General features: G+C 37.8%; 5 protein-coding genes, 2 long non-coding RNA genes, 1 other non-coding gene and 1 pseudogene across 8 annotated transcripts; 5 read left to right on the top strand and 4 right to left on the bottom strand.

The window, feature by feature from the left end:
- The first annotated feature begins 29,676 nt into the window (after window positions 1–29,676).
- Window positions 29,677–34,597, top strand: LOC110916100 (LRR receptor-like serine/threonine-protein kinase FEI 2). The gene is made up of 13 exons (XM_022160856.2): window positions 29,677–29,920; window positions 30,019–30,154; window positions 30,287–30,358; window positions 30,452–30,523; window positions 30,952–31,023; window positions 31,114–31,185; window positions 31,866–31,937; window positions 32,046–32,152; window positions 32,291–32,458; window positions 32,972–33,304; window positions 33,635–33,889; window positions 33,971–34,104; window positions 34,211–34,597. Exons 1-13 carry the CDS (start codon window positions 29,800–29,802, stop codon window positions 34,433–34,435), a joined length of 1,839 nt encoding a protein of 612 aa, XP_022016548.1. The 5' UTR covers window positions 29,677–29,799; the 3' UTR covers window positions 34,436–34,597.
- Window positions 34,598–39,531: 4,934 nt separating this feature from the next.
- LOC118488466 lies at window positions 39,532–40,779 on the top strand. The gene is made up of 2 exons (XR_004884908.1): window positions 39,532–39,854; window positions 40,327–40,779. It is a non-coding gene; the product is annotated as an uncharacterized LOC118488466 (long non-coding RNA).
- A 1,347-nt stretch (window positions 40,780–42,126) lies between these two features.
- Window positions 42,127–44,519, top strand: LOC118488465. Its single transcript, XM_035986077.1, has 2 exons — window positions 42,127–43,186; window positions 43,295–44,519. Exons 1-2 carry the CDS (start codon window positions 42,961–42,963, stop codon window positions 44,206–44,208), a joined length of 1,140 nt encoding a protein of 379 aa, XP_035841970.1. The 5' UTR covers window positions 42,127–42,960; the 3' UTR covers window positions 44,209–44,519.
- Window positions 44,520–45,551: 1,032 nt separating this feature from the next.
- LOC110918990 (protein NRT1/ PTR FAMILY 4.6) lies at window positions 45,552–49,556 on the top strand. Its single transcript, XM_035986076.1, has 5 exons — window positions 45,552–45,622; window positions 45,725–45,830; window positions 46,337–46,554; window positions 47,882–48,322; window positions 48,413–49,556. Exons 1-5 carry the CDS (start codon window positions 45,620–45,622, stop codon window positions 49,406–49,408), a joined length of 1,764 nt encoding a protein of 587 aa, XP_035841969.1. The 5' UTR covers window positions 45,552–45,619; the 3' UTR covers window positions 49,409–49,556.
- Window positions 49,557–50,866: 1,310 nt separating this feature from the next.
- Window positions 50,867–50,939, top strand: TRNAA-AGC. The gene has a single exon. It is a non-coding gene; the product is annotated as a tRNA-Ala (tRNA).
- A 1,179-nt stretch (window positions 50,940–52,118) lies between these two features.
- LOC118488464 lies at window positions 52,119–52,893 on the bottom strand. Its single transcript, XR_004884907.1, has 2 exons — window positions 52,631–52,893; window positions 52,119–52,519 (listed from the first exon to the last, which is right to left on the bottom strand). It is a non-coding gene; the product is annotated as an uncharacterized LOC118488464 (long non-coding RNA).
- Window positions 52,894–54,185: 1,292 nt separating this feature from the next.
- LOC110917660 (protein QUIRKY) lies at window positions 54,186–57,603 on the bottom strand. Its single transcript, XM_022162140.2, has one exon. The coding sequence runs from the start codon at window positions 57,467–57,469 to the stop codon at window positions 54,335–54,337; it is 3,135 nt and encodes a 1,044-aa protein (XP_022017832.1). The 5' UTR covers window positions 57,470–57,603; the 3' UTR covers window positions 54,186–54,334.
- A 1,613-nt stretch (window positions 57,604–59,216) lies between these two features.
- Window positions 59,217–60,557, bottom strand: LOC110917240 (inactive protein RESTRICTED TEV MOVEMENT 2). Its single transcript, XM_022161830.2, has 2 exons — window positions 60,333–60,557; window positions 59,217–59,935 (listed from the first exon to the last, which is right to left on the bottom strand). The coding sequence occupies exons 1-2, from the start codon at window positions 60,460–60,462 to the stop codon at window positions 59,370–59,372; spliced, it is 696 nt and encodes a 231-aa protein (XP_022017522.1). The 5' UTR covers window positions 60,463–60,557; the 3' UTR covers window positions 59,217–59,369.
- A 4,786-nt stretch (window positions 60,558–65,343) lies between these two features.
- Window positions 65,344–66,983, bottom strand: LOC110918989 (annotated as a pseudogene).
- Window positions 66,984–71,817: the final 4,834 nt, after the last annotated feature.

Raw genomic sequence — 71,817 nt, 5'->3', positions numbered from 1 at the left:
CTCTTTAATAGGTTGTCATAAGTAGTTCAATAATTTAGTATTTAAATAATGATCATATCAAATCAAATTTTGTTTTAAGACCATGTGTAGTGGTTATACACTATAATGCCCCCACCATGGGGCGTTTTGCGCCATGTGGCGTCCTAGTCAGCATGGGGGCATTATCGAAAAAGTGGTGTAGTGGTATAATGCCCCATAATGCCCCATTCAATCATTTTACAATCATTTCCCAATTATTTTTTTAAATTTAAAACATAAAAAAACTTCATTAATTTAAAAATAAAATTACATTACATGAAAAATAAAAAAAAACTGAAAAAAAAAACCGAAAATAAAAAAAAACAGAAAAAAAAAATACAATACTAGAAAAAAAAAACTAGTTTTCGTCTTCGCTTTCGTCACCCTCGCCAACTTCGTCTTTCTCGTCCTCCGTTTCTTCCTCTCCCTCAGGTGGTACGTAACGCACCGACCATGCGTGGTGTACCAAATCAACCATTAACTGGGAATGGTACGGTTCGTAACGCAACTCTCGCGCGTTACTCACTCTTTCTTCCATTGACGCCTGCGGATGCTCCTGGTGAACGGCTTCTGGCACATAATTCTGGCATATCGCCTTTCCTTCGTCTTCCAAAATCATGTTGTGCATGATTATACAAGCGTACATAGCATCTCTCATTTTTTGCTTGCTCCATGCACGACAAGGATTTCTCAAGTATTGCCAGCGTTGTTTAAGAACCCCAAAGCATCTCTCAATGTCTTTTCGTGAAGACTCTTGAACCTTTTTAAAGTATGCTCTTTTCTCATCAATAGGATCACTAAACGTCTTCACAAAAATCGAATACCTAGGATAAATTCCGTCGCTCAAATAATATCCATGGGGGTAGTAGTTTCCATTTGCGTAAAACGACGCTTTTGGAGCTTTGCCAGAAATCCACTCCTCTAACAACGGCGATTGTTCAAAAACATTGATATCATTGCATGACCCGACCACGCCAAAGTAAGCCGACCAAACCCAAAGGTCCTGTGAAGCAACCGCCTGAAGAATAATAGTGGGTCCTTTTTGGTCACCACGTGTGTGTTGGCCTCGCCATGCAGTCGGGCAGTTATCCCAACGCCAATGCATGCAATCTATGCTCCCGATCATACCAGGCAAACCATGCTCGGCATTATGTACCTCGTAGATCTTTTGAAGGCCCTCCCATGTAGGCGTTCTAAGATAACGCGCACCGTACACATCAATTATACCTTTATAAAAAAATATAGACAAACATAAGATTCAAAAAAAAAAAAAAAAAATTCTAAGCATACGCGTCGTTTAAAAAAAATAAAACTAAAGTATAAGAATTGTACCGCGACAAAAATGTTCCAAGCTATCTCGTGTTGTTTTCTCCGCCATTTTTAGATACTCGTCGTTGATGTCGGTAGTGTTACCATAAGCAAGGATTCGTAATGCCGACGTACACTTTTGGATACCGGTGAATCCAAGTTCCCCTCTCGCATCCGGTTTTTGTTTAAAGTAATCGTAGTTGGCTTCCAAGTCGTTGACTATGCGTAGAAACAACCGTTTACTCATCCGGAAACGACGCCTAAAAACTTCGTTTGAAAATGTCGGCGCCTCGTCAAAATAGTCTTTCATCAAACGCTCGTGTGCCGCGCGTCGGTCTCGTTCAACATAGCCTCTTTTATTTTTTGGGGCTTCGGGCCGACGAGAATGGTTGACATATCGAACCGCTAGTTGACATGCACTCGTAACCGCCTCTTGCTCAAGCTCCTCATCGGTCGAACCATCGCCATCCGCAAAAAACTCGTTGTAGTAAAAATTTATCATGGATGAAGAACTAGGAGAATCCATCAAGTTTTTTTATAAAATGTGGGATTTTTTAGAGAGGTTTTGAGATTGTTTTTGTTGAAAATGGATGAGTTTTGATTGTTTATATATATATATATATATATATATATATATATATATATATATATATATATATATATATAGTTAATATTTAAAAAAAAATTAAATCAACTAGCCGTTGGAGGACTAGCCGTTGATTGGTTGGTCAAATGGTTGAGGAGCGTTTTAATTTAAACGCCGGGAACAAATTTTTTGAATTAAAACGCCCTATAACGCCTGGTGTAGTGGGTTATGGGGCGTTATAGGGCGTTATTTTTGAAATTTTTTTATGGAAAACGCCCCATTACACACGGTCTAACAACAAATTTGTTGACAATATTTAAATAGTGATCATATCAATCAAATTTTGTTATAACAACAAATTTGTTGACATAATTTATTGACTTTAAATAATAAGACGTTTGAAAACGTGATGTTATAAATGAGATTCTTCAAAGAAAAATAATTGTATTGAAGTGTGGTATAAAACTAATCACAGTAGGGAAAGTTTGTCCGTAGTGATTTGTATATATCTATAAAATATACTACAAAAACATATTATAGTGTTATACAGCGTCATTAAATGAAATTTTGTGAATAAAAATTTGTGTTAAATAAATCACCCATCTCTCCCCTCTTTAGAAAAATGGTTATGGTGTTTGCATTTCATACAACTTTCGTTTTAATTATCTTTAGTTATATTATGTCATGTTTATTATATACCAAGTCATGTTTTATAGGTTATCAAGTAATAAGTAATCATCTATTTTTATCTCAAGTTTAAACAAAGAACAAGATTAGTGACAAAAATGTGTATAAACTAGTAAGTTTCCCCATGTGATACCACGAAAAAAATATCACTGTATAACTAATGTGTATATTTTAATAGTGATTTTTAGGTGGTATTTTAACACTATACTCAAGATTTTAAATTTATAAAAATGGTTAATATTTTCAACTATAATATACATAATAGGCAAGTGGATCTATCGCAGTATAATATATTTTAGATAAGAACCAAGTATTAATCTAAGGACATGACTTCCCTGCTCAGTTATTTAATATTTACAAAATATATACTGATAGTCTGATAACACGGGTTCCTCTTGGATAAGTATCACTTATTTAATATTAATATATTACAATTATTTAATTAGCGTGGAAAGTATGCAAGAACTTGTTGCCCGTAAGCTAGCATTTCTGGTTAACATGGCCCCAACTTTGGTTACTCAAGTCGTGCAATTCCTTGGAAAGTTTTAGGTATTACAAACAAATCCCTATCACCGCCGCGTTGTTTTTTAGGAAGCGAGTTTTATTAGTTATCTTTTTAGTTGTAAAAATGAAACTAGGCTCCTGTTAAGGTTATCTCGTTTTCTCTCAGTTTTACTGGAACATACTGATAAACTGGTTTAAAGTTGTCGGGTTATAGATTTCATTCGACCATCCCTAGTTTGAAACTAGTAAATAATATGTTACAACTGAGTAGGGATAGTGTACAAAGTGTCTAAAGTGTGAGAAGTGTAAGAACTGTTTTAAACCATTAGATCTTTGATCTAATGGTTGAGATCAATAGAGACCAAATTATAAATTGTGTTTTAATTATTTGGACTGATTTGAAAATTGTAGGGGTAATAGTGTCTTTGTATATGTTTCAAATTAGGTAACCTCTCCTAAATTCTAGCGATTCACTCCTAAATTTTAGCGATTCAATTTTAAACGTATTCTAAAATCTGGACATTCTAAAAAATCCAGAAATATGTAGCTGCTACAAAAAATATATATAACACTATACATCCATCATATAACACTATATAACAGCATATAACACCATATAACACTATTTAACACCATATAACACTATATAACAATATATAACACTATACATCTATCATAGACATGCTATCAGAAAAATATAACACTATAACACTATATAACACTATATAACACCATATAATACCAATAACACCATATAACACTATATAACACTATACATCCATCATATAACACTATATAACACCAAAAAAACTATATAACACCATATAACACTATGTAACACTATATAAAAATATAACTATACAGTTCTGAATGGTGGTTGCAGTGTTATATATAATGTTGTAGTGTTATATAGAGTTATAAAAGAGTTATATGGTGTTATATGCTATTCGTAGTGTTTTATAGAGATTTGTAGTGTCATATAAAAACCTTCATTCTGCATCCATCACTATATAACACTCTATAAATTTTCATTCTGCGATCTTCAGGATTTATTATTGATGAACGAGATGACACAAATTCGTAGATTAATTCTTAATTCATATTCCTATAATAAAGGGTGGCGGTTATGGAAGGTTATCAGTTAATTAAATCAATAAGAAAATTACTTGTTTACCCTTTTGAATTAATTTAGATTAAGGACACATGTCATCTCCACAATATTTCCCACACTTCTCACATTTTTGAATTAATGTTCATGATCTTTAATCTGTTACAACTAATCTGGTTTAATGCCATATTTTCATTATTACCTTTTTGTAACAAAATAGTTTGTTGTTTCCATGCTTAAACTCAGGATTCTAGATTTTATTAAGGTGAATAATTTGCAAATTGATAATGCTACTGAATAACAATGTGTTTGTTCCTTTACTATTATTGCTACCTCGCGTGCCTTTCTAGTCGTGATCCCGTTAAAGCTTCACAAAGACATAAGTACTTGGTAACAATCGCCAGTCACACTACTTTGCAGGATTACCCAACCCCTAGTTATTAACCTTTTTAAACTTTTACTCCCCAAGCGGATGTGGTATTCAGGAATGTGCTTAACATTTGCAACTAGGTCTAGATGAAGTCCGACCCATTGGACCTAATACAATTCACATCCTCTCTTATATAAAAGGGCCATCCTTTATTTTTTGGACCGTCAGACAAATTCTTTCCTCCTACTTCTCTCTCTTAAACTATTTAATATTTTGAACAAGATTTCTATATTTTCCAGGATAAATGTACCACTGTTGTCGTGAATAGATAAAAAGATTATTGAATTGTAATTTTGATTGATGAGCACTATTACATTCAGGCCTTTAATTTATAGACCAAGAACAGAAACCAAAAAACGGATACAAGAATAATTAAAGGCTGGAAATTGATTGTGATGAGCTGTGATTAAGGGCGTGAAATATGGGAGATGATGTTGCCTATTTTTGATTGATCCCAATATTCTCAAAAATATATATTATTTTCTAACATTCCCCCTCAAGTTGAATGGTGGGATCACCAACGTTTAACTTGCCCAAACATTTGCTGAAGGTTCTTCCATTGACGGCCTTTGTTAGAATGTCGGCTAACTGATCCTCAGATCGAACGAAAGGAAGCTCAATAACCCCTGTTTCAATTTTTTCTTTATAAAATTTCGATCCACCTCTATATGTTTTGTTCGGTCATGTTGTACTGGATTTTCAGAGATTTGAATAGCAGCTTTGTTGTCGCATAAAATTTGGTTGGATTTATTTTGAGGGAAACCAATTTCAGTGAGAAGTTTTCTAACCCACAAAACTTCGGTTAAGCCTCGTGCGATTCCTCTGAATTCAGCTTCTGCACTAGAAAGCGCCACCACCTTTTGTTTCTTGCTTCTCCAAGTGACAAGATTTCCTCCAACTAGGGTAAAGTATCCTGAGGTTGACCTTCGGTCTCCTTTATCTCCCGCCCAATCTGCATCAGTGTAGACTTGAATATCTAAATGCCCATTTGATTTAAATAAAACACCATGGCCAGCGGTTCCCTTTAGATATCTAATAATTCTCAAAACCGCTTCCATATGAAGTTCTTGGGTTGATGCATGAATTGACTTACAACCCCTACTGCATAGGCTATGTCTGGCCGAGTGTGTGACAGATATATTAGTTTTCCCACGATTCGCTGGTATCTACCTCTGTCAGTCAACTGAGCTCCTTCTTCCATACAAAGTTTTTGGTTCATAATCATAGGGGTGTCTGCAGGTTTGTAGTCAATCATCCCTGTCTCTGCTAACAAGTCGAGAACGTATTTCTTTTGGCAAATGAAAATTCCTCTGTTTGACCTTAGAACTTCAATTCCAAGGAAGTACTTGAGTCTTCCCAAGTCTTTCATCTCAAATTCTAAAAACAGATTTTCCTTCAACCTTTTCATTTCTTCCTCGTCATTTCCTGTAACAATCATATCATCAACATAGATAATTAGACAGGTTATGAGTTTGCCTCTTTGTTTAAGGAACAAAGTATGATCTGAGTTGCTCTGTTTGAATCCATATTTCTTCATAGCTAGGGTAAATCTGCCAAACCAAGCTCGAGGAGATTGTTTTAAGCCATATAGTGATTTCTTTAGATGACAAACTTCTCCTGGTTTAAAGCTTTCGGTAAACCCAGGTGGTGCTTCCACATATACTTCTTCTTCAAGCTCCCTATGTAGGAAAGCATTTTTAACGTCAAATTGGTGGAGTGGCCATTGTTTGTTTGCAGCTATAGAGAAGAGAACCCTAATCGTGTTGATTTTTGCAACCGGGGAAAAAGTTTTGGAATAATCAATTTCGTATGTCTATGTATATCCCTTGGCTACCAACCGTGCTTTGTATCTTTCAATAGTTCCATCTGGGTTGTGCTTTATGGTGAACACCCATCGACATCCCACGGGTTTTTTATCTTCTGGAATGATACATTTTTCCCACGTGTCATTTTTTCTGAGGGCATCCATTTCTGATTTCATGGCTTCTTTCCAGTTCTTTGATTTGAGTGCTTGCTCAACAGTGGTTGGAGTTGCTTCAGAGCATAGGGAGGCCACAAATGCCTTGGCTTCTTGTGATAGATTTCCTTTGGCAACATTTGCCATAGGATATTTTGAACTTCGAGCTTCTTTTTCAGGGGAGTATCTTTTTGGAGGAACCCCTCTGTTTGCCCTTGGAGGGAGAGCGTATCTTCCAGTTGTCTCTATTGCAACTGGTTCCACATGCTCTGTATATTCTGTCGTTGTCTCTGATGTTTGTTGGTTCAACCTGTTCTGTATGTTTTGTTGTTACTGGTTCTGTGTGTTCCCCTGTTATCTCATTATCATGGTTAGAAGATACAGAGAATTCGGGGTTCATAGTATTTCTTACCTCGGGTATCAAGTTGGATGGAGTTTCTTCAGTGGCACTGTGCTCCGCAGATTGTGTGGTTGTGTTTGAAGGTGACTGGTTCAAAGTACTATGATGATCTTCTGTTGTTACTTCTTCGTATGATGGAATTAGCCAACTCAGAGTGTCTATACATTCACTTTCCCCCTGACCACTGAGTTGGGTGTTATAAAAGTATTTTGTTTCAAGAAAGTCACAGTTCATTGTGGTGAACATGTGACGAGTTTTTGGGTTATAACACCGATAACCTATTTGATCGATCCCATATCCTACAAATACACATTTCTCAGCGCATGGGCCGAGTTTGTTTCTATTGATTTTTGGTATGTGGACAAATGCAGTACAACCGAAGATTCGTGGTTCAAGTGTAAGAGGATGAGGAATTTTGGCAAACTTGGATAGGCAATCTAAAGGAGTCTTAAACTTGAGAGCATTGGTGGGAAGTCGATTCAGGAGGTACACAAAGGTTGGAACTGCCTCAGGCCAGAATGATGGAGGCACATTTCTCATAAACTTCGGATTTGTTTTTCAAAAAATATACCCATGACATGCGAGTACAATCATCCACGAATATTAGGAAAAATCGAAAACCTTGCCCCCTATAGTGGGAGCAGGACCCCACACATCAGGATGGATTAGTGAAAAAGGCAAATCAACTTTTGTATTGCTAGGTTTGAAAGTTTTTCGATGGATTTTGACAAGAAAACAAGTTTCACAATCTATTTTACCATTTGAAGAAAAGATTTTCGGAAACAAAAGATGTGAATAACCAGAGGATGGATGTCCTAACCGTCTGTGCCATAACCATGCTTCTCGGTTTTCAGTTCCATGTTCCAACATCACAGTACCAAGTTGAGTCACCTCATCCACGTAATATAATCCTTGGCGCTCAGTACCACGTCCAATAATCACACCCGTCCTGATATCCTGTAAGATGCAAAAGGTAGGGTGCATTAGTACCGTGCAGTTTAATTCTTTGGTAACATGACTAATTGAGAGCAACTTGTGTGACAATGATGGAACATAAAGGCAGTTTGAGAACGTCATAGTTGGTACAATTTCAATTGTTCCTCCTCCTTTTACTTGCATCGTTCCTCCGTTTGCAGTATGAATTTGGGTTCTTTGAGGTTTTGTGTAACACCCCGAAAACGGGTTTGGTAATTAAACCCCGTTAATACTAAAGACGGGGAAAGTACCGTTAGTGGTAAAAGTAAACTGGCAAATATTAGGAATTTATTTAAATAATCCTAATATTTATTTAAAGTGAATAAGAGCTTTCAAGAAAATAGGAAGATAAAAGGCCCGATTTAACGGAACTTAAAGTAAAACGGGTTACGACTTCCCGAACCTACTAAGTTAACTAGGAATAATTCTAACCTAGTTAGGTAGTGACTTATGAGTGGGTTAAAACACTTAAATTATGAACTAAGGAAAATGGAGGGGCCAAAGATGTTAAAATTGAAACTTATGTTGCTAATTCTAATTAAAACAAAAACCAAACACCCCATTTGGGATGTCTGGTCGTACAAGAACAAGCAGGGGCGATCCCCCACTCTCCAAAACCCTCAACATCACTAAACTTTCAAATTGAAGGCTCAATCCAAGCTGAAATCGAAATTAAAGCATAGATTATTGATCCTCATCACAAGAGGATTACAAGGTATGTAAAATTTGATGAAAACTCTCAACTCGAAATTCTCATGAAATTGGGAATTTCTGAAATTTATGGTTGCATGTTAGTTTTATGATGAAATAAGAACAATACAGTGTCTAGGGATAAACCCTAGACCAATACAAGTTGAATTCATGTGAAAATCTAGTAAAATCCATAAACACCATTGTAGGTGATTAGTGAGTTATGTAGATTTTAATAAACACTAGGAAATTGGGTGATATTCTAGTGTAATTTGACAATTGTGAAGTGACTTCAGAATTATAGAAGCTAACAACTTTGTAAGATGGTTGATTTATGTGAAATTAGGGCTAAGAGATAAGCTAGAGACTTGATAAATAAACATGTAAAATTCTGCCCTTAAAGTGTTTGTTGAAATGCCTCAAAGAAGGCTCGAAATTAGAATTTTTGTAGTTAAAACACCTAATTGTGATGCTTTGGCTATTATGCAAAATGTGATTAAAAAGAGTTCTAAATGTGATAAACGTGGTTAGAACTTTGGTTAAAACGGTGGTCTAAAGATAACGCCTACCGGGTAATTAAAGAATGCTAAAACTAGTTGATGAACTCGAATATGCAATTAGTATACTAATGGGCATTTGACTTTTAAAAAGTCAAACTGACCTACGATATGATGAATGATAATTAGACATAGAAAATAAGTGAGGTGGAATAGTCGTGATTGTTAATGACTAATTTAACCGCCTTGTAAATGATTGACAATAGTTTGACGCGTAACAAGCTAGGTGAAAGCTTGGAGGAGGGAGCGGGTCAAACGGAGCAAGTACGGAAAGAAAAGCGCGGCGTGGATGCGAGGTAAGTGTAATTTACACACTTATGTAGAATACCCGTTTATTCGATACATTGTAAACGTGATAACGATAATATTGGAAATATGGAAATTTGTCAAGTGTCGACTAATGTAAATCAAGGTTAAAAGGACACCCATGGCGTAAGTCGAAATGGGTTGAATTTGTAAGAAAAGAGTGTAAAAGAAAATGGGTATGGTTATAAAATCCGGGATGGGATGGATGTATGAAATGGAAATCAAAAACGATGTTTTTGATTAAATATATAATGTTGGGCATATAGCCCAAATGGGTCGAATGGTGGTGATAACACCATTTGACAATATCGACTAATGTGGTTGTCAAGTCTTATGTTAACAGGACCGGTTAGCAAATCAGATAATTGCGTCACCATTGATGGTGTGATAATGAAAACGAGGTATAAATCGGGTCTACTTGTTGATCCGGGCCAGGTACGCATAATTATGTTGTAGTTAAAAATGCTACTTTGGTCGAATAATTTGAGAGAGAGTCCTTCGTCATAAAATGACTAAAATCAACCAAAACGCCCTTGTAGGCTAAATGGAACAAACAACCCTTAAAGGTTGTTTGGAAATGAGTTTTATGACTAGGTAAATACTTAGAATAAGTATAGAAGCTGAAAGAGGTATTATATTAGCCAAATGGCACTATTTGAGTTTTTGCCGTAAAATAATGATTCGAGAGGTAAAATTTGGTTTATATTGATCACCATATTAAACCTACCTTAAATACAATTGAGGTGGAAGATTATAGGATAAGAAATGTGGTAATGGAATGCCAAAAGCAATCGAAAGCTATTTTAGGCTCGAAAGTGCTTAAATACCCTTAACGGGTCAAAATAAGCGTACGAGCGAAAATGGGTTTAAATTGTGTAATAAACCTGTGATTAGAACCTAACGTGGTATATAACATTAATTTGAAGAAGTATAGGTGATATAGGAATCAAACAAATATGTTTGTTTGATAAAATGCATAAACGGGTTAAAATTCAGTAAAAAGGTAACGAGTCGAAGGCTTAGAAGTCTAAAAATTTATTAAGTTGGATGTTGGATTTTAACCCCATATGATGGGGAATCAAATTACAAACACATAGGAGGAAACAGTAGGTCAAACGGACGAGCGGATTGAAAGATACGAAAGTTTTCGTGTCAATAAAAGGCAAAATAGAAAGGCTGAAAATGCAGGGACCACCGTAACTTACGGTGCCACCGTAAGTTACGGTGGGGATGATATTGATACGGTTGTTGCCCACTGATTTACGGTGGGGGATTTGACATTCAGTGGCCACCGTAACTTACGGTGCCACCGTAAGTTACGGTGGTGGCCAGCTCAAAATTAGTCTTTTGAGATCAAGAGATTCACGTTGGGATTTTTCTTTCCATTATCGTTACCGGACTTGTTTAGATACGATTTAATTCCCGTATGACTAAAGCATTTCATGTTTATGAAATGTAGGTACATTTTGGATGCCGAAAGACGATCAAGCTCAACGAAGAACCGAACACGATAAAGATTCATGCTTCCGCACATTGCCTCGTAGTAAATTTTAAACGACGAATTCGATCACATTATGTTAAATAACTTATGATTTGTAAACGTTTTATTAAACCCGTATATTTTTTTTATAGCATGTGTAGTCTTAACTTCATATCTAATTGTGGTATTTACATGTAAAACCGTTAAATAGAAAGTAGGGTGTTACATTTTGTCATTGAACTCATGTCTGAAAGTTCAAATGTCATGGTGTCAGTGCCACCGGAATCAAATATCCACGATCCACTATTTTTTTCACGATTTGTCGCCATATTAACCTTTAATACTTACGGAAGCTAAAAGGAAACAACTAAAAGAAAATTGGGGATAAAATTGAAAAATGAGGAAGTTCAAGGGTCTGAGATGAAATTCTCAACCCAACCCCTATAACCTAACCTGAAGTCAGCCGCCACACTTCAACTCAGATCAATAGCTCTTTTTCTCAATTGATCAATAGCTCTTTTTCTCAATTTTCTCTACACAGACAAGGCAGGTATGGTTTCAGGTTCACGACCACCACCGACAAACCCTTGGCTCGTCTACTTAACAACAGCGGCGGCTGCTTGGGCGGCGGAAACGACGGCGTCAGTGGCAGCAGTGACGGCGATTGCGTGCCTGCTCTGCTCTGCTCCTCTTCTGACTGAATTGTGTAGATTGGCGGAGAAAGGGAGGGGTCTCGACGATACCGGCCGATGCACGACGAAGTGGTGTCTTTTCCGGTGACCGGACTCTTTTCCAATGACGACGGGTTCTGGTTTGAAGATGGTGTTGATCTGCACTGGTAAGGTGTGGTACCGAAGATTTTTCTGAATTGATTTTGTTTTGTGGTTTGTAGGTTTCGGTGGGTAGGAGATTTTTGAATCGACTTTGTTTTGTGGTTGTAGGATGATTGATTTGGTAGGTGACGAGCGGATTGATGTCAAGATCGTATGCACCGCTCTGATACCATGTTGTCGTGAATAGATAAAAAGATGATTGAATTGTAATTTTGATTGATGAGCACTATTACATTCAGGCCTTTAATTTATAGACCAAGAACAGAAACCAAAAAAAGGATACAAGAATAATTAAAGGCTGCAAATTGATTGTGATGAGCTGTGATTAAGGGCGTGAAATATGGGAGATGATGTTGCCTATTTTTGATTGATCCCAATATTCTCAAAAATATATATTATTTTCTAACAATCACACCCTGTATAATTTGAACTCTTAATCTTTTGGTTGTGAAGTAAACCACTTAACTTTCTCTTTTACCACGACTTGCAGAATTTAAACTCCTAACCTTTTGGTTGTGAAGTTTCTCTCAAACACTCAATATATAAAATACACCTAGTGACTTAATCATAGGAGAGTGATCCTGGGGCTACGGCCTCATGACCTTTACTATTGGGTTTCCTTCATGTGGTAACCACATCTCAAGCTTGGTTATAAGTTGTGACGTGACAAATATTCAGAAATGGGCTTAATATATTAGTAGATCTAGTTTAAATGACTCCACACGTGCCCCTGATAATAGTGACCCGCTTTTATAAGTTGTAATAACTTTAAGAATATTAAAGTTATGATAGAAAGACTAAAAGTTATAATAAGTTTAAGAACATTAAAGTTATGGTAGAAAGACTAGTCGAAAGCCAAATCACTTTGTAATGCTCTCTTCAATGATTGCTTCACATCACGTTGAATATAAACATCACACATATGTAATAATTCATGAAAATTAGTAACAATTAAGAAAATTAAACAAAAAGCCTAAATTTTCCTTTTGATGGAAATTATAATGCGAAACATCACATTCAATATACATGGATAGAAACTTTTTGGATCTTTTAGATTCAACTTTGATACACAACTGCAATTTTAAAATATTCTTTAATGTTGCTATCATAAAAGAGTGGTTGAATATATAACTATGTTTGTTTACCATGAGATTCTTATTTTTTTTTAAATATATTAAATTGCTTATCGTCGAGAAGTAATAAAACAGAAAAAGAAACCAAATTAAACATGCGTGATTACTGCGCAAGTTATTTTCTTAGCTGGGCAAATTAAATATGTCTAGAACATTGGGGGGTGGGGGGGGGGGGGGGGTAGGTTATTGAAGAAGAAATTTGAAAACCATCCAACTTGTAATTTAACGAACTGGGGTAGCTCAGTTGGTCACCGACACCGATATTCCAACACTTGGATCGTTGGGGTCTCGGGTTCGAGACGTGGCAACCTCACCTCTCTCGAACCCCAAGTGTTGGGAGGGTATTTGTCGCCAGGGATCCTTGTCGGGTGGTGAACTGGGAGGGGGGATCCCCTCCGCGGTCAAGGGTACCGTACACCTACCTTTTTTTTTTTTAAATCAATGGCCGCAAAATTACATCCGTCGTTATACAAATTAGGGATATACACCCTAATTACAGTTGGTATTGACTATTGAGAGTGCGTTACGAAAACCAAAGAGTTCGTAGAATTTGTGTTAACATCACTAAAACTGTAAATTGGTGGTCATGTTGAATTCACTATCAAATTTTTTTTTTAAATTGTCATGATAAGTGTTCAGTTAATATTTGACGTTATTGTGTTAGCCCCAAGTTCCGGCTTGAGGTGATACTAACACAAACGCTTGGTTTTAGATAAACCGGTCTTTAAAATTTTTATATAGCTGATTCAAGTATAAAATACGTAAGTATTTGAAAAAGTTCAAGACACATTAAAAAGAAAATAGAGAGAAAACCGATATAACTACCAGTCAAATATTAAATAAATAAAAGCCAATGAAGCCACAACCCAGTGGTGGAGGTGGGAGGGTTTTACTCACCCCATGAGTAGTGGCGGAACTAGCCCATTAAATTAGGGGTATCCAAAAAAAAATTATCGTGCAATATACAATATTAAAAAAAAGACAATAAATAAATAAAGTAAACAAATACCTAATAGATTTGGACTCTTCTTTTTTTCATAGCTTAAATCGTTCCATCACATCGTCGTCTTTTACTTTATGAAAAAAAAAACCTTTTCGACCGCACAAACACGACATTGTTCAAAAATTCCGGCCCATTCAATTGCGTAAATCCGTCTCGATAATCTTCAATTTTGAAAAACATCTTTCAACGGTTACGGTTGCAACCGGTAAAACCAAAGCTAGCTTCACTACCCGATAAATCAAAGGACAAGAACTGTGTGTTCTCATTTCAACCATAAGACGTGCAAGATCACTTATTCTATTATATGGCTTTATTAGTTATTACAACTTAGGCTTAATTATCATAAAACTAATTATTTGGGCTTTGTTACTAAACAGGTTTTGGACTTGATGAATAATAACATGTTTCATAATTTTCTCTTAGGGGTATCTTCGTATATGTTTTTAGATATGCTATGTATAAAACCGAAAAGAAAAATTACACTGTGAATACGAATACAGGGTTGAGCCGTAGCCCGTGCTACGACTCATTCTATATTGATTCCGCCCCTGCCCGTGAGGTTCCCTACCCGGGTGGTCGCAGGGTCGAGTCCGGTCCCTTACCTGGATGAGAATAATTCCTGCATTCTCTAGAACCTAGGCATCTAGAGGTTAGCTGTTAAAAAAATAATAAATAAATAAATAAATCAATTATATTTATAAAATGATCATTATTGAAAAAGCTTGAATTGTCGATGTAAAGGTTTTGTATTGAGGAAACGAAGAAAAATAGGAAAAGGAAGCGGGCTGCTTTGTGGGGGCCTAAATAAACAAACCTAAGTAACTAACAGGCTAACAGGCCCATGGCCCTGATAGTGGACTGTGTTGTTGGGTCAAGGGAAACACATTTATGGACACAAATCGAATTGTAATCTTAATTACACGGTGATGAAACACAGAATAATACCAAGGTTAATCTGTGGGGTTATTCCTTTTGTGGGTTTAATCTCTTATCTTACTCGCAGAAATGACCTGGTTCCTGCAAAACAGCAACACCGTTAGTCTCGTTAAGAGGGGAATATGGGGGGTTTCCCTCTTAACCAGGCTCCGGCGTGAGAATAAGTACTGTTCTGAGGGAGAATAAACAGTGTGTGTTGAGTGTGTGAATATAGAGAGCCAAGATGATCAACCTGAATGATGAAGGGTCCTATTTATAGCCGGAGGGTGAAGAAGGGAGGAGCAGCTGTGCCAGCTGTGGTTGTGCGCCAGCTGTCCGACCAAGGGGAATATCCTCTTGGTCTGCTCTGCCATAGCCGGTGTAGTAGTACACATGGCGCGCTTAGGTTTGTCCATGCTGGAAACCTTGTACTGGCGTTGTCAGCTCTGCCCCCTGATTTGTCGCAGGCCTATGTGTCGTTCTGCCACTGGTGACACGTGTTGTCCTTTTTGTCGGATGGAGTATCTTTGGTGCCACCTTGGCGTCTTCCAGAAGTTTCTAGAAGCTTCTGGATTGCTTTGCTGATGTAGGCGCCATATATGCTCGAAAAGTGGTGTGGTCCCTGCCATGTAGGCAGGGAATTGGGACCATACCTCTTCAAGTCCCCCCAGTCCAGTGTGTCTTCTAGTTGAGTTGATCGTCTAGGAGGGATTCTGGACTTATAAGGGTAGTGGTTTTTATGGCGGTTTGTATGGCGCGTGTAATTTGGCAACTTAAAAAGTTGAGTCAAATGGACGCATGGCGCATGGGTTTTGGCAACTTAAAAAAGTTGAGCCAAATGGACGCATGGCGCATGGGTTTTGGCAACTTAAAAAAGTTGAGCCAAATTGACGCATGGCGTATGGGTTTTGGCAACTTAAAAAAGTTGAGTCAAATGGACGCATGGCGCATGGGTTTTGGGAACTTAAAAAAGTTGAGTCAAATGGACGCATGGCGCATGGGTTTTGGCAACTTAAAAAGTTGAGCCAAATGGACGCATGGCGCATGGTTTTTGGCAACTTAAAAAAGTTGAGCCAAATAGACGCATGGCGCATGGGTTTTGGAAACTTAAAAAAGTTGAGCCAAATGGACGCATGGCGCATGAGTTTTGGCAACTTAAAAAGTTGAGCCAAATGGACGCATGGCGCATGGTTTTTGGCAACTTAAAAAAGTTGAGCCAAATGGACGCATGGCGCATGACATTTTGTTGTTTCCTTCTAAGGGAAGTTTGGTTGTCTTGGGGGAAATATTGATGTGACTGCTCGGTGTCCCTGTCTTATCGGAGGTGAACAGGCGCCTTTTCAGTTTGCGTCAGTTACTTTTCTGTCACGTTGTCAGGCCCTGTTACCCATGCTCCCGAAAAAAGAGGTGGTGTCTTCTCTCTCTTCTGACGTGTCTCTCCCCATTGGTTGTTTTTCCTGGACTCTGACGGCCCACTACCCATCGCATTAAATGCGATGGGTATAAATAGGAGGCGGTTCCTCCTTCTTTCCTCACTTTTCAAATTTTTGAAGTTTGGTTCTCTCCATCTCCTTCATTTTTTCTTCTTTCTTTGTTTGAACATTTGCGTTTAACCTCTCATCATCTTCATTATGTCTGGTGCAAATCCTTCACAGAGGAAAGGGAAGAATAAAGCTCCCCCTGGCCCTGACCAGGCAGTTATAGGATGGAAGGAAGAGGAGTTCCACAATCTTGTGAGGGAAATGGGTTTTCGTCTTGAATGGGGAGCCCAATATCCGACTCCTGGTTCTACTGCCATGGATGCACCTACGGGTTACTTGACCTTATATGCTGCATTCTTCCGGGAGGGTAACTTCAGGCTTCCCATTACCAAGTTTATTGCCTCGGTGTTGAGGAACTATGGGCTTCACACAACAAACTCACCCCAGCACCAACTAGGGGTTCTTCCTTATTCTTTTGTTTTTAGCAGTTTGGACCCGAAGGCTGCGGGTGCCATGGTTGAGGTGATCCAAGAAGATGGAAAACCGACTTGGTTAAACCAAATTCGAGGCCGTTTTTTGCACCCATCTGATGAGAGTTTTACTAGATATGCTAATGTTGCCTTAGGTGAAGATGATGAAGATGACCCTATTGATCCTATTCGAGAGGAAGGTTTTGTTCTCTCGAGTGGAAGTTCCGATAGATCTTCTGAAGGTCTAACTTCGTGTTGCGCGCGTGCAGGTACCGCGCAGGCTGCTGTTAACGAGCCTGTTCATGAGGTTGTTGGTGATGATGCAGAGATTCCTGTTGCTCCTTCTGCTCAGGTGGAGACAAGGAAGAAGACAAAAGCCGATAAGCCTGAGAAAGGGGAGAAGAGGGTTGAGGGCAAAACAACTGGTACTTTTCGTGAACGACCCTCTACTCTTCCTTTTCTAGATTATATAGTCGTATCTGATACGTTGTCTGGTTTAGGAGCTGGAGAGAAACCACGCGGGTCTGATCCAGATGACCGCGCTTGACGGAGCATATGAGAAAAAAAGCCCTCGAAGATAAGAAACGCAAACTTGACGAGCAGGCCGCTGCTCTTCTTGCTTCGAAAAAAGGCTAAACTCCATAAGGAAGCCCCTCCTGCGCCTTCCGAGTCTGAAATAGATATGGGTATTTTTAGTGGAGGCCGCGGGAATCTCTTGGAGGAGATATTTGCTGCTTCTGCCCCTACTGGTAATGGTTTTGTAGTTATATATTTCTTGCATGTTTCTTCGAGTTATTTTTGATTGTTGTGGTTGCATTATGACAGGAGTCAAGTCTGGCAAAGAGCCTCGTAGGTTAGATATTTCACAGATAACTCCTCCGCAGTCTCCTCTGTCGAGGACGGTTGACTTAACCCCTCCTCGCGATGATCTTGGGAAAAACAAGAAGGAAGATGAAGCGGTTACGAAGAATGTAGGTGAAGGTGGTGCTAGTGCCGGTGGTAGCGCAGGTGGTGAAGGTGCTGGTGGTAGCGCAGGTGGTGAAGGTGCTGGTGATAGAGGTAAGGGTGTGGAGACCGAGGTGGAATCCAGTGAGGCCACCCCGCACCAGACTATCTATACCAAGCGCCCCCAGGTGGTGGTGGTGCTACTTCTGGTGTTGTTCGTAGCCCACAGTTTGAGAATGTTCATGCTGATTCCTGGGATACTCACAACCATGCTTGTGATGACTTGCCGCACGCTCCTCGGTGGAATCTGACTCAAGGTTCCCAGATGAATGATTTGGGCAACTGTCATGATTTCTTCTCTATGTCTGTTCCTTCTGCTGAAAGGATGTTCCAGAAGCGGCGCAATCGTTTTGAGTTATTGGATGATCATGTGCGCGCTGGAGTTAATTTCTTTGCTACCTCCCAAGAAATTGTCCGCGAATGGAGATCGATGGGGGAGGAGACAGTTGAGTTTGAGGATGCCCGGAAGGCGTTTGCTGAAGAGAAAGAGAAGTTTAATGCGGAGAAGAAAGGTTTACAATGGAGGGTTTCGGATGCTGAACGAAAACTTGAGCAAGAAAAACAGGTTAACGTTCAGAAACAAAAGGATTGGGAAGTTGCGTGTGAACGTACTAATGCAGAGATGCAATCTCAGTGTGAAGCGATTGTTCGGTTATCTGGTGAGAAGAAGGAGCTTGCTGATGAAGCCCATCAGGCGCGTACTGCGTTTGAGAAGAGAGAGAAAGAATATGTCGCTCGTATTGACAAGCTGGAGCTTCTTGTTAAGCAAAAGGTTTCCGAGTGTGATGCCACTAGAAAGCTTCTCGAGGAGAAAACTTCTGAATGTGCAGCTTCTTATGGCCTTATTGAGGAGGTATCTGCTGATTGCAGATGGTTGCTGTCACGCGTAGTACCTTTGGGAACTTCATTCGTTTATGTTCGTTTCTTTTTTGGCATGTTTTGACGATTCCTCTTATGTTGGTGTTTGCTTGTTTGCAGCTTGCTGACCGTATTGTGAACTCTCCTGAACTTGCCACGTATATGTTTGAGTTGGGTCAAGCGGGATACAATAGCGGTCGGAAGTATGGCTATTCTGAGGGTAAAGCTGCGGCTATCAATAATGAAAAGGACCACCACTTCTAGCTTTACGCGGAGAATTGTGATGGTAGGTATGCTGCCAAACGTAAAGAGTTTGCATCCCTGGAATTTGCCGTTGTTAAAGCTGCGGAGAAGCTAGCTAGGAAGGTTGATGGTGTTGCTTTGTTGAAAAAGGCTCTTGGGGATGAAGCGAGTACGGCGGGAGGTGCTGGTACTAGCCATCCTAAGTGAAAGATTCCGGCCTGTGTGACGCGTATGGCCTTAGATGGCCCTGTAATTTTTGGTACCTTGTGAACAATTTTAATTTCTGCTTTACCTGTTTTATGTTTGTGAACAACCGATCATGCTTGATGCTTGGTATGTTAATTTTTGCCTTTGTTTTATGCGAATTTTTGTTATCGTCATAATATGTGCATGTAAAATTACTTTGATTAGGTGTCACGAATGAATGATGGCGCTGACAGGTTGTGTTGTGTTAATTACAACGTTTGTTCTATTGTATTTGCGCGCGAGTTGGCTTGTGACTACGAAGTGATCGAGTTGCAGGTTATTGTGTGTGCTCAGCTGTGCTCAGCATTGGGAGCCTTACAATGTTTATTTACCTTGCTATCGATGTTTTCGTGTTTGTGTGGGCACGAAGTTTTGTTTTGGCGTTTTGTAGGCTTTAGTTGTGTTTCTGACCCGGCTGTGCACTTGGTTGTGACGAGCCTTGGAGGTCTACAACGTTTCCTATGGTCGAGCCGTTGATGTTTTCGTGTATGCCCAAGGTAATATATGCAGTTATGACAGAAAATTTGCAAAATATAAAGATAGCCAAACACTTCTTGTATTATGATAAATGTGTCGGCGATTCAGCCATTGCAATTACATGACTCTTTTACATATAACACCTTCTCAGCTGTTGAGTGTTCCAAGTTCGTGGAACCTCTTTGTTGTCGATGGTGCGCAGCTTGTAAGCTCCCTTTACGAGTACTGCGTCCACGACATATGGTCCTTCCCACTTGGGAGCCAGTTTTCCAGGTTTCTCGGCGTTTGAAGCCTCGTTGCCTCTTAGGACGTAATCCCCTGAGTTGAAGGTGCAGACTCGGACCTTGGAGTTATAATATTTTTCCAGCTTCGTTTTGTATTTCGCTTCGTTGATTACCGCCATCTCTCTTCTTTCTTCTAGGAGGTCCAAGTCGATCATCCTTTCCTTTTCATTGTCGATTAAGTTCATGGAGAGCATTCGTGGGGACGGCAATCCTATCTCTGCTGGTATTACTGCTTCAGACCCATAAACTAGACTGAACGGTGTCTCACTGTTGCTTGTTTTTGGCATTGTTCTGTGGGCCCACATTATGCTGGGCAGCTCGTCAACCCAGCCCCTTCTTTTCTCGCCTAGCCTTGCCTTGATACCATCGACAACGCTTTTGTTAACTGCTTCTACTTGACCATTCCCCTGCGGGTGCGCAACCGAAAAGAAGGTGTGTTCGATGTGCAATTCTTTGAACCATCGTTCAAGATTGTCTGCAGCGAAGTTCGTTCCATTGTCAGTGATGATTCTGAGCGGTAGGCCGAAATGGCATAGGATTTGTTCCCATATGAATCTCTTGAAGACGGTTGATGTGGTTGATGCAAGTGCCTTCGCCTCTACCCATTTGGTAAAATAGTCGACCGCGACTATTATGAATTTGACCGCTCCTGGGGCTTCTGGGAAAGGGCCGACCATGTCTATTCCCCACTGCTGGAAGGGCCATGCAGTTGTGACTGGTACCAATTCATTTTTGGGGGGCATCGTCTTGGGAGCATGTATTTGGCATCCACTACATTTCCTCAACTCTTTTACCGCGTCTAAATGCATCCCGGGCCAGTAGTACCCGGCGTTCATCACTTTTGCCACCACCATTCTTGGCACGGCATGTATACCACAGATTCCTTCATGTACCTCTCTGATCAAATAGTTTGCGTCTTCAGCGTCGACGCATCTCAACAATGGACCAAGGTATGACTTTCGGTATAAAATTCCATCGGCCATCTGATAGTGCTCAGCCTTGTACTGGATTTTCCTCGCCTCGGCTTTGTTCTCGGGGAGTATTCCGGATTGAAGGTATATGATTATCGGAGTCATCCAAGACGTTGTCCCTGTCTGGATGACGCTTACTTCCCTAAGTGGAACAGATGGGTTGCTCAAAACTTCTATGCGCACATCCTTCGCCAAGTGTTGGAAGCTTGTAGATGCGAGTTTACTCAGCGCGTCTGCTGTTTGTTCTCGCTTCTGTTTATGTGATGCAGCTTGTAGGAATAGAAGGTTTGTAGCAACGTCTTTGCTTGACTCAGATAGAGCGCCATTACATCTCCTTTGGCTTCGTATTGGCCGTTGATTTGTCTGGCCACTAACATGGAATCTACATGCGCTTCGATGTGTTTGACTCCCATTTTGATTGCCAATCTTAAGCCAGCAAGAAAGGCTTCATACTCTGCCTCATTGTTCGTGCTCTTGAAATCCAGACGTATGGCATATGTGAATTCATGTTTGTCAGGGCTCACCAGTCGAAGCCCTGCGCCGTCTTGATTCATGTTTGTCTGTTCTTGCGAGGATGTTGCCGATATTGTAATTTGTTAACACATGGATAACGTGATTGGCAAAGTACCTACGCAGCCGTCTTGATGCATGGATTAATGCGAGTACTAGCTTTTCCATGATGGCGTACCGGGTTTCTGGATCGGTTAAGGATCGTGACACATAGTAGACTGGTGTTTGGACACCTTGTCGATCAACGAGTAACACTGCTCCAACTGCTCTATCAGATGCAGATAAGTATAACACCAGAGGTTCTCATTTGATTGGTGCGGTTAAGGTTGGTAGCTTGATGAGGCAATCCTTCATCACGCGGAAGGCACTCTCGGCTTCCGGGGTCCATTGGAACTAGCTTTTCTTCATGCAATTTCGTAGTGTCTTGATGAACGGAAAGGACTTTGCCGTGTGATTAGCTAGGAAACGATTGGGCGCTGCTAACCGTCCTGCTAATTTTTGCATCTTTTTGATGTTTGATGGGGAAGGCATTCTTTCGATTGCTTGAACTTTTTCTGGGTTTACTTTGAAGCCATCTTTTGTAACAATGAAACCTAAGAATTTCCCTTCTTCCATGCCAAAAGAGCATTTTGTTGGGTTTAGCTTGATGCTTACGCTGCGCAGCGTGTTGAAAGTCTTTTGGATGTTTACCAGCATCATGCTTTCTTCCTTGCTCATAATCACCAAATCGTCCATATACACTTCGATGTACTTGCCGATGGCATCGCTGAACGTTTCGTTCATCAGTCTCTGATAGGTCCTCCTACATTCTTTAGGCCGAAAGGCATCTTGGTGTAACAGTATAGCCCTGTCGGTGTGCGGAATGCGGTTTTGTCTTCATCTTGAACGGCCATCTGGACCTGGTGGTACCCCTTGTAGCAGTCAAGGAAGCACTTCCATCTGAATGTTGCTAGAGAGTCGATCTTTTCGTCGATATCTGGTAAGGCGTAACAGTCACGTGGACATGCCTTGTTTAGATCCTTGTAATCCACGCACATTCTCCAGCTACCGTTTGGTTTCTTCACCATCACCGGGCTTGCCACCCATGTTTGGTATCTGACTTCTCTAATGATGCCCGCATTCAACAGCTCCATTACCTGCTCTTTCATGGCATCGTGTTTTATATCGCCCAAGTGGCGCTTGGCATGTACCACTGGTTTCGCTTCTTCTGAGACATTTAACCGGTGTTCTGCTATGTGTCGTGAAACACCCACCATATTGGCTGGTGTCCAGGCGAACACGTCCATATTTTCGTGTAACAACTTTTTGAGCACCACGCGCGTTAAATCGGACATCACAGGTCCTAAGGTAACTGTCTGTTCTGGGTACCCGCTGTTCAGTACCCATTTTTCTGCTTCTGCGCGCGGTGCTGGTTTACTTGCCTTTGCAGGTCTGACCTCATCTGTTGCTAAGACTTCTTTGCTTGCGTATATTAATGCTATGTCTGTTTCTGTTGGGAATCCAACAGCTGAGTGTGGCGCAGAGCATATCATACTGAAGTCTCCTTGGGATTCCCTTCCTAAGAGGATGTCGTGTCTTGAATCTGCTGGCAGCACCATGAACGTGACCTCCTCTATTCTTGAGTTTCTTCCGTCTGAGAGTAGCACCGGGAATGATATTTGGCCAAGAGGGAAAACGGCTTCGTTGCAGAAACCAGTTAGTGGATAATCAACTGGTTCCAAGCGCGCTTTATCCTCTTAGTCGAACTGGTTGAAACATTGTTCGTATATGATATCCGCGGTGCTTCCTGGGTCGATGAAAATGTAATCAGTCTAATAGTGACCAATCACCCCAGGAATGATGATGGGTCTTTTTTCTCTCGGGCCACCTCTTACGACTGGGAAAACAACTTGCCTCTCGCGCCACGAGTCGTCTTGTGTGCGCTTGTTGTAATTCTTTCTTGGCCTTCGCGGACCCCCTTGAACCATGTGTGTTTCTAACTTCCGGAGCTTTTTGTTGTCCGGTCCTTCTTCTCTTCGTTGAATTTGGCGGTAGTCACGCTTCCCGCCTTTTACCAGATGAGTAAGCTTTCCGTCTCTCAGGGCCCTTTCTATTTCTTGTTTTAAACTGAAGCAGTCGTAAGTTAGATGACCCGTGTCTTTGTGAAAGTCACAGAAAAGGTTGGGATCTTGACCCCTCTTGTTTCGCATCTGTAGAGGTGGTTTGAACTGGTGGTTCTTAGTGGCTAAGACCTCGGAAGGGGTTTTTGTTAGTGGAGTCCACTGTTTTTCCCTGTTTTCTCTTTTTACCTCTTTCTGGTGGGCTATCTGGTTGATTGTGTGGCGCGCGTCCTCTCTTGGTGGGCTTCTCTCTCTGTCACCGGAAGTTTTCCATGGTTGGCCTCTGCCCTTTCTGCCATGCCGGTCATTAGAGCTGTATCCTCGCTGACGGTGATCGTCACCAGTCAACTGTTTATCTGTTTGCGCAATGGTTTTCGCTGCTTCAATGAATGTTTCCCAATCTTTGGGTCCCCCATCTCTTCCTTTTACCCGCTTGATTAAATCTTCGCATTTGACTGCCCTCATGAAATGTGCGCGCATCATCTTCTCGCCCACGTCTCCAATTTCTAAACACTCTTTGTTATACCTCGTGATAACGCCTTCCACACTTTCGTGGTCTTTGCGCCATATGTTTAAACAGTCAGCAGGATCTCTGGTGTGTCTTCGCTGCTGGGAGAAGTGTGCAAGGAATTTCTCTCGAAAATCGATCCATGATTTAATCCTTCCTGCTGGTAGGCTGTCAAACCAAATGCGTACTGCGCCGACGAATGTTTACGCGAAAAGATGACACCAGGTTGGTAAATTCCACCCACCTGTTGCTCCTGCGCCATTAAAGACCTGAAGGTGATCATCAGGGTCTGTCAAACCATTGTACTTGCCCACGTTGTGCGGCAATTTTGTTTTGTCTATAGCGGCCGTGGCGATTTTCTTGATGAATTTTGAATTTTCAGCCATGTCGTCTGGACGATAGCTCAGAGTGTAGTCATGCTCTGCCTTTGGGTTGTACCCTGCGCGCTTGGCTGGTTTGTACGATTGATGTTCTGGGTGTAATCTGCTAAATATTGTGCTCTCCCCTTTGTATGTTGGGTCGTCTTCTTCATCATCCCATTCAGTGTTCATGTTGCGCGGGCCCAAACGGCTTTGAATTGGCTTTCTTTGTGGATTATGGACATAGTTGCTTTCTGTTTCACCATAAGTGTCATGCGTGTCGTGTGCGCTTGGCTTTCTGATGTTTGGCACAGGTCCTTTCTCCGGGCGTAAATTCCACGCGTTGATCTGCTGAGTCGTGTGTGTACTCAGAGACCGTTGCGGTGGGGTAACGAATGGCGACTGGTTAGCTTGTGCTTGGAGCAAGGCTTGTTGCGCGCTAAGTTGTGTATAAACAAGGTTTATAGATGCCATTTGCTCGGCATACTAGGAAGCCAGAGTTTTTCCTTCGGTTAGCCCTAAAAGTGCAGAGAAATTCAGCTGTGCTTGTTCCGATGGAGCTGAGGGGCCAGCTCCATGGCTTGATGTTTGCACTGGTGGAGGTGTTTGTTGGACTATCCCTGATGGGGGTTGGAAAGTGGCTCCATTTGTGGTCTGAGTGATTATCCTAGTGGGGGCTTGGAAAATGGGTTCGGTTGTGGTTTGGCTAACAACCCTGGATGCACTTCCAAAAATACTAGGAAAATCGTTGTTTGTCTGCCCTTCTTGGATGATTTCGTTCATTTGGGCCCTTTGGACGTGTGCTGTGTCCGAAACGAGTTCAAAGGAAGAATCTTCTCCGTCCACTTGGTGTGAGAGTTTTGTTCAGCCATTTTTGACGAGTGTTTTTTTTAAAAAAAGAGATGAGATTGTTTTTGCAAAAAGCGGATGACGCCAATGATGAAACACAGAATAACGCCAAGGTTAATCTGTGGGGTTATTCCTTCTGTGGGTTCAATCTCTTATCTTACTCGCAGAAATGACCTGGATCCTGCAAAACAGCAACACCGTTAGTCTCGTTAAGAGGGGAATATGGGGGTTTCCCTCTTAACCAGGCTCCGGCGTGAGAATAAGTATTGTTCTGAGGGAGAATAAACAGTGTGTGTTGAGTGTGTGAATATAGAGAGCCAAGATGATCAACCTGAATGACGAAGGGTCCTATTTATAGCCGGAGGGTGAAGAAGGGAGGAGCAGCTGTGCCAGCTGTGGTTGCGCGCCAGCTGTCTGGACAAGGGGAATATCCTCTTGGTTTGCTCTGCCATAGCCGGTGTAGTGGTACACGTGGCGCGCTTAGGTTTGTCCATGCTGGAAACCTTGTACTGGCGTTGTCAGCTCTGCCCCCTGATTTGTCGCAGGCCTATGTGTCGTTCTGCCACTGGTGACACGTGTTGTCCTTTTTGTCGGATGGAGTATCTTTGGTGCCACCTTGGCGTCTTACAGAAGTTTCTAGAAGCTTCTGGATTGCTTTGCTGATGTAGGCACCATGTATGCTCGAAAAGTGGTGTGGTCCCTGCCATGTAGGCAGGGAATTGGGACCATACCTCTTCACACGGACAGTCTTTACTCTAGAGGTGTAAGAAAAACTGGTATGAGTGATCCTGATGAACTGATTTTCAACCTGACCTGATCCCAAAAAACCGGTTTGGGCCCTGATCCAACCTGGCAGTTTGGTATGGGTTCGGGACTTTTGTTGAGAACCGGTTCCAACCCGAATCGTTTCGGGCCCGATTAAAAACGGCTGTGATGCTCTATACCGGTTTGAACCTTATCGAAATTAGTTTAAGTGGGTTGGGTTTTTCAACACTAAAAATGGTTTATAACCAGAACCAGTGTAACCCATTTAAAAAAGAACCGGGTTGGTTTGGGCCCGATTGCTTGAACCGGTTTTTTGTACAACTTAAAAGAAGAAAATTCTAACACACTTTTGTTAATTTCATCTGCTCACAGTTAAACCTTTGAAAATTTTCTTCAACTTATGTTAATTTTCTGTTAATAAAGTTATATAAAATACACATTTAAGAGCACAAATAATAATACTAGACATAAAAGCTATCTTATGTAGTTATGTATGATAAACTAATTTGTATTAGTTCTTGAATCATCTATGATAATATTTCAAGAAATATAAATAACTATACAATATATAATTGTTTTAGAATGGTAACTTGCACACTCTTTAAATCATAATTTTCTTTAAATCATCCTCGAACATAACTATTCACACCATATTAATATTAGGGGTGTGTACGGTTTGGTTTGGTTTTTAGGCAAAACCAAAACCGAAATGTTGGTTTTTGGTTTTTGAAAAACGTTCGGTTCCGGTTTTTCCGGTTTTTACACTGGTTTGGTTTTTGGGCAAAACCAAAACCGAAGGTTTTTGGTTTTTGAAAACCTTCCGGTTTCGGTTTTTCCGATTTTTACACCGGTTCGGTTTTTGAAACAAAATTATGTAAGATTCAAAAAAATAAAAAGTATAATTTAAAATTAAAATCTTTCTTATATGTTTACATTTAGTTTATTATATTTAAACTTTTTAATTAATATTTTTTATATAAACCTAATCTTCTAATCTATTTTTATGTTTTTTCAAAATTTTTATTAAGACATTTTAGTTTATAACATTTTGAAACTTATTTAATTTTTATATTAAATTTTGTTATTTGTTGCAGGCAATAAATAAATCATTTCAATTATAAACAAAAATACTAATGTTTTTATCATAAATACTTGACTTTCAAGAATAAATTCATAATTTCTACTAGCATGGGTTAAACACTTAAACATAAACATAAAAGTATATGGACTAGGCCTACTATTGTAACTTATCGATTCGGTTCGGTTTTTTTTTGTTATTGAAAATGGTTATCCGAAAACCAAGCCGAAATTTTCACTTATTAAAAACCCAAAAACCGAGCTATTGTTTTTTGTTTCGGTTCGGTTTTTTCGATCATTTCTATTACAGTTTAATTATTTCGGTTTTCTAAATAATAATAAAAAAATAACTACATAGATAATATTAAAAGGGTGATGGAGGATCATTTATCGGCCGGATAGCCCAGAGTGTTAGTCGGTACTTTGGTTGGGTCGAGGATATGTATCCACCGCCGACTCCCTGCAAATATTTGGACATGAGGTCGATGACAGGGATGAAAGTGGCGGCAAACATTCCTAATGTTGGTTATAGGTTTGGGCATGGCAGCCGTTGGTACATCACCCGCGTTTGGAGGCCGAGAAGGTTCAGATGCCTCAGATGGCTGAGCAGGATGGCGGGCATGATGATGTTGTGGTCCCGCCTCAGCATGAACATGGGGATCATCAGCATCCACAGAGAGCTTATCGCGCGGTTAGGTTGCCTCGGTCAACCAACCGTCTTCTCGATAGGATTTTGCATAGCCAAGATGAGCAAATGCGACTTCTAACACTGCATGGTCAGGAGATAACATCCCACGGTCGCCAGATGGATGAGATGCATGATGACATATGGTGGCTGATGACTGGCATGGGTGAAATGTATAAGTACATGGGTATGTTGGTTCCACCCCGTCCACCACCACGAGTTTATCCGGACTAGGGCCCGTTCTTTACGCATCAGCCCGACCCGTCCATGCCATCCTTTACACAGCCCCTCCCGTCCATGCAGGTATATTATCTTATTTTTATTTCATTTATCTACGAGCAATTTAATGTTATATAATGGGTATTTTGTTTAAATTCTTATAGCCTTACGACCCGTCCTATACTCAGCCCGACCTTTCCTTGCCACATTTTCCTCGGTCTGGCCAGACCATGCCGCTCTTTCCTCTATCCGACCTTTCCATGCAGGTATGTTATTTTGTTTTTTTTTCTTTTTCTACGAACAATTTTAATGTTATGTAATGAGTATTTTGTTTGAATTTTTTATAGGCTCCAGGCACGTCCTATAAACGGCACAGCCCGTCACCCTCTACTAGGCGTGACCCGAACTTTACAGAGGAGGAGCTCGCTGAGTCTGACGAGTATTGGTGATGATAGTGGTTTTTATTATCATATTATGTAGTACTGTACGAACAATTGAATTTAATTTTAAGTATTTGTCATATTTGTTTAATTTGGATATGTTTAATTTGTTTGGATTGCTTAATTTCACTACGTCTTTTATAAAATTTATAACAAAAAAACTAACATCATTTTATAACAAAAAACAACTTAAATAATGTTTAAAAAAATAAAGTTCAAAAAGATACTAATAACAATATGTTGTTCTTGCAAAAAAAATTCGTCCAGGAACGTATGGCCCTATGATTCCTCTTGTCTTTTGGAAAAAAAAATCATTAAGGGAGCGTATGGCCCTATACACTTCCTTTTAGCTGACCATCTTTTGAAAAGTTTGGTACACATATAGGAAGTGTATTGCTTAATACGCTTGGACCCAGAGGAACCGTATTGCCCTATACGCTTCCTCTGGTCCCCTAATCATTAGCTGACCATCTTCTGAAAAGTTTGTACTTCAAGTATACATATAGGAAGTGTATTGCTCAATATGCTTGGACACAGAGGAACCGTATTGCCCTATACGTAGGGGTGTTCATCGGGTTTTTTCTTCGGGTTTTTCAGGTCGGGTTGTTCGGGTTTTTCTCTAGGAAAAATTGACCCAATAACCAACCCATTTTAAAGTTCGGGTTAGTCGGGTTTAGGTTATTCGGGTTCGGTTTAGCTCGGGTTGGGTTATTCAGTTTTTGGGTTTAGACGTAAAATGAAAATTAATGTTTTTTTTACAAAATGACATCAAAATTCATATTGCTACTTTAAAAATATCATCAAAGTTCAAAGATTAGTTGACAATATGATATTATAATATTTAAAATTCCCAAAACTTAGTGTTCTATCTATTAAATACTCCAAATCTAAACACTTCTATAAGAAAAAAACAGTAAATGTTCGGGGTTTTTTTCGGGTTTCGGGTTTCGTGTTTCGGGTTTTTCAGGTCGGGTTGTTCGGGTTTTTTGTTAGGAAAAAGTGACCCGATAACCGAACCATTTAAAGTTCGGGTTGGTCGGGTTCGGGTTATTCGTTAATTCGGGTTCGAGTCGGGTTTCAGATTTTGGATAAAAATGAACAACCCTACCTATACACTTCCTATAGAGTTAAGGGATGTGCAAATAACCAAGGAGGGTGTGAATAACCAAGCCCTATTAAAAAGTGGATCCACTCGAGACCAGCATCATAAATAACTCACACAGTCAAACCACTCACACAACACATCCCCCACCACCCTCTTGTATATAAAAGCAGCGTACTCACTACTCAAGACACATTACATCACTTGGGATTCAAATTTAAATCCTCTTTTTATGGCACACATTTGAACCCTCTTTGACTCATGTTTCACCAACAACAACAGCAAATGGGTACTCTAAATCTAGCCTTCATTTGGGTTTTCTCAGCTGTTTCTATCTCAACAACCCTTTTCAGCACTTGCTCTTTAGCTCTCACCCAAGATGGTAACACTCTTTTTCCTCTTACAAACCAAAAGACTCTGTCTTTTGACCCTTTTGACCCATTTCATATGTAATCTTGGATCTTTACTGTTTTCTTTTAGGGTTAACTTTGCTGGAGCTGAAACAAAGTTTGAATGACAGTAAGAATGTTCTGAGCAATTGGGTGAATAATGATGAAACCCCATGTCAATGGACTGGTATCACTTGCTACCCTAGTGACCAAAGAGTTTTAGCAATGTAAATCATCTCTTTTTACTCCAAGTTTTCACCTTTTTTACTGCAAATTTCAAGAAACATGAAAAGAGTAACAAAAACCCTAATTTTTGTTTAAAAGTTTTAATCTTTGATTTAAATTTGGGGTCTTGACAGAAACTTGCCTTACATGGAGCTTGAAGGGTTTATATCTCCAAGCATTGGTAAACTCACTAGACTTCAGAGACTGTAAGTGTATTGTTATATATTTTTGTATCTATCTATATCAGTTGGTGGTGGTACTTAGTCTTTTTGAACTATGGTGTTCTTGTTTGTTATTAGGGCACTTCACCAGAACAGATTACATGGTATAATCCCTAATGAAATAAGTAAATGTGTTGAACTCAGAGCTATGTAAGTCAAAACTGTGAAATTGGTATTTTCTTTATTGTGTTATTGGGGTAGCGATCCTATACATTAATCCAGAAGTGTGAGAATTGTATTATAATACTATATATAACACTATATAAAAACATATAAACACCGTTTAACACGATATAACACCATATAACACTATATAACAAATTAACAATATATAGCACTATACATCTATCATAGACATGCTATCAGACAAAATATAGTGTTATATTTGTTATATAGTGTTACACAGTGTTATATGGTGTTACATAGTGTTATACGGTGTTTATATGATGTTATATAGTATTATAATACACTTCTCACACTTCTTGATTAATGTACATGATCCTCTACCTATATACTGTTTGGGAATGTGATTTAGCAATTGCGCATTTTATTGATGCGCGATGCGGGATCTTGTGTAGGTACTTGAGGGCTAATTATCTTCAAGGTGGCATACCGTCGAGTATAGGAAACCTTTCGCTTCTTAGTATATTGTAAGTTAGTTTTTATCATTCCCAACATTTACATCACAATATGTCGATAGCAATCTCATCGATCGAAATTTATTTTGTATCATTATTCAGAGATTTGTCAAGCAATAGTTTGAAGGGAGCAATACCTTCGTCTCTTGGTCATCTTATTCGTCTTGAATCCTTGTAAGTTGGTTCACTAGTATATGTTGGTGGCTGCAAACGAACCAAACGTTCGGCGAACAGTTCGTGAACCGTTCGGCGGGAAGTTCGTTTGTGTTCGTTCGTTTATTAAACAAACGAACACGAACAAGAAATTTCGTTCGTTTAGTTAAATGAACAAACATGAACAGAGGTTGTGTTCGTTCGTTTATGTTCGTGAGCGTTCAATAACGTGTCCGTTTGTGTTCGATAGTTCATTAGTGTTTTTAGTTTTTATATCTATTGAAATACTTCAAAATTCCGACAAATTAAATATCTAATAAGTGTCAGTGTATAATATGTTTTGTTTATGAAACGATTGTTTGTGTTCGTTTGTTTCCATTTGTGTTCATGAACATTAATTTGTGCTCATTTGTGTTCGTCAACGTTCGTTTTTGCTCGTTGTCTAAAATTAACAAACAAACACAAACGAACATGAACAAGTTCGTTTCCTTAACAAACGAACACGAACATAAAATCTCGTTCGATAAGTGTTCATGAACGGTTCGCGAACACATATATTTCTTAACAAACGAACACGAACAAGGTCTTGTTCACGAACATAAAATCTCATTCGATAGGTGTTACATTGTAAATTCTTGGAAAAATGTTTGACAATCACATTGGTCTAGTATCTAAATTCTAATACTTTTATTTACTTTCAGGAACTTATCCGTAAATTCCTTTTCCGGTGAAATACCAAATTTTGGAGCGCTAACCAAGTTTGGAAACAACTCGTATGTTCCAATTTATATTGATATTCAAGTATTTTATTTTCTTGAATTATTCATAGCTTATTCACTTTTCTCATTGAGACTAATCGAAATAGGTGTCACCGCGTGTAGGTTTATTGGTAATCTAGACCTTTGTGGCCAGCAAATACACAAACCGTGTAAAACGTCGTTGGGATTTCCTGCTGTCTTACCGCATGCAGAAAGTGATGAAGCAGCAGGCAAGTTATTATTGATAATAAAGAACATATTTTTGTTCATTTAGCTGTTAAAAATACCAAAATTACTCAAATTTTGATATAATTAGTTTGTGGGCGTTATTAATCTTAAACATTTATGAACTATTTTGACCGTTGCAGTGCCTAAAAGTTCATCGCATTCTTTGAAAGGAGTGATGATCGGTGTTGTGATCGCCTTAGGCGTAGCACTTGTGTTCTTCGTATTCTTGTTGGTTTGGTTGCTTTCAAAGAAAGCAAGAGTTGCGAAAAAATACGTGGTTGTCAAGAAACAATTTCCTCAAGAAACAAGTAAAACATGCCCATACTTGTATATTTTTTAGAGTAAATTACAAAAATCGTCCTTTATATTTGTCACTTATTGCAAACTGTGTCCTTTGTCTTTAGTAATTACAGAAAACGTACTCGATGTTTGCAAACCCTTGCAAGTTATGTCCTTTAGCCATAACCCAGTTAATTTTTGTGGTTAAATCTGATCAAATGGACCTCACATGAGGGTATTTTTGTGGTTAAATCTGACCAAATGGACCCCACATAAGATTAAAATGACCAAAATACCCTCATGTGGGGTCCATTTGGTCAGATTTAACCACAAAAATTGACTGAGTTAGGCTAAAGGACATAACTTGCAAGGGTTTGCAAACATCGAGTACGTTTTCTGTAATTATTGAAGATAAAGGACACAATTTGAAATAAGTGATATATATAAAGGACGATTTTTGTAATTTACTCTATTTTTTATTACCTTTTTAGTAAAGTTCATCAATTTCTTAACCGTTTTTATTTTTTTTGGTCAATTTGTAGGCACACAACTTATAACCTTCCATGGTGACCTTCCATACACTTCAAGTGAGATTATCGAGAAGCTCGAGTCCCTTGCCGATGAACACGTGATTGGGTCCGGTGGGTTTGGGACCGTGTACAGAATTGTCATGAATGACTGTGTGATGTTCGCAGTCAAAAGAATTGACCGAAGTCGAGAAAGTCGAGATCTTGCATTTGAACGGGAGTTGGAAATATTGGGTAGTGTTAGACATAGTAATCTTGTTAATCTCCGAGGATATTGTCGGTTTCCGGATTCAAAGCTTCTTATCTATGATTATGTGGCCAATGGTAGTCTTGAAAATTTCTTACACGGTAAGCTTCGTAATTTGACTTAGAAACAAGAGTAAAATGCCAAAATCGTCCCTGAGGTTTGTGCACTTTTGCCTGTTACATCCAAAATAAGACTTTTTTTTTTTTTTTAACTGGACCCCTAACGTTTCATTTTTGTTGCCATTTCCATCCAAATCGCAAACCCGGTTAAATTAAAACGTCAGGGGTCCAGTTACAAAAAATTCTTATTTTGGGTGTAACAGGCAAAAGTGCCCAAACCTCAGGGACAATTTTGTCATTTTACTCTTGAAACAAAGAATGGATGATTTCTTATGTTCCTTTTTAACGATTTTTATGAATTTGTGCGTTTAGAATGTCGGGACGGAATCCAAACGTTAAGTTGGAATGCTCGTCTAAAGGTTATATATGGTTCGGCTCGTGGATTGGCGTATTTGCACCACGATTGTACTCCCCGAATCATTCACCGGGATATAAAATCGAGCAATATTCTCCTTGACGAAAATCTCGAGCCTCGTGTTGCTGATTTTGGTCTCGCGAAGCTTTTGGTCGATGAGGAAGCTCACGTGACCACTGTCGTCGCTGGCACTTTCGGCTATCTCGCACCAGGTTTGTCTCTTTATCCCGCTATCTCGCACCTGTATTCCAAACCAAATCACAAATATTTTTCTCATGGAATATATAAAACAGAATATCTGCAAAGCGGTCGTGCCACTATGAAATCAGATGTTTATAGCTTTGGCGTTTTGCTGTTAGAGCTTATAACGGGAAAAAGACCAACAGATCCGATCTTCGTGAAACGGGGTTTAAACGTTGTTGGTTGGGTATGCATTTCTAATTTCCGACAATATTTTGTATATAAAGTCAAATATTTAAACAAGGTCAACGTTTTCGGTTCTGACATTCATGGAATGTTGTATGCAAAAACAGTTGAACACCCTGCGAAAGGATAACCGGTTGGAAGACGTGGTGGACAATAGGTGCACCGATGCGGATGCGTCAACTGTAGAAGCGGTTTTGGAGATTGCAGGGCGGTGCACTGAAGCGAACCCGGATGACAGACCGTCGATGCAAGAGGTCTTGCAGTTTCTTGAACAAGAAGTGATGTCACCCTGCCCAAGTGACTTCTATGACTCCCATTCAGATTATGCTTGATCATATTTTCATGACATTATTTATAAGTGAATGTGTATCAGTTTGTCTGCATGTGAATTAGCAAATTTTAAGTGATAAACTTGATTTTCAAGAATTTTGAAATTTGTTATTGGCGAGTTATAAACAATGGTAGACCTCACACGGTTGAACTCCACAGTTAAACGTCTCCAGTCCACTTGGGTAACCATAAACAAATTTGTGAGCTTGTAAGCAAATCAAAAAATTATTGGTTGGTATGAAACAAATGATATCAAAACCACAGTCTTATTTAGATGGGTAAGTCTCAAGAAATGGCTGAAGGACCCCCCATATGAAATGGCTGAAGTAACATTAGATGCTGAACCAAAATAGGGTAAACGATAAGATAAACAATGTTTTCAAAATATTTACATAATATAAATTATTAAATTTAGGCATTGGGGTGTTTTACCCATGTTTTGGGGGTTTTTCAAAAAAAAAAAAAAATGAAAATTAATGTTTCACTTTAAACCCAAAACTACTTGATTTTGTAGTTTTAACCCAAAAGTTTTTAGTTTTTCCAATTTAACCTCACAACCTTTTTACTTTCAACTTTGATCCCCTATGTTTTTCACATTTTGCAAAATTTTTCGTTTTACGTTTAGATATAAATTTTGCGACTTAACACGGCACAATGTGTGTATGTGGTTCAACGATTTTACCTTTTGTTATACGCTTCGTTCTAAATTTTGCGAGTTAACATGGAGCAACGTACGTGTGTGGTTCAGTGTATTTACGTCGTCTATTTTTTTCCCGTTTAATAAGTTCGTCACAACGTGCGGGTCCTAAATCGAGTTAGTTATTATTTTCTATGTTTTATATGTCAGTCTAATTTTTCCATGTTAAGACGCCGCAACTTCAATGTTGGTGGTCGTAGGCTATAGTGTGGCATTGGTGCTATTTGTCACGGTTTTACACCCCCGCCGCAACGCGGGAAGCTTAATACGATAGGTTATTTATATGGATACAAGTCATGTAACGTAGTATTATGATACCATTAATTGTATTGAGCTTATTTGGTGAATTAGTTATTTGTATAAGATAGTAGGGAACTAAGATAGTAATACAGACTTAACCGACAAAAACGTTTTTAACACATTGTAAATATAAATCTAATCAAAAGCATGTCAATTTCGTTAGCCGCAGCGCAACGCATGAGTCAATCTTCTAGTTAACATTAAATGTGTTACAAGTTACTAAAGCATATGGTAGTACTACTATAAGTTGTTGAAGGAACCCAAAATGAAATTCGAAAAGATTAATAGAAAAGTCACCCGGAGCCCACATGCGAATTCGGATATTGAATTTGCAAAAGGAGAACAATGGTCCGAATAAACCAATCCAACGTCGGCCTTGTGAAGGGCGTGTCCACCTCAGCGACCGGCTGCACTAGTGGAGCATCTTGGCGCCCTTTCCGATTTTTCGCTGATAGTTTTACTTTTATCAAAGAATTTCATTTTATTATTAAACTTTTAAAAGTCTGACTCCCAATGATTTGAATTTTGAGAGTCCAGTCCCCACTGGTTTTTCGCTCAAGCTCGTCGCTGACCGGCTAGGGGACGGTCACATGGATGGAGATGGTCTTTTTTTTTAACGGCAATGAACTACGTGCCAACCATCGTGACACCGGACGCTGTGGCCAAAGTCGACTACTCGACCGCTGCCAGCCCCTTGGCTCTTCCAGATGCGCGGAAACCGCACCTCCATCCGCCCGAAGGCACGACAGTGCAATGATCGATAAAACCTCGCCTCTCATTCAAGATGAACCGGCGTCACTCGTATTCGCCCTTCACCTGGATGCCGCAGAAGATAATGGGGAGAGTGGGAGTCGAACCTAGGTCACAAGGAACACCAAGTCTTTCCCCAACCACTCCACTACTACCTCATTGGCTTTTGTGTTGCATTATTTAAGTAGACAAAAGATCAAATACAAATAATTTTAACGTACAAAACGTACGAACTGAAGGTTTTGCTGAAAAAACGCGGTGACATTTTCGTAATTATTAGTAATTATCAAAATTACTCTACAAATGATCCTGTAGAGTAATTTTGATCTTTGTAGAGTAATTTTGATCTTGTAGGGTAATTATCAAAATTACTCTACAAGTGAATCTTGTAGGGGGTTAGGTTTTTTTTTTTTTTTTTTTTTTTTTTTTTTTTTTTTTTTTTTGGGGGGGGGGGGGGGGGGTTTGGTAAGGTATAGATTTTTTTTATCAAAATTACCCTACAAAAACATTTTACAAAATTACTCTACAAGATCAAAATTGTTCTACAAGATCATTTGTGGAGTAATTTTGATAATTACCCTACGAGCAAATAATTACGGAAATGCCACCGCGTTTTTTGCCTTTTTCATGCTATTCATACGTTTAGTACGTTAAAGTTATTTGTACGGTAACTTTACTCTATATAACTATCTTCCATGTTGTCTTGCATGCATTTATTTCTAAAAACACTCCTTTTGGCTTTTATCACACATTTGTTATCTTTTTCCGTGTGACTATATCCTGCTTCCTACACCAATCATACTAACACCATAAAGACCATTAAATAAAAGTAAATACAATGCAGTCCCACATCTGCAACTCCTTTATGGTGATGGCATTCTTTAAAGCTTGCCTTCAAATAAATCAATGAATTAAGTCAAGCAGATATGGACTTTTGAGAGTATATACCCAACCTTTTCGACCAATTGTTGGGTCCCATTGCAGCATGAGAACTCTTGCAAGCCCAATACAAAGAGCTTGTTAAAAGCCCAAATATAAAAGGCTCAAACTTTCCAGTATCCGTTAATGTTATCGTGTTGAATAAAATATTGAAGTGTGCTCTTTGGAAATATATTCACCGATATATGGATACACCGGCCGGCTTAACTATTTTGGTGGTTTAAAACGAAGTAAAAGTTTGTGGCCTTTTTCTCAAAAGAAAAAAAAAACGTATGTAATTGAAAGTTAAACTTGAAGGGCCCAATTATAATTATTTGAAATATTGTGTTAAAATTTAAAAACAAGAAAAAAAAATGGTGAACCCGGGATATGAACCCGGTCTCACCAACATCCATACATACACAAAACTACTACACTACCAACCATCAATCTGTTGATAACCCACACCCTAAAACTTTTATAAATGGATTGTGGTTTCATCAAATCGTAGAGGCTCTATAGTTTTGGTGACCCAAGGCCCAAACCTCATTTGACTTGGGCTTGGGCCGGCCCTGGATACATGGAACATAATTATGAAATTATTCTATATAATAACAAAAGCAAATTATTAACAGTACTACATATTATTTGTTTTTTTTTTTGGCCAATTATTTGCTTTGATTTATTTTATTTTATTTTTGTCCTTTTTGTTTTTGTCACATAATTAGGTTTTTTTTTCTTGTTAATCGTTTTCATCTTGTAATAAATGTGGTTTACATTTTTAGCCTATGAGGTTTGCACTTTTTACTTTTAGCCTTTTAAGTTTTGCAACTTTTTGTCTGTCTTTAAGTTAAAGCTTTGTTGGTATAAGTTCGAGTTTTTCTACATTTTACGTCACATAGTGGTATAAATTTGTGTTTTTGTTTTACGACTTTTTTCGGGTTTGGTTGTCGTTTGCTTAATATTTAGGGGTTGTTTGGCAACTTCTGAATGATTAAGTGCTGAACTAGTAAGAGATCTGAACCATTAAGAGCCGGTATAATGCTTAACCGTTCAGAGGCAAATGTTTGACCAATTCAGATTAGAGGTCTTAACCATTCAGACTTAGTATAATGCTTAACTATTCAGAGGCAATTGTCTGAACCATTCAGACATCTGCTCTTCAAAACAAACAGTCTGAATCATTAAGTGTTGAACCAGTAAGAAGTCTGAATTATTAAGAGTCTCGTTAGGAGCTAAACAAACAGCCCCTTACCATGGTTTTATGACCCTGCCCGCAACGCGGGGGTTAAACACTAGTTTTCTACAAACGTAAAAAGTTTTTAAGCTACAATAATAAAAACAAAACCGCATAAAAATATGTGTTAAAAACAGAGATGGGTCAACATAGGCAACACATTATGTCATACCGATATGTTTTTGTTATGTTGTATCTACTACTCGTTTTTTTTAATGTGTTATATACGATGTGACACTCGACATTGATTCATCAAATACCTATTACAACAACATTAGTAAAATTCACAATATTGGTAACTAATAAAATTTTCAATTATGTTGGATTTTGTTTGAATTTAAATATATAATTCTATTTTAAACGAAGATAAAACCCTCTAAACAGTTCTTAAAACAATCCATATTGATATGAGCGTGCATAAATCGTTTTGGTTTGTTTTTTCCCCTAAAACTACACCGGTATAGATAGCTTTTTAGCCCCCATAGAGTCGTTTGTTCGATCACGCTTTTGGGCGGTTCGGGTTAGGATTTCTGATTTTGTTATGTTCCATCTCTTTGGGATTGGATCACATGTGCCTAATATCAATTTGGTTGTGCTCATGATTTAAAAAAAAAGGATTTGCACAATTACCAACTATGACAGGAGTTTTTGTTGTCCCCTAGTGAAGTCTAGTTGGATCACATGATAGAGTAAGGGGTAAATTACATTTTTCGTCCTATATGTTTGTATCGAATTGCAATGGATAGCCTTTAACTTTAATAATTACAGTCACAATCCTTTATTTGGAAACCTCATTACATCTTTCGTCCTTTACCATTAATAAGATTAATTTTAAACGTTAAATATTGTCACATGGATCTCATATGAGGGCATTTATGTCCTTTCCCACCTAGTTCTTCCCCTTATATTGTGTGAGTGAGATTGTTATAATATAAAAAGTGTAAAAACTGGTTGTGAGTAGAGAAGAGAGAAAATGTTACTGTTCATCTGTATATTTGAGGGGACACTGTTCACCCCTATAATATTTTAATATATTTTAAAAGTGGTTGTGAGTGGAGGAGAGAGAAAAAGGTAATGATAAAGGTATAAAAATATTATTTAATTAAAAAGAAGAGAGAAAATGTAGTGTTTTTTGTGTAATATAGGGTAAAAATTTGATGGAATGGATGTGAATGCTCTTATAACTCTTTCTCTTTTTCACAACTCCCTTCTCTTTCCCTCTCTCAATTCCCTGTCTATCTCTTAACTTTTCTCCACCACCACCACCACCACCAGGCACTTTTCAGGCCAGATCCACCACCACCCTCCCCATCAACCTCCGTTGCAAGATTTCATCCACCACCACCATCTAAGTGGTGGTTTTCTCATCCAAACCAGTCACCCAATACCATTGTGTTCATCGTCTCTGCACAAACACCTTACACCATTTTCTTTAACATCACAGCTGCCAAAAATTCATTGCTGAACACCCCTCCATCTCGACTTAGGGTTTCGATAGGATGATGATGAATATTCTATGGTAAATTCCGGTGACAGTTGACGACGGGGGGTTTTTGTTTTTTTTTTTAAATGGGTTTTGGTTTTGGTGGTTGTTTGTTTAATTTGTAATGGTGTAGTTGATGATATGAAATTATGAACATTGGGAATGGATTGAAGTTAGGGTTTTGGTTAATTTGGGGATTATTATCTATAACACTTTTAAGAAAGACTGAAAAAAATTACTTTAGAGTTATTTTTACTGTTTTTTTGGTAATACTTGGATAGCCTGGTTTTGGGCACCGATATCAGCTTGTTCCAGGTCAATGGATTCTTATCCATATGATGCTGGGAATGTGATGCAATTAAGTGATGCTGGTGGAAGCTCTGCACTTGCAAAAGCTTTCCCAACTGAGTAAAGGAATGCAAGTCCTTTTTCATCTTAGCTTCTTTGAAAACAAATATTGTTAACATTATTGTGTTTTTGATATATGTGTGACTTGTGGATATTGTAGATGTTGGGTGAGAATCTGTACCCGCTCACCGGAAAATAACATTCTTCCATCGTGTAATATTGGATGATTTTAATGGCAAACGTGATCTGAATTCGCAGTTTAAAGAGGAAACGAATTTGTGATCACACGAATGCAATCTGCTTAGTGTTTGATTTGAAGATTTACTGATGGAAGTAATTAAGGTTTGTGATTGTGGTAGGAGCCAGGCTTCAGATTTGGTGATGGTGGTTGTTGGTGGGTGGTGGTGGTGGGTTTGATGGTGATGGCTGATGGTTTGTTGAGAGAGAGAGTGTGTGTGTGTTCAAAGTGTGTGAGAGAGAGTGAAAGAGAAAAGAGATATTTATATTTGTTATTATTTTCTTTTATTTGTACTATAAATAATTAGGTAAAAAGACTATGCTACCCTTAAGTGAATAAAATTAACTAAAAATTTTAACATTGTTAGTGCTAAAAGACGAATGATGTACTGAGTTTTCCAAATAAAAGATTATGAATGTAGTTATCGAATGACGAAAAGTGTAATTTACCCTGGAGTAAGAGATAGTGGGCATTTTGAGTCCCAAAAGCAAAAAGGTGATTTTGAAGGTAGAAATTCACGTGACCACTGTCTCCTCAATTTATACACAAATGAATCAAATCTTAAAATGAGAAACAACAAGTCATATATACTAAAATATTAGACAAAAAGAAGTATAACAAAACTTAATATAATAATAACTACTAGGATACCCATGCGATTCTATGGTAGCGATGATTTACAACACGATACTCGTTTTTGTTAGTTTATCATGGGCTTATAAATTGAGCACGCTGGATGGGCTTGTTCAATTAGACTAGACATTGGTATTGCATTTTAAATGTAATTAATAACGCATTCAAAACTAATCATTTCAGTCTAAAATATATAGATAGCCCGTACATTAATTTGAAACTTTGATTTAAAACAAGTCATATAATTGGTTTTTGAAGTCAATCCCAAACACCTCACGATACACTAAATGTTCAAGATAAATATTGTTTTAATAATAACAAAGTTAGGTTTATGATTAGTGGTTTCATTCTCAAGATGAATATGATGTATTATCACACAAACCAAACAAATCAAATCTGTTAAGATTAACAATTGACATTTCGTTTATTTTAAAAAAATCATATTCATTTAGTTTGGGACGCTATTTAGATATAAATATACGATAATGATATGCTATGATATGTTGATCAATTTTTTTATTAAAACATCATAGACGTAGACATATTTTTGATTGATCGAATTCCCATTTAGGGTGTACGTTTAGGATGATTACGTAGGTTGAAAATTTAATGAATTTAGAGAGAGAGAGAGAGAGAGAGAGGAACGAATTATATGTTGCTTGATGTTGTGATTAGTGATTAACGATTAACTCTTTAACCTCTCTAGTAATCTCTATTTGTATACCTAAGGGGAAACCCTATGTTTATCAAGTAAGAGTAATTATGGCCATAGAATAGTTATCAAATAATGATAGAGGGGTAATAAATTCAATGTTCATTTATTAGATAAATATGATCATGACCCTTCATTAATGCAGTGTATACTAAAGAAGAAACGTCATATTGTTTGGTTAGCTAATGACCCTTCATTAACACAGTGTACTAAGAATAATCCATTGACTAGACCCATGTGTGGCTAACTGGTCCAAAAACACATTTGGAAGGTACAATAGTGACTTTACACTTTAGGGAGACACAACATTCATTATTTGACACCAACAACACTAGAATTTTACATGATAAACGTTTTATAGTGACAAAAACAAATCATTCACAAGATTGAGATAGAGCACAATTACAGTCTCGCGATCCCCATCCACCCTTTATGGACGGTTTCATGATCATGTTCCCCACGTGATAGGCAATCCATAACGGATCCGGTTGGAGTGAAAAAAATCCAAGTCCGTAGACCCGCGACCCGACCCGACCTGACCCAGATGGAGAAAATGTGGGTCAACATATTTCAGTCGGCTCGTTGGAAGATTTTAGCAGTTATGCATGATCACTCCATGCAACCCCATGTCCCCATGTTTTGCTTAAAAAAGGTCTAGCACTTTATTTTAGTTTATTTCTTATGCTTTAGTTAATTGTACTTTTAGCTTAAAATGTAGTACTAGATTTGTTCGTGAGTAGTGGTAGGTTATCACCAGTTTGTTTTATATTTTCTATATGTATTTGGTAAAGGACAATCAATGAAGGCACTGAGTTTTAGAATGAATTTTTTCTTGTGTTAATTATCTCATGTTTGTGGGTTAATTAATTCGTCTATGCTAGCTCAACCGTGGCGCGTTGGGTGGTGAACTTAGACACGATTCTCTAACCGTAGTGGTGTATCTGTATCTTCGGTTAGACGTCGCAGCCCTACCGTTTCGTTTGGTGGTGAATCTGTATCCAAACGAGCCGTAGAACTATCTTAAATTTTATTGTTTGTTTTGAACCGGTGATTCGAGGGTCATACCCCTATCACTTGGTATTAGAGCTCGGCTCGTTTCCATCTCGCTTCATCCCGATTCTCTACTCTGTAAAACACCCAAAAGAAAACCGGTTGCAGGTATAATTTTTTTGTTCTGATCTTCAAAGGGCAGCCTTGGTTAACCACTTCAAATGGTGGTTCGAAGAATCCTCAACAGTTCATTAGATCACAAAGGAGAATTTCAACGAGAGACTATTTTCCAAACTCGATGCACCGTAGCCGGAAAAGTGTGTACTATGATTGTCGATGGAGGTTGTTGTACCAGCATCGCTTCCCAAACTTTGGTTTCAAAATTGAAGCTCGCAACTGTACCGCACCCATCACCGTACATTCTTGAGTGGCTCAATGAGGGAGAAGGTATTCTAGTCTCCAATCGGGTCTTATTAACATTCAGTATTGGTAACATATATGTAGATGAGATTTGGTGTGATGTATTGCCCATGGATGTTTGTCATGTGTTATTAGGCAGGCCTTGGCTATTTGATAGAAGGGTAATACATGACGGGTTCAAGAACACATACTCGTTTGTTCATAACAATCGAAAAATTACCCTCACGCCAATAACTCCCGCCAGATCAGCCTTAAACGAATTTCAACCTATTAAAGAGCAGGTAGCAATAACCGATGATGATTGTGATAATGGCACGCCCAGGGAAGATGGCTCAAATATTGAATTTTTGGTGTTCAAAGAATTGAAAAATAAAAAAGAAGATGATGGTGGACAACTTACACAAATGAACTCTAATGTTTTTAGTAAAAGTTCGGCTGAAAATGCACTTGATGTTCTTACCAAGTCTGACTCCAACAATGAGGCTTTGAATCAGATTTCGGTGGTCCCTACACTGACTCCAACAATGAGCTTAATTAAGCTATATGGTTATTGTCCACAAGAAATTGTACGTGTTTTGGATTGTGTATTTACAATCATGGGAACTCTACATGGCAATATACAGATAAATAACAATGGTGTGCACTATATGAAGGAAATTCCTCCTGAACCACCACCAAAGCAAGGGGTACAACACAAGATATTATCTCATGCCATGAACCATTTGTTATGGTACCCATCCCAATTTCGTTTCAAACTATACGCCATCGGATATCCACCGGAAATACCTCCTGAGCCGCCGCCTGATTTTTCTTTTCCAAGTTTGAGGACAAACTTTCTCAAAGACGAAGAGAATGATAGGCAATCCATAACGGATCCGGTTGGAGTGAAAAAAATCCAAGTCCGTAGACCCGCGACCCGACCCGACCTGACCCAGATGGAGAAAATGTGGGTCAACATATTTCAGTCGGCTCGTTGGAAGATTTTAGCAGTTATGCATGATCACTCCATGCAACCCCATGTCCCCATGTTTTGCTTAAAAAAGGTCTAGCACTTTATTTTAGTTTATTTCTTATGCTTTAGTTAATTGTACTTTTAGCTTAAAATGTAGTACTAGATTTGTTCGTGAGTAGTGGTAGGTTATCACCAGTTTGTTTTATATTTTCTATATGTATTTGGTAAAGGACAATCAATGAAGGCACTGAGTTTTAGAATGAATTTTTTCTTGTGTTAATTATCTCATGTTTGTGGGTTAATTAATTCGTCTATGCTAGCTCAACCGTGGCGCGTTGGGTGGTGAACTTAGACACGATTCTCTAACCGTAGTGGTGTATCTGTATCTTCGGTTAGACGTCGCAGCCCTACCGTTTCGTTTGGTGGTGAATCTGTATCCAAACGAGCCGTAGAACTATCTTAAATTTTATTGTTTGTTTTGAACCGGTGATTCGAGGGTCATACCCCTATCACCACGGTTTGAGGGAAATAGTACGTGTTAATGAATTGTTTGGTATTGACTAGATGGGAGGTTGATATAACCTAGTAGCAATGGTGCCCACAAATGCCCCTCACGAGAAGGAGATATGATCATAATTGTGTTGAAACAAAGACAAAGATCACATGATATGGCCGGCGCAAATTGGTGGTAAACGAGTAACATGTATTGTTTTATACAACTATGTTTCATCGTTCTATCTTACGTTATGCTCACTCTAGATACGGTGCAAAAGCCTTCATAAATAGCTAATCATATATAATTTGTTAAGTTGTACACATATATACATTAGCATTAATCCTATATATATGTGTGTGGGGGGGGGGTGGGGGGGTGGGGGGGGGGGTGTATTATTAGATATAAAAAGTGAAGTCCCTCAGCTTATAATATCAAGTTATAAAGAAAACTTATATAAATAGTAGTTATATCTTATGTGACTGTATCTCCTTGAATTGTCAATAAGACATCGACTTTCTCCATAACCATCATTTATAACTTGATTAAGCCATCCTATGATTAGCTAATCATCTTCAACTTCACACTATTTCTACTTTCTAGAGACCACTATTTTGATGCACTCATGCATGCTATTAAAGCACTAAAATCATACCCTAACTGGAAAAATATGATCAAGTACTCTTCTCAAAAACAATAATCATTTAACTGATTATTTTTTGTTAAATTTTTTTATTAAACATATGTAAAACTAACTGATTATTTTTTGTTTGTTTGTTATCATTAAAGGTAAAGTAGTCATTTTGCACGTAGAGGCTCCGAGTAATTAACTCTAATAAAATTTATAATAGCGGTTGGATGCAATCACTTTCAAGATGTCTAGACAATTCTATCCAGGTGGGTTGTATATTGACATATATAAATAGGATGACATGCATCATCCTCTCACCACAATAAAACTTAGTAACATAATATTATTCTGCTGACAAAGATCATCTCAAGTTTGCAGAGTAACATGGTACCACTAGTGTTTTTTCTTTACTAGAAAAATGACTTTCACTGACAAAATATTCACAAAACATTCTTATTATCATTATTCTGGTTTGTGATGATGTTGTAGGATGAAGAATGCCAGATAAGCAAATCCAGCAGGTATGTCAGTTGGAGAAACAAACCAGCTGTAGAAGGCCAACATGGTGGCACACTTGCAGCCTCTTTTGTCTTAGGTAACTTATCAACTGATCATCATCATTATACTCAGTATATCCCACCAATAGCAAAGCTAAGATAGGGTCTGACGAGGGTAAGACGTAGACAGCCTTACCTCTACCCCGTAAGAATAGAGATTAGAGATGTTTCTTCCAGTGAGACCCCCGGCTCGATAGTAGTTTTGCATCAAGCCTTGGACATAAGGCACATATATACCACTCAGCAATTGAGACAAAAACCGATTAGTGCATATACCCCCCTTGTCTCTTTCGGCTATCAACGCCACCACATGATACATGATTAACCATCCTCCTCTTTTAACGTTATTTTTACGAAATTAGTAAAATAACGTTAAAATTAGTGCACTTTCACTTTTACCCCCGACCCCCACACATATATACATTATATGCGCATACCGCAAGCAGAGCGTATAACTTATCAAATGATCTTTTGGTCAAAACATATATATTTAGTATAAAAAATATTATAGTTAATTTTATAAAAACAAAAATCTTTTTCATAGTTGTGGAGGTACTGGAGAACTTAGCATATCTGGCAAATGCAAGCAACCTTGTGCTCTATCTGTCAAAATTCATGCACTATCCTCCATCAAGTTGTTCAAACATTGTCAGCAATTTCATGGGCACAGCTTTTCTTCTTGCTCTACTTGGTGGCTTCTTAGCTGATGCTTTCTGCACCACCTATTGCATCTATCTCATAAGCGCTACGATTGAACTTACGGTACGTTACATAACTTATTATTTATGAGGTTTTTTTTTTTTTGCATGTTTAATTTAAACTACTTTTGGAAACTAATGAGCTAGCCAGGATTTAGACTCTAGGATTTAATATCAATTCCCTGCTAAAGAGGCAACTAGGAAGGGCATGTTATCATGGTTTTGATTATGTAAAACCTGTCGTGATCCGGTATTAGCACTTAAATAAGAGAATACTCTTGATTGGAAATTTGATATACATATTATTCAAAGCATTAAACTATTATAGTATGTCCCAATAATACGGAATTTCTATTTTTGTCACATTTGTCCAAGTCTTGACATTTAAAATTGACAGCCTATGGATTATGATTTTAATGCATAAATACATGAGTGAATTAAACAATTTAAATATTAAACAAAAATTGTTAAAATTAGTGAAAACCACTAGAATGAGGATTCCATACTATGGAATTCGGATAAAACACCTATAATAGGTATCTAGGTACACGTGATCTGCCCCCGGGCTAAAGGTAATGGAATTCGGGTCTGACAGTTGAGACAAAGCTCTTTCAAATGAGATTTTGGTCTTCAAATTTGTTAAATTTAGATAATGGAATTTGGGTCCCCATGATATGACTTTGAGACGTTTCCATCCATTACTTATGGGCCTGTAACTCTATAAAGAGAACGTTACACACGTTTTAAGCTAGACCCATTTTCTATCCCATTTGCCCTTCTCTAGTTGCTCCACGCAAGGCCAACTCGTAGGCGGTGCGGGATGGGCGATGGCACAAGGCCCAAACCCTCCGAGGACCCAAATCTTTTTAATTTTGTGTAGAATTTACATTGTATAAGATAGAATACATATGCACTGAATCGAGAAATAACATTAACGAGTTCATGTACTAGTAGTTAATGTCTTGCTTAAATAACAAGGAGACGTGGGTTCTAATCCTAAACTTAGCTAAAAATGCTTAATTTTTTTTCAATTGTATCTTTCCCTTTAATTAATAAATTACTCCTAAACTTAGCTAAAAATAACTATTTAAATTACATCCACATAAATTTTAGTGATTGATGAGTTTATGTTAAATGGAGATTTCGAATAGGCCCCCATTTTTTTTTCTCGCACAGGGCTAATTTTTTTTTTTTTTTTTTGTGAGTTTCGGAGACGGACCTGGCTCCACGTATGAGTCTGTCATCTACTAGACGAGAATATTTTTTACATCCGCCACGATCAAACTCTAAAAAATAGATAACTTTGGATTGGATTGTGTATATAGCAATTAATAGAAAATGTCATAACAAAATCATAGCGACGAGTGAACTGATTTTGACTATTTCAACAGGGTCTTCTAATACTCACACTACAAGCCCACACACATTCCTTAAAACCAGAAAGCTGTTCATCAGCCAACAGGAATGATAAATGCGAACAACTTAAAGGCGGCAAAGAAGTAATTTTCTTCATAGGACTATATCTAGTGGCATTGGGTGTTGGAGGAATAAAAGGATCACTCCCCCCTCACGGCGCTGAACAGTTTGATGAAGAAACTACTCAAGGAAGAAAGCAAAGATCGTCGTTTTTCAATTATTATGTATTTTGTCTCGCTTCGGGTGCACTCATCGCAGTGACGTTTGCAGTGTGGATTGAGGATAATATTGGATGGCAATGGGGATTTGGTATCTCCACCTTGGCTATTTTGATCTCTATCCCTATCTTTCTTCTTGGGTCCGCATTTTATAGGATTAAAGTTCCTTCAGGAAGTCCTATTACAACTATATGTAAGGTAGCCTTTGATCATCTGTTAGAACTTAACGCGTAATAGCGTATTAGCATTCAGTTCTATTTTTAATAAGTTGTTTGCACTTTGCACTAGGTACTTGCTGCAGCAATCTTCAACACTTTTTCCATCAATGCAAGAAATGCTGCGGTTAGCACAAACTCATCACCCGCGTTAAACGCACTGCGAAACAAACAAGAAGATGATAAACCGGATGAGAACATAACTGAAGATCTCAGCTTTCTCAACAAAGCAGTTACGAAAAAATCAACTTTTCCACCATTGAAGGTCAATGCTAAACAAGTCGAAGAGGTTAAAATCGTCTTTAAGATCTTCCCGGTATTCATATCAACCATAATGCTTAACTGCTGTCTTGCTCAGCTGTCTACCTTCTCTGTCCAACAAGCAGCCACCATGAACACTAGAATCGGCTCGTTACGGGTCCCACCAGCTTCACTTCCCGTATTCCCAGTTATATTCATCATGGTACTTGCACCAATGTATGACCATGTTATAATCCCCTTTGCAAGAAAGATAACCAAAACTGAAATGGGTATAACCCATTTACAACGAATAGGGGTCGGGTTATTTTTATCCGTCATGGCTATGGCAGTTGCAGCCTTAGTGGAAATCAAACGGAAACATGTGGCGCATCGAGCTGGTTTAATGAACTCCACTGAGCCACTGCCAGTTACTTTCCTTTGGGTTTCTTTGCAGTACTTGTTTCTCGGGTCGGCTGATCTTTTTAGCTTAGCTGGCATGATGGATTTCTTTTTCACCGAGGCACCATTTAGCATGAGATCATTAGCTACATCGCTCTCTTGGGTCTCGTTAGCCATGGGTTATTATCTTAGCTCATTGCTTGTTTCTATAGTGAACCATGTTACAGGAAACTTTCGTCACACGCCATGGCTCTACGGTAGCAACTTGAATCATTACCATCTTGAAAGGTTTTACTGGTTGATGTGTGCACTAAGTGGTTTGAACTTCCTTGTGTATGTCATGTGGGCTAAATCCTATAAGTATGGAGCAAAATTCCTCAGTGGTTGTTCAAATGACACCCGATTGTTATGCAAATCGTCAGGAGTCTAGTAAGATAATATTGTAGCGCGGTCCACCTATGTGTTTGTAAGTTAAAGTAGACTAGCTATATCACTATTCTGCCATTGATGGCCATGTATGCTCCTTTGTATCCTTAGAATGAGATAATCAATAGTTATTAAACTTATTTCAACCTAAAGAATCAGATAATCACTTCTCCAAATTTGCCAATGGTAGTAGAACCCTTTGTAAATTAATACAAATAAAAAACAAATAAGGTGGTTGAGGATTCGTATTCAACACCGGTCCTTTAAAACATTATTTAAGAAATATACTAATTCACCCCCTCCTATATGGGCCCATTTATTTCCCTTCTAGTTTTCTCATATGTCACACTTTCAAACACACAACTTCGAGCATTGATATCTAACTCATCTTAGCTGCATCAATATAATAAACATTTCCATCCGTCCCAATCCTATGGATTTTTGGTTTATTTCGAACGTATATAGAAGACGAAGAAGAACTCATCGATTTACCCTAATTGAATTGCGAGGCGAAATTCTTGTGAACTTAGGGTTTTTTTTGGGGGTTCAGTTAATAAAAGGGGCTATGAGATTTAGAAAGGGGAAAATAAAAAGAACTTGTGCCATGTATTCTACTTTTTGACACGTCATCGCAAAATCATCAGCCACCTCAGCAATTTTATTAACTGGGTTACAGTTTTTAAACGGGGGACCAGTGTAGTGAAATGTTGGACTAACATGGGGAATATTCAAAGGTGGGACTGACAATGGTAATGACGTCTACTAGACATTATTACAGGCCAATTTCCCTATATTTATTAACAATTACTATATATGATTGTTTGTGTCCAAAGTTAGTGGAAAAAAAATCATTTTTTACAACACTAATCTTGACTTTAGATGATTAGAAAATAAAAACCAAACTAGTTACTAGTAACACTGGAGGATAAGATCATAACAACCATAATGAATGAGCTAGAACACCTGTGTTGAATCATGTCTAATGAAGTTACATAAGTGGATCTAAAATGGTGGGGTAATAAGTAATAAGAATAATAATATGAAGTGATAGCACTTGAAGCATGATAATTAATATCTGATAGTGTGATTATTTTACCAAAAGAGGAAAGATTAAATGGATAATTAGAGAATATATATTTTTTTCCTAGATATCGATAACGCAATTAATTACCATACAATAAAAATGTCTAGAAGATAACGAGTGTTCACGAAATGGTCCATACTCGAATGAAGTCAGATGGGTCATCATCAATTCTTAATATTTGATAAGAAGAATGATTTTGACATAGAAGAAGAAAACTTTTTTTTATTATTATAAAAAAACACATTCGGTCTGTATATCTTGATTGTTTGCATGAACATATGTTATCGAAAATTAAAAAGAAATTTTACATATAGAAACGACTCAAAGGGCAAAGAAATCTACCAATGAATTAATATGAAGTTGCCTTTTTAATCAAACGGGGATGTAGCTCAGATGGTAGAGCGCTCGCTTAGCATGCGAGAGGTACGGGGATCGATACCCCGCATCTCCAACTTTTTTCGGCTTGTAAAATAATTATAAAAATATAAATTTTACATACTTTACTGATTTAAAAATACAAAAAAAAAAAAAAAAAACTTTAAACTCAATTTTAAAATACTAAGATTCTAAACTTCCGTTGGATTTTTTTTTTTATAAATTACGTTTTAGTGTTAAAAAATGTTGACATGAATAATTTATTTTAATTGGATTGTTTTATAAATTACGTTGAGTGCTGACATGAATAATTTATTTTAATAAATTTCGCAAGAATGTGTATTTTAAACAATTTCAGCTACTTTAATATATCAAACTAGGGAAGTAAGTCGCCCGTGTTTTGCGCGGGCATCATTAGTTGTGCGGATTTGTGTGATAATAAGTATACTTAGTATCTCGTGTGATATATCTACGTAATTTTTAATTTTATATGATGATAGGTCTAGATTATGTTTGCATCTGTAGTTTCCACTTTTCCATTACGAATGAAATCAATAAGAGGTTTTCATAATACACAATACTATAGCCATATATTGCTATTAAACCATAGTCGTAGCGCAAGTTATGTTGGCGGGTTCTTAAAATTGTTTATTAAATATTTTCCATTCATGAACTAGGATAGTAAAAAAATTGATAAGCCTTGAGAAACATTGAATGAGCACATCATCAAGTTTGTGAACATCAGTGTGAATTTTGATTTTTCATACTGTTTCTTTTTTATATTTGATATTTGATGATTTTGACCTCAACTTATTTTGACTAGAATCTATCATGACCTAAACTTATTTTGACTAGAACCCGCTTTGACCAAGCCTGATTTGATCAGAACCCGTTTTGACCCAATCCATATTGAAATGATTCATTCTGACCCATTACGCAAACTGACCCGGTCAGGGCTTCATGCCAGTGCCCAATCAGAATGTTATTATGCAAAACACATATGTGCTTCCCCAATGAATATGGAACGATCAGGTTTAAAACATGTGTGCTTCCCCAATATGGAACGATTCGGTTTATGGCGTCGCAACGCACGCCGCGTTAAATCCTAGTTAGACTTTATAAGACAAATATTTCTTATCCGGATATAAAGGCCCAAAGGACCCAAACTAGACGATAGGTGCCTAATTGCCATTGAAAAGCCTTCAATTCTGATCTAGGATTTACAACTAGTTTTAAAAACAAACAATACCGTTAATAATATTAAGTGTCATTTCTTATATAACCATTCAAATATAAACAAAATAGTTAGTGAGAAAACATTTTTTAATTACACATATACATATAATTTTTTAATCTTACAAGTTGCAACTTCTCTCACGAGGCTCACGCTTGTGCCCTAGCTTCAGGCAGGCGCTGGAGCATTGGCTTGAGCTTGCTCGATAAGTTTGACGAGTTCTTCTCGTTTGACGTTAAGTGCTTGAATCTTCGAATCAAGCTTTTCAAGCTTGGCCTTTAGCTTGGTCGGATCGTTCTTATCTTCGGGATTCTTTTCTTTTTTCTCCTTCTTCTTTTTCTTGTCTTTAGACTTTTCTCCTTTTCCTTCCTTGTCTCCATGTTTCTCTTCCTTTTTAAGGTTTTCCTCCGGGTCTCCCATATCTTAAATGTTACAATATGTTATTTTATGTGATATAGTGTTCCTTAATATTCAAACATGTTCAATTAATTAAAATAAAATGGTCAGATAGGAATTGAAGTTAGATTACTAACCTGAAGATTACAAAATGCTGGTACAAAAAGCCCAAGAAATTTTTATGTGTTAAACAATGTGCCTTCAAGCTTTTAAAACAATCTTTTATTTACTATTTTTGGCTTGAAATGATGGGTTGAAAGTTTACAAAACTCATGGCCTTTAAAATGTGGATCTCCCACAAATGGTGCATTGCCAACAAAAGGACTTCTGGCCTACAATCATCTCCATAGGTTGGGGACAGAATTAGGATGTAAACGATTAGAATTTAGTCCATAATAAGCTCATTTGACAAACGAGTCAAAGCCTAAGCTTTATATGTCGACCTCACCTAGATTCGTGAACCTAAATGTGTCTTTTAGTTCTATAAATAGAAAAAAATATTTCATATATAAAACTACGTATTAAATAATAAAAATAGAGGAGCGAGAGAGGGAAAGGAAAGAACGAATAGAAGAGCGGGCGCAACCCTACCTATATCGGGACTAGAGGATGGAGGCGAAGGAAGAGTATGAATTGACTCAACCTTGCATTTTTATCTAAACCCAAATATTAATATATTTCTTGAAATTTTCTTTAACAAATTACTTAAAACACCTTTTATACCTTTGAGAATGATGATAATACACGCATTAACATTGATCGTGATTATCCGTGTTTTCTTATAAAAGTTTAGATCGTTGGTATCAACTCATGAAAACTAATGACATCATTGGTAACTGTATTTTTGTTGAAGTTATAGTTAAGTAATTTACACAACAATCCCCAATTCTTTACTTTTTTTTGTTTGAATTTAACATTTTCATTAACATTAACATTACTTTGTTAGGCAAAAGATCAAATACAAATAGCCTTATCGTACAAAACGTACGAAAGGCATGAAAATGTAAAAAAAAAAAAAACGCGGTGACATTTTCATAATTATTTACTCGTAGAGTAATTATCAAAATTACCCTACAAATGATCTTGTAGGGTAATTTTGTAAAATGACCTTGTACGGTAATTTTGATCTTATATGGTAATTTTGTAGAGTATTATAATTACTCTACATATGATCTTATAGGGTAATTTTGTATAGCATCATAATTAGTCTACATATGATCTTGTGGGGTAATTTTTATATTGTTGAGTAATTCTCATCTTGTAGGGTAATTTTGATCTTGTAGGGTAATTACGAGTAAAATAATTACGAAAATATCACCGTGTTTTTTTACCTTTTCATGCATTTTATACGTTTTGTACGATAAATGCTATTCGTACAGGATCTTTACACTACTTTGTTAATATAATGAAATCATGGAAAGAAAACTAAATCAATTAACCTTATCAAACCATTTAGAACTATTGCACATTTAATAATACTTCAATGGGCCAACAAATATGGTTGGGCCTTGGTTGTGTGCGGCCCACCATGAATTACTAGCAAGTAGCAAACTAATTTTTTTTTTTCAAATATTTGTGTAAAACAAGATTATGTAAAAAGTAAAAATCAGATTTTAGATTACACTAAAAGATATTCTTCCTGGAGTTCCTTATCACAAGATATGTAAGTGTAAAAAGGCATAATCTTATCCATTGTGAATCTGTGTTTTTTAATTCATTCAAAGACAAAACCATCAGTTAACACTTTCATATTTCTACTTATTATTCCCTCTCAACACATTCAAAAATCCCAATGTGGACCAAATTTACTCTAAAAACAACTCTTATTGTGTATTTCATCACTACATTAGCCTATCAGATAAACTTGGAAGCCTTCTAAAGAAATTCACGCTAGCCGGCGGCATCGGTTCCCTGAACATTGGGTGGCGCAAGAAGTAAAAACCGAGAGCCACCGCAGCCATCTTGGGCGGCACCACGTATAGCACAACCGTGATCATAAGACACACCCCAATGAATAGTTTAGTAGCTCTTGGGTCTCTCCAGCTCACCAAGGCTTGGACCCTCTCCCCTTGTGTTGCAAAGTCACCCAACACGGTTTGGACCCGAGCAGCCAACATTCTTAACCTGTCGTATCGGGCTCGGATCAGCTCGGGCGGTCTTGAACTTGGAAACGTGTCGAATTCCTCGTCCAAATCCTCTGGGTCAACCGATTCTGCTTGAGATAAACGGATGTCCATACCCGCTGGTGATTTTGGTCTGAATCTATAATACCATGTTCCGATCAAACACACGTATAAAAATGCGGTTGGGACGATCAAATCGGGGTACCAAACAAGAACCAAATATAGCAAATGGACTAGAACCGTAGTTACCGGGTTCCTCCACCTCCTAATGTTGTCTAACCATTTAGCGAGCCCAACTGCCCACGCGAGTACACCCACAATCCGGAACCAGTTTGCTTTACTTTTTCTCATGCTCCATGTATGCGAATCCGCATCTAACATGTACCGAACCACTTCTGCACCTAGTGGTGGCTCGGACCTTGCTAGCCAAGCCGCCACCATTTTGGTGGCGGCCCCACGCAATGCCTCTTGTTGCGCCACTCCAAGTGGGCGCAAATAGTGCATTCGTGGAAGCAAAGGCTGACCGTAAACCGCACATGTGTCAGGCAACAATGACGGGCAGGCAAACCGAACCGCCAACTCGATTTCTCCCATTTTTTTCAACCCGGTTCGTTGTAAAACTAATAATGGGTATGAATTTGTGTATACCTTGTTACTCTCTAATGTAGATACTCGTATTCGGACTTTTCCTATCCGGAAGTCGGGTTTTTCTTCCGCCATGTCAGCAAACATACGCCAGTTGTCAAACACGCCAATGGTTAGGACCGTGCACGGGTCATAGACCTGCCACGTGTATTGCTCGTTCCACCGTGGATCAAAACTGTCGGTAACGGTCCGCGTTCGCACCCATTTCTTTCCATACTTCGCAACACAATAAGGATCGGTGGAGCCTTTACCCACACCACGCGACTTCATCGGAAGCAGCCCACGAGCACCGAGTATTCCAAGCTCCAAAATCCCAATCGCCGGCTTCCACAACTGCGTCGCAGTCGGTCGGAAATCACTACACACGTGCGCTGCCTCATCCAGCACATGATACCCACCCTCTAAACACATTCTCAAATGAATTCTACCACAATAAGACCCCCCAGGACCACCCTCTAACGGCAACCACCTCGACGCCACGTGGCGTTCATCTATTCGCTGCTCAATCGCGGCCACAGGGATCAAGACGTGCCCGAGCAGCACCGGATCCGGCCCCGTTCGGTCCTCTAACAGTAAGATCAAACTGTCTTCCAGCGGCTCACCCGCGACAAACACCAGATCCTCATGCCAGTAAAACGAGGACGTCCGGTTATTCATCACTCCTCTCCTTGTCCGTACCGACTGAAACCCTAACTGAGCTTTAACTCTAACATCGGGTGCCGTCAATGGCGGAAGATTTGGGGCAATTTCAAGGTCTTGAGCTTCCATTACTGTAACTCTAAGATACCACAATTTCGGCGATTGATAAACCTTTGATCGGGTATGCGAAACATAAGGCGCATCCGAGCTCCACGACTCTGGAAACGCATCATCCGCCTGAGTTCCGATCCAAACAGAAAGCTGTATATCTCCAGTAACTTTTCCAGCTGCATTAGGATCATCTCCCCCTTCGAGACGGTACCACTGCGGAGCTAGCGGACTGTCAGGCGGATCACGAACCGGAACATCCGAAAGATCAAAGCACACACCCCCGAGAAAATTCTCCGACTGCGCGTCCCATACAGAGATCTCTAATGTTGATGAGTTCCCAGATTCAGGTTTGTTGTACGCCAGAGCAAACACCTGGTGCCATTCTGGATTCGACGATGGCTCTCCTGGCTTCGGAATCCCCGGTTTAGACCGGACGGAGTTACCAATTCTTACATACGGACTCTCGTTGTGTGCGAGTCCTCTCGCTTTGACGATTCTAACAAATAAATATTGCATCGGCTCTACTAAATCATAGGCCGGGATTCTTTCGGAACCTAACTCGGCGTTTGTAGACCTTCTCGGTATTACTCTAGGAGAGTACTCTCCAGGGCGTTGTTTCAACACCCTTACTCTTTCACTACCTACTCCAACTCTGCCCTGCATTCTCCTCATCTCTTGTGGATATTCAGGAGGCGGAATCCCCTGATGTTGATTTGGGTTCTGATGATTATGAGTATGATAATGATTTTCCATCTCTACTGGATCTTGCTCTCCTCCAATTGGTGGTGGAGGTAAATTATCCTGTGGAATAGAACCCTGACCTTGACTTTGAACATGGACAGGAACTTGAACCGGAATTGGAATTGGAATTTCGGTTGGATTCGGATTCGGATTTTGATTCTCTATAACTCTTACCTCATCCACCTTCCTCTCCTCCATCTGCTGCTGCGGTTGTTGGATAGACTCCGGTGGTGGAGCATTTTCGTGAACTTGATCGGAGTTGATTTCAACAAAATCATCATAATAATAAATCCTTAACCCAATCTCGCCACGAATCCAGCTAAAAACACTCTTCTTCTCCAGCTGAAAATAGATCAAACCCGCATTTTCTCTCTTTGCAAACTGGGTACCGTACAGCTTCACTCGCCCAAGAAAATGATTCTTTCTAGCACTGCCGTTACTCATCCGTTTATCATTAAACACTTCGATTTCCAGCTCTTCGTATTCCATTGTACTCGGATCAGAGACTATGAATTCTAGAGTCTCGTTCCATACTGGATTCAGGCTTCTGGAAATTGTGGATGTTCTTTTCTTCTGGCCGTCGAAATCTGCAACTACGTAGGCGCTTGAGCTGCCTAATCCGTCTTTTGGGAGAAGGTCGCGTGCGTCGGCTACCTCGATGACTAGTTTTCTGACGGGTTTTGACGGTGGTGGTGGTTGTTGTTGGTCCGGTGTCATGGTGTCATCTGTGGTGGTGCTGGTGGTGGAGGGTGGGGATGACTTTTTTGACCCTCTTGTTTGTTTAGAGAAAAGAGAATGCTTTCTCTTTGTTTTTCATTCTCTCTCTCACCTTATTCTTTTTGGCCTATAACTTATCAATTTGATAATTTTAATTCTTAAATACCACTCATCTAAAAAATCAATTTTTATATTTATTTATATGAAAAATGCATATAGTAAAGTGCTTTTATAAAGAAACACAATTGACACACCATTTAGAAGTTAATGACGTATAATGTGTATAAGAAGCGAAAAATGGTCATGTGAGTCGTATGAGAGCATGTATAAAGTTGTGTTCAATAAATCATACGGCTTGTATGACATAGACTGACCGACAATTTTTTTTTTTTACAGCTAACAATTTTCACCTAGGGATGAGCTCGGTACCGTCCGGTACCGAAAGAACCGGTACCGAAAATCCTCAAAAGTGGGTACCGGTACCGAATATACCTGGTTCGGTACGGTTCGGTACCGGTACGGTACCGGTATTTGAGGGTAAAAACCGGTAAATACCGGTACCGTACCGGACCGGTACCGAAAATGTCAAAAGTCGGTACCGAAAAGGTACCCGGTTCGGTAAATTCGGTACTGGTACCGGTTCGGTACCGGGTCCATTTTGCTCATCCCTATTTTCACCTTTGGTGGGTTTCGAACTCCTGCCTCCCCTAAGTGGCAAAAGAATAAAGAACAAAACTGTGCTAGGGACGGGATTAGAACCTGGATCCTCAGCTTCAATAAACGCGCGTCAAACCACTAATTCACAACGCGCGCGCCAAACCACTAAATCATAACCCATTTTATCTGACTGACAAATAAATAACTAATAATGTAATAACTGAAAAATATGGTATACATATTTGGAAATGGTGTGTTTTAGCCTTACTCTTACCTAAACATTATTTGTTTTTAGTGTATTAATTTATTATTTGTTTTTTTTTCCACTATTTTAATTAATATCCACACATTTTTAGGTGATTTGGGATAAAAGAGATGTTGTGGAGGGGAGGCTAAGTGTTGAACAAGTTTTGAATATGTTGCTTTATAGCCAAGCAAGTAAATTCTTGTTGTGGACATCAGCATTAGATTCTTTGTCCCAAATATCAGGTTACTTTATTTATTCATCATCTATTTGCATTCCCATTCACTCTAACTCCAACTCCATTTTACAGGTGCAAACATCACTATTTTCACACCACTTGTAACCTAATATGCTTCCATGGCACATGATTCCACCTCCTTTTTCTTGTCAAAAAGTAACTTTTTGGAATAGTTTTTAGAAGTAAGCATCCCCTTTTTCCATCTTCTTCCTTTGATCAAGGGACCCTGTTTAAATTTTCAAACTTACCATTCATTAGCTGTCATTTTAGATTTTTATGGCTCTTCTGCCCAAAAAGTGTGAATACCAAATGAGTCCATAGGTAGCTTCAACTTTTTTTTACCTAAAAGAATGGAATTTTGAGATGGGAAAGTATCCATTTTACAACTAACAAAATGAACAGAATTACATATCTAGAATAGACGGTTATCGTGTTATTCTTTAGTCTTTTTTAATTGTTCTTTAGAATGTATAAAAACAATTCGTTGCGTCGTGTAAAGCCAGTTTTGGTATAGGATGGTGCGGCATCCGATCCTTTTATAAAGTTAGAAAAAGAAATAAAAAGAATAGTATTGATACTTAGCTTTTTTCTATCAGGAAACAAAATCATGAGGAATTGATTTCCTGTTCATGTATTACCATAATCAAACTCATAAACAGTTATTTGATGTATGCAATTTGTGTTACATCTTTTTATTCTCAAAGTACATATTCATATAATGTGTCATGTACACAACTGTTTATTTCATGAGTTTCCAACCATCAATTGCCATTTGACTGAAACTTCTGAGTTACAAACACCCCTAATGTAAATGCGAAGATTGCAGTCGCAAGAATCGTTTTATTCTTCGTTAGTTTCTCGATTGCAAGTCTCAGAAATAACTCAGACTCTTGTCCCCAGTTATCATCAAAACCGGTTCTATGTTTCTTTCTTTCTTGATCCTTTTTATCGTCTTTGTTATCACTTTCATATGCATCTGATTTTTTATTATTAGCATCTGAATCTGTATCAGATTCTGAATTTTTGTGTTTGTGTTTTTGTTCATCATCAGAATCGGATGTATCTGATTTTTTGTCATTGTCGGCTTTATCTTCATTTGATGCTGCATGTTTAATTTTGTTGTGAACTTGTTCTACTTTCTTCGGGACTGAAATATACAGAATCTCGCCATCAAGCTTCCCTGTGATCTTTTCTATGTCTGCGTCTTTTGGCAACTCTAATCTTTGTTCAAATCGCTTGTATTTGTTCTCTCTCACTTGCCTTTCTCCACTAACTATTATATGAGTTCGGTCATCGACTTGAAGCTTTAGTTCATGCTTCTTGAAACCTGCAATGCAAGAATAACCATCAAACTAAGAATTGTTTTCTTGGTTCGTTTGTTTATAGATGGGTCGACTTGGACTTTGTTAGACGGGTCAACTTAAAAACATATATAACTAAAGTTAAAAGCTGCCATTTTTAATGCGTACAACTTCCTAAACTGTTTTATTCAAAATTTTGGATTAATATTGTAATGATATTATCTTTGTAATCATTAATACTGTATTACTTTTTTTATAAAAGCTGAAAAGGAAAGAGAAAAATGTGTTTATCGGTCAACCATAATCAACTTAGTTTTTTATCTGTTACCCAACCCGCCTTGCATGACATGCCACATCTTGCCACTTAAGGGGCTAAGTCTATAAATTATATGAGTTTAAAACAAGATAATGAATTTGAAATACCAGGAAGATCAACAAGAAGGTAATGGCAAGTTGCGTCTTCGGTCCATGCCGAAGGGGGCACGAACTCTTCGAAAACCAAACTAGAACTTTGCTTGTCACCAAACGGTGATCTTCCAGGGTTATATGCCATTAACAAAGAAGTTTAAATGACGAGGGGGAAGTATGTAAGCGTATATATGTCGATAATTGATATTAAGTTTGTTTCATAATTGTTAATACAACAAGTTATATATAGGAGATGAACATCATTAATATATATATATATATGTTACTTTGAGTTCAAGAGATTGAAACTACTTTTCTTACACACTTATCCATTTTTATTCCAAACTTTAGCCCATGGACACTGGTTAGTTCTTCATTTGGTCTTTTGATTTTATGATATATGTGATATTAGAAAAAAAAAAAAAAAAACTTCTATTAAAATATGTAACTTAAGACAACAAGATGGTATAATATAAAATATGAATACATGTGGGTTCATGACTGCATTGGGTCCACCTTTGGCAGGCTGTGTTTTTGCACTATGGATTTTAAGATGATTTATTATAGCATTGATCTGTTAAAAATGAAGAAAATTAAGTGGAACTGAGGGTGAGTAACTTGTATCTCACTAAGCATGTGAGCGTTTGGACAAGTTGAGTTTGAATCGAGTGTTTTAGTGGTATGGTGTTTGCCCCCATAAAAGTTATGTGAGTAATCACTGTAAGTGTAAGGTTACGTGGTATTTAGGTGTAAAAAAGGTTGTTAAAAAATCTGATGAGCATTTAAAGGAGTCGAGTCGAATCCGAGCTAGCTCGCTAAACTCGTGTTCTGCTTGTTTAGTTTGCAAGAGCTCGAGCACAAGCTCGGCTTTATGTCAGCTCAATCTCGACTCGTAATGTATTTTCAAACTCTAAATCAATTCGGGCACGATTCTTTCTATCTCTTTGAGCTTGTGAGCGATCTTGGTAACAGTGAAAACAATCCCAGTCGAATGCGAGCCTGCCTAAGCTTGATCTCAGCCTGTTTACTTTATTGAGCTCGTTTTGAGTTCAACATCCGAAGCTCGAGTTCGGGTAGTTAATAATATCTCAAGCTCAAGCTCGGCACGAGCTCAACTTGTTTGTTATTCATTACATGTCTATTATTTTATTAATATACATTTAGAATTACGTTTTATATATATTAACAAGTGTAATTTTATTTATATAAAAAATTATTAAGTTAAATTTATTATAATTTTGTACATGTAAACTTTATTATGTAATTAGGGGGAAGGATCCACTAAAAAGTGGTTTTTGCATAAGTAGCATAAGAAGGATCGTGATAATGACATGTGACACTCCTTATAAGTAGGAAGGAGGGCATTTTGGTACTAAAACATTTTGATCCTTATAAGTAGGAGTGTGAAAATGATATGTGTCACCCCTTTTGTTTTCTAAAAAATACAACAAAAAAATCCAGTACAAAAAATTTAGCATCAAAAATCTAGTACAAAAAAATATAACACAAAAAAAATCTAGTAAAAAATATAGCACAAAACAATTCAGCACAAAAAAATTCAGTACAAAAAATCCAGCACAAAAAATTAGAAAAAAAAAATTAAGACAAAAAATTCACCACAAAAATGTAGTACAAAAATCTAACACAAAATATGTTATACAATATAGAAAATCAACATATTTTTGGGGTTTTTTTAGTCGTCATATTTTATACAGCAATATGGTACTCAAATTAAAGATAAAAAGACGCTCGATTTTATGGTGAAATTTTTATGAAAAAATAACGTTGTATAAAAAAGTTATGAATGTATAAAAAATATCTGTGGAATATGCATGTGCTTGTATGTAGAGAGAGAAAGTCAAAAAATAAATTTTTCCCAAGATACCCTTAAACTTCTCTTTTTTTCTACATTTTCATCTTAACCATTGATTTGAAAAATTAATGGTTAAGATTCTTTCTCATCCTATGATTTTTGTGAGAACACTAAGAACCATTTTCATCCATAGATCATCCTCAATCAAGGGTCAAGATTAAGTGAGTGTTTAAATGAGGAGGGGACCATAAGATAAGACTCAAAAGGGCAACATCGTAAAATTACATTTCAATAACCCAAATCACATATTCCAGAATTCATCTTCTTCCTCAGGAAATCAAATTGCATCTTCAAAAATCCTAAATCCACTATCTTCCTCATGAAATCAAACTGCATATCAAAGGTTATCGAAGGCTTTGTGGAAGAAAAAGGAAGAATGATTGACAAGCAAACTGACGGTGAACGTAAAGAGGCCGCTGAGCCTTATGTTCTTGATCCGGTATGATTTCTATTTCTTATATGGATATTAGTTAATCTAGGGTTTTCAAGTTTCGGATTTGTTGTTAATCAATTACAAAAAAGTTGATTTTGAAAGGTGATTGTTGATAAATTATGTGTCATCCTCTATTCACCAGACAAAGTAGGGCTAAAGTTGTAAAGACTAAATTTGTTTGCGTTTTTAGGACTGTTCGGATATTAGCGTAATTTGAGTTTTTGTTTCAAATTGAGAGATAAAATAATAGGATTTTGAAGTATGATTTATTTTTGGTGTCATAACTTGGAGTTCATGTGTCAAAAACTAATAACAAATTAGGATACAACAACCATTGAAGTCATTGAGTTGGAGTTGTGCTGCTGGTAGTGATTCAGAGATGTTTGTTATTATGCATGATTGGTATGTGGTAAGTGTTCACCAGTTGAGTAATTTGGAAAATCATTTTGTTTTTTAGGGTTTAGAATCACATCTAGCAACCACAACCGCAAATAACATGAAAATAGAAACACTCATATTAGAAAGAAGAACTGTGCAGTGAATGCAAGTGTGAAACATAGTGTTAGAGAAGATGAATGTGGAAAACAAAGAAGTCTTGATGGAAAGATGCATGTGATTATGTGTGATTGGTATCTGGTAAATTTTCACCAATTGAGTAATTTCGAAGATCAAATTTTCTTTTTCTGTTTTTCATCAAAGTTAGTAACGTTTACACATATGTAAATCATAACAGTTCTAAAAAAATAAACATATATGAAGGTTTACACATGTGTAAATCACAATAGTAAGAAAAATAAGCTTAGATATTAAGGTTTACACATGTGTAAATCATAATAGTTTAAAAAAACTAGGCAAAGATATGAAATTTTACACATGTGTAAATCATAATAGCATAAAAAAGAATATACGAAGGTTTACAGTAAATCATTGTAGTTAAAAGAATAAGCTTGGATATAAAGGTTTACACATGTGTAATCATAATAGGTTAAAAGAAAAAGAATAGATACGAAGGTTTACACATGTGAAAATCATAATAGTTTAAAAAAACTAGGCATAGATATAAAGTTTTACACATGTGTAAATCATAATAGCATAAAAAAAAAGAATAGACGAAGGTTTACACATGTGTAAATCATTGTAGTTAAAAGAATAAGCTTGGATATGAAGGTTTACACATGTGTAATCATAATAGGTTAAAAGAAAAAGAATAGATACGAAGGTTTACACATGTGTAAAACATTATAGTTAAAAAATCAACAGAGTTTCAAAGATTTACACATGTGTAGATCACGATACTTAAAAAATAAGCATAAGTATGAAGGTTTACACATGTATTAATTATACTAGATAAAGAAAATAACCATATCACATTAATACCTTTGAATCTAGCTTAGATCTATTCGGTTCTTACCACCAGTTTTGGGTTTGAAATATAACTATGATGAAATAGGTGTAATTATGCAATTTACACATGTGTAAAGAGGTTGTTTACACATGTGTAAGTGACCAGTTTTGCTCTTTTACACTTGTGTAAGTGAGCCAGATTATTTGTTTAGAGTAGCTAGTAAAAAACGGTTTAATGGTTTTGTACTTTTGTCACTTTGATTAGGCACACTTCAGAAAAATGGTACATTCTAGTTGGATGGAAAATGACAAAGAGAACATTAAGTATCAATTGTATAAGCCTAGAAAATGACACGAAGATTGTACTTTGAAAATCGAGTATTCGCCGAGAAGATGTGATCAAGAAAGCAATGGAGATTGAGACAGACAAAAAAAGACTAGATATTATGGATTATGACTTATTTCTATGTTACCATGGTTAGGGTATATCAATATTACGACTTTTGTTTTTATGTAATCGTGGTTACCGTATGTCAAGGATTATAACTTCCTTACAATCTGTAAATCATATTGTTCGACAATTTATATCCGGTGTTTGAACTGCTCATATTTACATAAATTTTGGCTTTGAAATTTATAGACTTTATATATCAAATTTTGTCTTTATAATGTCATATTACCTATGTGTGTATTTAAAGTATTGTATATATGTGTAATATTGCACATGTGTATTACACATGTGAACTGTGGCAAATACATTATATGTGACACTAAACAATTTATATATGTGTTAACAATCTGCACATATGTAAAACAAGCACATATATGTAACATTGAACACTTTAAACGTGTAATTGGCTGCACGTATGTAAAATAGATACGAATATGTAATAGAGCACTGTTTAAACATGTGTAATTCAACTGCTCATATGTAAAACATACATAGATATGTGACACTAATAGATTACACGTGTGTAGATTAGCTGCACAAATGGATTTTAATTGACACGATTTAAAACAAACTTGTACATATAAAGTACAAAAGGATGTGAAATCCACCAACAGAACAAACAAAAGACGTAAGAAGTAACTAAAGCGAACTAATGACGTGTACACATAGTTTTTTCTCCTATTCGTCAGAGGAACACCAAGATTCAAATCGAGTTATACGTCACTACATTTAGTTACTTGATTGGTGGTATTGCTAGGCTTCATCTTCATCCTTACCGCCATCTAAATTTGAACACCGGTAACTAAGAGTTGACCCACTGAAGTCACCATGTGACACTTGTTGCTAGTGTTAATACTACAACCGTTGGTTTTCTTCTTATTTTACTTTCGTTGTCGGTGTTGTAAACAATAGGAACACCAGATTCCTATTTTATCTCTTCCTTCTTCGTCTCCGCAGGTGCAGCAGCGGCAGCTGGAGCAGCTTCAGCAACCGGTGTAGCCACAACAAACTTACTTGGATCCTGCAATCAATCGTCCGTTCATATTTACACTTTACCCTATAAACCGTATATATAAATCATAATAAAAATAATGTAAATGTTTTTTAAACTTACAGCGAGGTAGCCCTTCACTTTGTCAGCCAATGGGAAAGATTATTCAGTCTCAACAGCAACATCCAACAGATTCTTGTAACCGTTGATCAACATGTGAGGTCATCTTCGGTCAGGTCGAGCACCTCGGGGCTGAAGATAGAACCATTGTCGTACACGGGTTGAACAACTAAACCGTATGAGAATGGCCTGATGCCAAGTTTGGCAAGAAGAGCAGCCTCGGATGAACCCACTTTGTCACCCTTCTTGATGAGCTCCACAGGGGTGATAATTTCGACAGTACCCTTGTTAATCTTGGTGGAAATGTTAAGAACATGTGATTTATAAATTTAAAAGATTAGATTACATTTGCATGAAATGTGATGGCGAATTAATTTATAACTTATGATATAAAGTGTGAACCTGGAAGAAAGAGGTCTGTGATGGATCGAGACCAGTGTTTCCAAGGGGACAGCCATATCAACTAGGGCAACTAGACCAACACGAGCCGGAGCTCCAACCTTGTACTTAGCAACTTCCTCACGGACTTCCTTCAAGTCATCCTTTGTGAAGATCAGACCAACATTTCCCTATATAAACATACCAAAAATAATTCCATTTAATCATGTTCATACATTAGAACACTTAACATCAAATACAGTCCACTTAAGTATCATCAACAACAGAGAAACATATTTAACTACTTCTTACTTATGTTTAGTTTTCAACATAAAATTCATCAAAAGCGCCAGTTAGCCACATTGGCCAGAGATGGAATCCCATTTAGTATATCCAACATTAAGAAAAATATCAAACAGTAAATCATAAGGAATTCCACAATTCCACTAACAAGAAGCAATATTTTGAATAATGTATTATGTGATCTTAAGTTGTTTCAAAATCGTAGAACGAATACATTGTATTCTTGTTTTGAATTTTTAGACCATTCTCCTTTATTCCGAGACTTACAAGGACTTGGAAAATGACAACCAAACAACATCTTAAAAATTATGAAACTAGTAATGAACAGCGAAGCGAGGGGCGTACAAAAAGCGTACATAGAATCAAAAAGTTTTTGTGCACCAGAGCGTTGTACACATATTATTTATATATTCAATCATATACAGTGCTTATTTATGTCTATATTTCAGGTAACTAATCGATTTTAAGCCTCATCACCCAGTGCGCCTACTCGCCTAACACTTTTTAAAACCTAGACCTCAATAATGTAATAAAAAAACTTAGCACATACACTTTACAAAATTAACATAACTCAAGCCAAATCAAAACCTAAAATTAAAAACTAATACATATGATAATATCTTCAAACCATCATAAATTCCAAAACTAATTATACCTTCCGATTGAGAAGAAGAATCAAAGCCTGTGTAACAGTAACACGAAGTGAAGACGGAAGCACACGAGTAGACGAGCTCTATCGTATGATAATCGTATCCTATAGAGACCCATCCCATTCAAGAGGTTACACACTTCCAAAATGCACACAAACTCAAATAAATTTCATACACCAAAGTTCAATTAACTCACTAAAACCTGCAATTTGTGACAATTTCAATTTGGATCAGTTATCATACCATACAAATTTAGTGCAGGGGAAGTTTGCAACCTGTAGCCAGTCGATTATCTACAATTACTATGTAACACAGGCTATAACTTGCTACAATCAAACGAATCTCCTCTACAATTCTCCCTAATTTCACCAGCCCTATAAACCCTAACAATGGCGATTTCAAAATATGAAAGAAAGAGAACATAGTAAATTGACTTGGATTAAGAACATATGGAATCGACCTGGCTTCAGAGCACTTGGAATTGCACAAATTGTAATTGAATCAAGAGCAGATTGAGGTTGATGTCGCATGGAGCTTTCAAAATTGCAGAAGGTGTCGTGAATGAGTTGGATGATTGTACAATTACCAGGTTACCCTTTTCATTTAAATAAAAGAAAACAAAATTGATTGGCTGAGATTTGTTCTCAGTGTTCTCACAAAAGAAGGGTGTTGTCATTTAAACTCTCCCCTATGTATATATATATATATATATATATATATATATATATATATAGGATAAGGATCCGTTAGGAACCACCCTTAATTGCGAGAACCGCGAGAACCAGTGTGAACACATGGCAAAATTGTAATTATGTGGTATTTATTAAAAAACACGTGCCCCTCTTCTCACCACTCTATTCACGATCTACAGCTTTTAATATTAGGGTTTCATTCATCAGCTTCAGCTTTTAATATTAGCATTTCATTCATCAGATCAGATTGTTGTATACATTGACGGAGATGGCCGACGACGTTCACGCAACTCACCGGAGTTCACGGCGGCGACATCCGGGCACGGTGTTTCCGGCGGCATTCACAACGAACAACCCACCATTTACACCCTCTACATGGCATAATCTGATTCATCACGTGTCGATCCTCACACATCTGATGTTCCTCCTCATATATTTTCTGATAATCCTCCTCATACATCTGATGTTGACAATGTTGGTCCATCTGCTGATAATACAGTTGATAGTCACAAGATACCTACAAATACAGAACATCAAGAGTTGAAAATCATTCAATTTGTGACTAAAGGTATTATGTTGACTGTAAATGAGGTATATACTTTGTAAATCGTTATATTAATGTAAATGATGTTGTATTAAATTATATGCACATGTGCATTATGTTTACTGTAAATTATATGCACATGTGCATTATGTTGAAAATTAGACTATATCGTTGATGTATGTATTCTGAACAAGTGCCTTATGGATAACTATCCAATTATGTACAAAATGGCAGCAAACAAAGGGTCTTGGGTGGCGGACAACTACAAAAAAATAGGGGAGGTTACTGTGTGAGATTGGCAATGGAAGAACAAGCCGATTACCAGGGAGGCGTCGGTGGAGTATATGCAGCTTTTGGCGCTGCTGAAAGACACCCGAATGAAGACGTGTCAATATGGGTTGGTTGGCACTCGGAAAAATAAGTCGACTTTCAATGTTAAACCCGTTAGATAGGATTTGTGTGTCACAAGCGGGGACCCGTTGAGTGGCTTTGTAATGACCTGGAACGGTTGGGCTACACCTAAAGCCAATATGTTAGCATGGAAAGGCGTCGAAGGCAAGTTACTGACATAGACAGAGCTGTAAAAAAGGGGAATCATATCAGCGACACATTGTGCCCGGGTTGCGGATACGAGCAAGAAACTGTTGAACACACCCTCATTCCGTGTTTGATGTCGAAAACGCTATGGTGGATGGTCAGAGCATGGCTAGGAGTAAAAGATTTACATTCTTACTCAACAGTGGCAAATATTCTCTCTTTTTTCCTGGAAGCTGGATATTTCTAAGAAGAAGAAAAGGGCAGTCAACTGCATAGTGATGGTTACATTATTGTTGGTGCAGTTGTCTGTCGACTACATCTTAGTTCGAGTCTTAGGGCAGGGCAGAGCGTATTGTGTATAGTGAATGAAATATGAGATTGTATAGATATTAGTTAATTGGATCGCTCATAAGGCATAGAGGCTGGACCGCTCGAGCGACATGATGATGGATCGCTCGAGTGACAGAATGTTTGGATCGCTTGAGTGGTAGTCATGTGGATCGCTCATATGGACTTGTCCATATGAGCGGCCCATAACTCCTATATATATGGACATATGAGCGGTTCTAGGGAGAGTCGTGTGTAGGTGTTTTCGAAGGTGTAAAGGTGAAGCCCTGTCCGATTGTCTCCACGTGCTTGTAATCTGATACATAATCAATAAAGGAGACGTTAAATAGTGAAATCAAGCTTTACGAAGACTAATTCAATGAATTCCGCCTCTGGATTAGTCTAAGCACTCTTCTGAACGACTCGTCAGGTCAGCAAACGATCCTACAAGTGGTATCAGAGCTCAGGAGGAAGAGTTCTTGCCGTTTAGCTCGATTTTTGCTCGAAATTCTCACTTCTACACCTTCTTTTTCTGATTCGAAGAGATTTCATGGTTGAAATTCGCTCAATTTTTCATAGATTGTGCGCAATTGTGTATAGACAAATCCTGGAAAGTTTGGTGTTGAAATTCAAAGAAATAGTGGATCAAACTGATGTTCGAAAGTGGATCGCGTTTCTGATTTGTACTGGACCGCTCGAAATTGATTGTATTTGGACCGCTGATCTGTACATTTGAGAACCGCTTATCCGATCGGGTGACTTGGATCGCTCGTAATTCATCACTTGGACCGCTCATCCGGACAAGTTGTGAACCGCTCGATTGAACAGTTTCTCGAACCGCTCGAACAGATGTATCTGGACCGCTTATTTGACATCATTTGAACCGCTCAAACGAATAACTTTTGGCTCGCTCGTACGAATAAGTTCTGGACCGCTTATCCGAACTTATTTGGATCGCTCATAGGTTTTAGCTTGGACCGTTCATACTGATTGTGCTTAAATCGCTTATTTGGTCTGGATTGTTTGGTTCGCTCATTCGATTCACTGATTCGGACATCTGGTTCGCGTTTGTGTTCACAAAATATTTGTCGATATTTTGGAAAAATGACAATGAGGTTTGATGTGCAAGAAAACAATGATCTTGAGAGAATGAATAGTTGGTATCAAGGATATCTTAGTAGTTCTTATCAGAAAATATCAAAAGAAATTTGGTATGAACGTTTCAAAGGCTTTTTGAGTAAGAAAGATGAAAAATTGGATGATCTGGAGAAACGTTTTGATCGTTTGATAGACTATTTGAAGGAAAATCAAATAGTGATATCAGAAGCTGAGATGGTATCAAAGTTCGCTAATGGTTTATCAGTTGAATGGGATGATGTTTTGAAAAATTTGAAAGAAAATTCTAATTTTTCAAAATTAACTCTGAATAAATTCATCGGCGAACTTAAAAATCACGATTATGAGAATTATCAAAAGAAGAGAGAATTATTGGATAAGATAAAAATAAATTTGGAAGATTTGAGTTTAGAAGTGATAAAAGAAATAAACAAAAGAATCAATTTTTGTTTGGGAACAAAAAGAAAGTCGGTGTATGATATGAAAAGAGGCTGTTATATTGATGATAATAGAAATCCTCTTGATCTTGTTACAATCTTTGGTACAGGTACATATAAGATAGAGAAAGAACAAGTGCCGAAGATTGAAGAATCCGTGAAGAATGAAACTTCAAGTTCTGCATCAGTTTGTTCAAAATGTGACCGCTTCAAGACTGAAAATGACAAACTCTTGAAGGATGCGGAAAGTTTGATATCGGAAGTCAAGAAGCTAGAAGATGTGAAGCAAGCTGATGATAAGCAGATTCTTATGGTTCAGGAAAATTGTGAAAAGTTGAAAGTTGAAAATGACAAACTGTTAAGTAATTTAAATAGTTTGACATTTGAAAACAAGAAGTTGAAAGAAAATGTAAAGGTTTTTGAAAACAAACAGAAATCGTCAGAAGATGAGGATTTTTGGATTAAGCTTGAAAACAAAAACCTAAAAGCCAGTGAATCAAAATTTCAGGAACAGATAAAAGTTTTGATGAATGAAAAATCTGTTCTTGAAAATTTGAAGACTGATAATGAAAAAACTATCAAGTCTCATTTTGGGAGAATATCTCAGCTTGAAAGGGAAGCTGAGAATTCGAGGAACAAAATTGATGAACTTGAAAAGAAATTGATCGGTTTTGTGACTTCATCTGACAAGTTGAATATTCCTTGTCCAAAACCAATTAACTCTGTTACAATAAGTGACGATGTCACAAACTTTGACTCTGTCAAAGTTGAAGATTGTGATGTAAAATCTGATCATGAACATGTTAAAATTGAAAAACAAAAATTGTTTTTAAATTTAAAAGAAAAATTTCAGAAAACTGTTCTACAATCAACTGAAAAAGGTGAATGTTCTAAACAGAAACCTTTGAAGAAGAAAGTGGAACAGAAACAAAAAGATAATAAAAGTTCATCAGATCGATCATCCAATCAAAAGAAAAAATTACAAAAAGTAAAAAATGAAAATTCAAAAATTGTTGGTAATAAGTGGTGCAGGTCGGACCACAGTGCTCAAAAGCCAAATCCAGCAAACTTGAGGAAGGAATATCACCAAGCCAGACAATGCTATGATCTGAGCGTTTGGTGTGAAGGTGGTATACGGTACGATAACAGAGTGTGTTACAGCTGCGGATATCACGGACACGTGTTAACTGCCAGTATTGGAGTTATGAGACCAGAGAATGCCCAAGGAAATCGAATGACAGATTGAGGGTTAATTCTCAGAAATTGGCAAAGATTCCAGTCAAAGTCAAGCCCCAGGAACAGAA

Source organism: Helianthus annuus, chromosome 16, assembly GCF_002127325.2.
Source record: "Helianthus annuus cultivar XRQ/B chromosome 16, HanXRQr2.0-SUNRISE, whole genome shotgun sequence".
NCBI lineage: Eukaryota > Viridiplantae > Streptophyta > Magnoliopsida > Asterales > Asteraceae > Helianthus > Helianthus annuus.
This window is presented reverse-complemented; position numbering and strand designations above follow the sequence as displayed.

Excerpts from the sequence above, each read along its gene's own strand:
- LOC110916100 (XM_022160856.2), top strand. The coding sequence starts at position 29,800 with ATGTTTCACCAACAACAACAGCAAATGGGTACTCTAAATCTAGCCTTC. Across the intron at positions 31,186-31,865 it reads CTTATTCGTCTTGAATCCTT|GAACTTATCCGTAAATTCCT; the intron begins GTAAGTTGGTTC and ends ATTTACTTTCAG. Across the intron at positions 32,459-32,971 it reads ACAATTTCCTCAAGAAACAA|GCACACAACTTATAACCTTC; the intron begins GTAAAACATGCC and ends GTCAATTTGTAG.
- LOC118488465 (XM_035986077.1), top strand. The coding sequence starts at position 42,961 with ATGGTGGTTCGAAGAATCCTCAACAGTTCATTAGATCACAAAGGAGAA. Across the intron at positions 43,187-43,294 it reads GTGGCTCAATGAGGGAGAAG|GCAGGCCTTGGCTATTTGAT; the intron begins GTATTCTAGTCT and ends ATGTGTTATTAG.
- LOC110918990 (XM_035986076.1), top strand. Across the intron at positions 45,831-46,336 it reads TGCAGCCTCTTTTGTCTTAG|TTGTGGAGGTACTGGAGAAC; the intron begins GTAACTTATCAA and ends TCTTTTTCATAG. Across the intron at positions 48,323-48,412 it reads CTATTACAACTATATGTAAG|GTACTTGCTGCAGCAATCTT; the intron begins GTAGCCTTTGAT and ends ACTTTGCACTAG.
- LOC110917660 (XM_022162140.2), bottom strand. The coding sequence starts at position 57,469 with ATGACACCGGACCAACAACAACCACCACCACCGTCAAAACCCGTCAGA.
- LOC110917240 (XM_022161830.2), bottom strand. The coding sequence starts at position 60,462 with ATGGCATATAACCCTGGAAGATCACCGTTTGGTGACAAGCAAAGTTCT. Across the intron at positions 59,936-60,332 it reads CCTTCTTGTTGATCTTCCTG|GTTTCAAGAAGCATGAACTA; the intron begins GTATTTCAAATT and ends CTTGCATTGCAG.